This window comes from Pagrus major, chromosome 9 (genome assembly GCF_040436345.1).
Source record: "Pagrus major chromosome 9, Pma_NU_1.0".
In the NCBI taxonomy this organism is placed as follows: Eukaryota; Metazoa; Chordata; class Actinopteri; order Spariformes; family Sparidae; genus Pagrus; species Pagrus major.
The window spans coordinates 11,162,250-11,233,928 of record NC_133223.1 but is presented as its reverse complement, the minus strand read 5'-3'; the positions used below and the strand labels follow the sequence as shown (position 1 = coordinate 11,233,928).

The 71,679-nt window shown below is 39.8% G+C and overlaps 4 protein-coding genes across 6 annotated transcripts; all 4 read left to right on the top strand.

Annotated features, from left to right (window-relative positions):
- Positions 1-13,280: 13,280 nt before the first annotated feature.
- cdc16 (cell division cycle 16 homolog (S. cerevisiae)) lies at positions 13,281-23,278 on the top strand. Its single transcript, XM_073474382.1, has 18 exons — positions 13,281-13,456; positions 13,658-13,712; positions 14,361-14,458; positions 14,676-14,714; positions 14,854-14,994; positions 16,051-16,210; positions 16,338-16,432; positions 17,032-17,165; positions 18,035-18,114; positions 18,243-18,292; positions 18,381-18,454; positions 18,564-18,689; positions 19,401-19,553; positions 20,463-20,526; positions 20,627-20,688; positions 21,690-21,825; positions 21,914-22,004; positions 22,501-23,278. Exons 1-18 carry the CDS (start codon positions 13,409-13,411, stop codon positions 22,752-22,754), a joined length of 1,860 nt encoding a protein of 619 aa, XP_073330483.1. The 5' UTR covers positions 13,281-13,408; the 3' UTR covers positions 22,755-23,278.
- Positions 23,279-25,445: 2,167 nt separating this feature from the next.
- Positions 25,446-32,213, top strand: upf3a (UPF3A regulator of nonsense mediated mRNA decay). 2 transcript variants are annotated; one of them, XM_073473890.1, is made up of 10 exons: positions 25,446-25,586; positions 26,627-26,733; positions 26,860-26,966; positions 27,191-27,289; positions 27,446-27,556; positions 27,669-27,724; positions 27,810-27,968; positions 28,080-28,213; positions 29,177-29,465; positions 30,844-32,213. In XM_073473890.1, exons 1-10 carry the CDS (start codon positions 25,446-25,448, stop codon positions 31,030-31,032), a joined length of 1,392 nt encoding a protein of 463 aa, XP_073329991.1. In that variant the 3' UTR covers positions 31,033-32,213. The 2 variants fall into 2 exon arrangements, with proteins under 2 accessions (XP_073329991.1, XP_073329990.1); XM_073473889.1 differs by having other exon boundaries at positions 29,177-29,477.
- Positions 32,214-33,899: 1,686 nt separating this feature from the next.
- p2ry8 (P2Y receptor family member 8) lies at positions 33,900-37,321 on the top strand. Its single transcript, XM_073473901.1, has 3 exons — positions 33,900-33,983; positions 35,043-35,362; positions 35,966-37,321. The coding sequence occupies exons 2-3, from the start codon at positions 35,070-35,072 to the stop codon at positions 36,741-36,743; spliced, it is 1,071 nt and encodes a 356-aa protein (XP_073330002.1). The 5' UTR covers positions 33,900-33,983; positions 35,043-35,069; the 3' UTR covers positions 36,744-37,321.
- A 179-nt stretch (positions 37,322-37,500) lies between these two features.
- asmtl (acetylserotonin O-methyltransferase-like) lies at positions 37,501-45,260 on the top strand. Of its 2 annotated transcripts, XM_073473329.1 has the most exons (16): positions 37,501-37,550; positions 38,285-38,401; positions 39,179-39,310; positions 39,404-39,451; positions 39,553-39,617; positions 39,717-39,781; positions 40,013-40,121; positions 41,623-41,983; positions 42,056-42,292; positions 43,047-43,209; positions 43,323-43,522; positions 43,627-43,759; positions 43,845-43,985; positions 44,105-44,227; positions 44,720-44,957; positions 45,042-45,260. In XM_073473329.1, exons 2-15 carry the CDS (start codon positions 38,309-38,311, stop codon positions 44,923-44,925), a joined length of 2,076 nt encoding a protein of 691 aa, XP_073329430.1. In that variant the 5' UTR covers positions 37,501-37,550; positions 38,285-38,308; the 3' UTR covers positions 44,926-44,957; positions 45,042-45,260. The 2 variants fall into 2 exon arrangements, with proteins under 2 accessions (XP_073329430.1, XP_073329429.1); XM_073473328.1 differs by lacking the exons at positions 37,501-37,550; positions 44,720-44,957.
- The last annotated feature ends 26,419 nt before the right edge of the window (positions 45,261-71,679 follow it).

Sequence of the window (71,679 nt, the reverse complement as noted above, 5' to 3'; positions counted from 1 at the left end):
GTTCATTAGTGGGGTTGTGTTGTGTGTTCATCTCCGAATTACAGCATTAATCCACTTTAATGACCTAGTTTTGTGGCGCCCAGGTCTTGTCAGTTGTCTGTGATGACTGGTTCCTCGGGGATGTGGGCCACTTTGAAACAAAATGTTTCTTGATTGACTTTCTTAACGTGGCATTATAATTTTTGCTGTGTCACTGTTTAAAGGCCAGCGGTACAGAATTCCTTATTGATTTTAAGAGGTGGCCATCAATTGAGCAATTACTGCTCACGTCGTGTACCTGCTAACACACTTACTGTACTAACAGGTATATCAGGTGCAAGCACACGAAGCCACAGAACACCGACACACATATATAGTGTACCGCTTCAGACAAGGTGTTAACACAGATATTTAAGCAATTTAAGCAATTTACATGTGTACGCTGTAGATTTATATCCACGTGTGTCCTGTGAGGTCAAATGGAATCATTGTGGACTCATCACGAGTCGGAGCAGTGCACTGCAGACTCTCCAGCTCTCTCCCTCTGCAGAGGCCTCTCATGTCATCCTAGCTATCGATCTGTCTACTGTAATGTAAAGTATCATCGCACCCTGGAGGATATTGTCTGACAATTTTGTCAGGGATCATTAGAATACTTCTCTTTGATTGCCCAGGCTGCGGCCGGCAGGAAGTGGCTCCCTTGTGAGTTTTTAGCAGCCTGTTTTTTCTCCTGGTGGAGAAAAAATAACTTGATTTAAGATGCACAGAGATAAATGGACTGGTTTCAGTTTTACTCATGGTCTCTGTGGTATTGCTGTACGCATTTAAAAGGCTCACACATGAGGGAGTGTGAAGATGGCATGAACTGCACGAGTGTCATTGTGATCAGTGTTACATATAGAGAGATTCATATCATATCATCAAATGTGAGAAATATTTAGAGAGGCATTTGTGTAATTTGGGTGAACTGGCCCTTTAAACTACCTAATGTGAATGAGCCACAAATGCATTAGAGTATATGCTGTGTTTTGGATTAGACTGAATAAATATAATAAGATGAAAGGTGGCAACCATGGTGAAAGGTTATCTTATCATTATTCATTGGAAACTTAAAATGACATGCCTGCACTACCCTGACATGCTCTTTTGAAAGGAGTGGATATTCCAGTCAGATTGCTCTCTATTTTTTGGTGTGAGTGTCTCCTCCAGATTAAATCAATGAAGCTACCACAAATGAATAAGCACCTCAGTTTCCACAACACACTGACATGCATCATGTAATCCTGAATGCAATCCTGAAATAAAAGGACTGTGATTTTATTAGTTTTAAAAAGGACACTGTTAACAGCAAGAATAGCTTTATTGTCATATAAATCATCATGTTAAAGGATATGTTCAACAATATGTTTATCTACTCACCCCCATGCCCATGGAAAGTTGGTGATGTTTGAAAGTCCACAAAACATTTTCAGGAGCTTCACAGCAAAACAGTGTGTTATTTGTGTTATTTTCACCTTTTCTGAAGTCGAAATCTTCACTGTAGCTGATTAGCTAAAAGCATTAGCGCCCGTCCCATCTGAAGTGTGTGCACAAGCTGGACCACGTGTCAAAGGTGTAAATATTTTCTTTTCAAATCAGTTTGGGGTCTTGGGGCCAGACGAGCTGTATGCAGCCATTTTATTTTATGTTAAAACAAGTCCCCAGCTACTTCAGGTGTTTAGGAGAATGCTGTTTTCTCTATTTTTGGGTGAACTTATCCTTTAACATACTATAATGTTTTACAATACTGATATTTACTTTGAGAATGAAGCTTTTGCATCAGTGTACTGCTGGGCAGCTTGTAGTAGTGTCATATAAAAGAATGATCAACAATTTCTTCTAAGACGCCACTCAGTCATTTATGTAAAAAGCATTGAGTTTATTAATCAGCTTGTTGTAGTATAATTTAGAAACTTGTGCAATGGCCCAAGTCATGGCTCAATGCTTTCAGGGATTTTGAGATTGGGACCACATGTGTATCTGTGCTCAGTGGCAGTGTTGAAACCATCCGCTCCCTTTCACTCAGCATGCCCACAGCCAAGATGTCTACCAATCAGAGAGGCAGACTGAGCTGTGTTTGGCACCGCCTAGAGCAAGTGTTTGCTAGCAAATGAACAGCTGCTGTGAACCAAGTCATGACCAAAGACACACACACACACACACACACACACACACACACACACACACATACACACACACACACACACACACACACACACACACACACATATAAACACAAAATCTTATTGTTAGAAAATATTCTGCTAGCTTCCTTGCCCTCTTTCAAGTTGTGTACAACACAGCTGCTGATGTCCAGGGACAGAGCTAAAACAAACAAAGTTGCCAGAACTGCTTTCTGTGCTTCACTGGGCTCAAACTACTACACTACACTACAGAGTCAACTTTGTAGTTCTTACCAGTTTACAGATATCGTCAGATTGGGTAACGCATATTGCATACTGCAACATGAAATACAGAATATACACATAATAGGATGTAGCTTTGATACTTGGCTAAAAAGCAATACCATATGCGATGTTTAGACATGGGCTCTAAAACCTCTTCAGCGCACCCACATTGTGACTAATAGGGCATAAGACCAATCGCACAAATTGAGGAATCCCACACACATAATAACCAACTCCTCTTTAAAATCCATTGTAACCAACAATATTCATTATTGCAGGAAGATAAGGGCAATGACACACTGGCCCAGTGAGGATTCAGGCACCCTCCACTGGTAAAGCAAAGCAGCCCACAGCCGGGGAATATAGAGTGCTAGTTATACAGTGGGTATACAGCACAGTGTCATGACTACATAATGATGATCACAGGCCTCTGTCTTCATACAATGTTATTTCCCCTTTCATCTGTCTTCCATGTGAGTTTCATGGTGCACAATTTAACAAAGTAGGATGGTACAGAAACAGTCTTTAAAGGGGCTCTATGTAACAATATGTGGCAATCTACATGTAGTAATCGCTTTTTTATTGACCATATGTGAGCATATTGCACCCTGACAGGTAGATGAGACATTCCCCATCTCTCTTGGTTGCCTACAAGCATGTGGACAATTTGTTTTAGTAGTTAAATGCTGCTGGACTACAGATTTCTTTTTTGTAGGACTTTGGTCGGATTTTCTGCGACAGTCCAAAGGATGTGACTTATGCATAAAGTCACAAGTCAGTGCTCTCTCTGCTCCGCTAACAGAGAGCAACAGTAGCTAATGTTAATTTAGAAATGAAGTTCGCTGACATTAACTAGCGATCGGCTTCCAGCATAACACAGAAGGCCCACATAGCCGTTTAAAAACTGGAAAACTGCCTTTGTTATTCTGCTGTTGAAAGGTGGCGATCCAACCATTTAAAATAATTATAGACCAATCTCTCAATTGTCTGTTTTGGCAAAGGTGCTTGAATCTCTGGTCAGTGTGCAAGTAAAAGAATATCTGGCTTCCAATTCCATGATCTCCGTATTTCAGTCAGGATTTCGCAAGAACCATAACACTACTGCTGCTGCCATGAAGGTCATAAATTATATAACTGAAGCCCTCGATAATAAGCAATGCTGTCTTTAGCTGTTTATAGATTTTTTCCAAGGCCTTTGATACCGTTGACCACGATACTCTTGTTGGACATCTTACAGCCATTGGTTTTTCTGAACAGGCAGTTGGGTGGTTTGCAAACACCCTCTCATACAGAGCCCAGGCTGTTCAGTAAGAGGCCCCTGAGGTACTGCAGGTCCACTAGGAGGTCCCACAAGGCTCAGTCCTGGGCCCTTTATTATTTACATTGTATATAAACTAGGGTTGGGTCGACATCGACAACTAATCCCTGACCATCATGACATCATGATTCAAAAGGCTCCCCACCAGAGAGCACAATTAAGTGGTGTGTTCCCTCAGAGTTGCCGTAGTGCAAGCGTTGTTGTTGATTGTGATATGTTGGGAGAGGAAATGAAAAGAAGTATGTTGCTCAGTGCACTAGCATTACGTCTCCTGTTTATTATTTTCTTATTAAACCAGCTCAGTTAGGTGAACCCAAGACACTCAGTTAAATTTGTTAAATTTAGAAACAAGTCTTTCTTTTCTTTTTGTTGATTATCTTTGATTATGGAGATGTGTTGTATATGAATTCCTCTGCTCATTGTCTTCACATGCTGGATAGCGTTCTCTTGACGTTTTATGATTTGTTGTTCCCAAAGTCCGAACTGAAATCTGTCTGCAAATGTTTCATCTGATTATTTGAGTTTGCTTTTTTCTGTTAGTTTGCTGTTGTAACTCTGTGTTGCGGCCATTATTGACCAGTGTTGTTACAATATAAAATATGATGTACACAATAAAAGAAACAACACATACAAATCTTGTGAGAGTTTGACAAATCCACCATTGAGTCCGATCAAGAGTCCCCTCTCACATTTTCAGAAATATTAGGAGCAGTTGGAGATGTAATTTACTTTACATTGATTTTAAGTATTTAATGAATCTGCTGCTGTTCGTTTCAATGCGGGACTGGCATTTTCTGTTCCTGTTACAAGACAGTTTTTCCCCCTATGAAAAACTAAAGCTCTAAGATCATCTGTGGTTTGAACGCAGTCTTACAGTCTATATTTGGAGACATCTGTCACAAAGGCTTGTGGTTGAAAGATAGATGAAGATGGTCTCAGTTTTGCTTTGGGGCGAGGCAAGAAGTGCCTTCACTGTTAAGTCACCCAGAGCATGAGGAAGGGCCCGCAGTCAAATGGAGCAGTGAACAAGTGAGCGGATATCAGTAATGAATGCTACAGCGGTCACTCATGCCAAGCATCTTCGGCACTGACATTGCCCTTCCTCTGGCCTTTCTCAACTTTACCCAGGAGTGATACACACAAACACACACACACGTACACGCACGCGCACACACACACACACACACACACACACACACACACATTCACGTCTTAGTAATGTGCCAGGCCTAAAATAAAGCCCACTCAAATCACGCCCTTTTATAATCATCTCTCTGGCCATTTGCTTTCCAGTAAGAATTGTCATAATCAACTTATAGGATTCCCTATCATGACAACACTTTCCATTTTAGTCTCCCTGAGCTCTTTTCTACTGTTTACAGTTAAGTTTGAGCCTACTTTGATTTTACAGCTTTATTTTTGAAGCGATTGTCCAGCTTTTCTTTGTAATGTGTTTCTTTATGGCAGCAGGATGCACTGCAGTACTTTATATGGCTGTAACAGTGCAGTTATATAGTCAAGCTCATGAAGCCTGAGTTTACCCGAATGTACAGCCATGTGCGGTCATGTGATTGATTAGTTCCTGCAGTGCCAATAAGATAATCAATATTTCAGCTATTTCACTCCCTCTTTAGCCACTGCCATGTAGTGAGCCCTTCTGTTCTGTTCTAAACACTTCTTCTATCTGTAAAGATGTACAGGATAAAGACAGTCACTAGAAATGTGAGAAAAAATACTACAAGTAGGTGGACAATAAATGGGATACCATCAGTTTATTTTGAGTGTCAGACATGAGGAGGATGTTTCTTCATGAACTGTTTTATTCCATGCTAAAGGGTGCAGTCTTTTGCACTACTTTGAACAGCTGTTGTACATTTTGCCCTCAGTAGTGTTCATAGATTTGTCATCATGTTGCCTGAAGGGGAAGCCATGGCCTGACAGTGCCTTGATCGTACACAGCAATAGGTCTATTCATCTAAAGAAATAGTAAAAAATTATGTTTATGAAGTTGTTGAATAAAATGACCTCTTAAATTCTTATTCTTCTTTCCGTTCTTTCCGTGACAACAAACAGTAGCTCTTGAATGCAACACACTTCAGCAACCAACTGTTTGAGCCACCATTTTTGAGCTTCAACAGTAGACTTTTCAAGTTATCACACAGATCACACAAAATGCCATTTTCTACAGAATGTTGCTTTAATTTTCACACTTTCAAAAGTATAAAACTTAATGATGCTTTGGAAAATGTGGACAAGTCATGTAAAGAATATGTGATGCAGTCTGCATAGTGTATACAGAAAACGATCAGCTCTAAAGCTGCACAGCTGGAGCCTGATGTTCACCTTTGACTTGGGCATTGAGGGTGTCCTTTAAATTGGTATGGTCCCATACACAGTCAGCCTATATGTCCAAGTCATTTGTAGTACACAGATTTAAAAAACACAGTTCAGATTATGACTTCAGACATTCACACTGAACAAGATCAAAACATGGTTTTGACTCATATAAAACATCTTTGGATGGGAAAAGATTGTATATAAACACAACAACATGCAGTCACTACTAAACAACAAAGCAATAAGGATTATCCTGTCAGATATGCATTAATGAGAGGGACTGTTTGTATGTAGCAGGTTTTAAACCTAGATACAAGCACAACACCTTGCCAGTAACAAGAAGCTGAGATGTTCAGAAAATGTGAAGTTACCAAGGGAAACAGGAGACCATTTATAGTTGTGAACAAAATGGAGGTGACATTTAAGGGGACAAATCGGAGCATAAATCTGCGTTTGCGCTAGCCGACTGCAGTCGATTAGTCCGGCATGTTACTGTGCTCGGCCTCACTCCGCCTAATTTGCTATCCTCATAACTCATTCCACTGTTACGTAACAGCACTGTGGGTCTTTTCTAACTTGTAAAGACTGCATCTTTCATTATTTATACCCTTACATAGCGCAGATCTATCTGGGATATAGGCCTGTATGGGTTTGAGCATTAAAATGGGGCAAACTTCCTGCATTCAGGAGGAAGTGCAGCATGTGTGCGCCAAACTGTCATCAAAAGAGCCACTTTTAGAGGGATAAAGCCTATTTCCGAGTCAAAGCATCCATTCCTCTGTAGCTCAGTGGCATTAATGGAGCAGCAGGGCTGAGAGTATAGTGCCTCAGAGTCGTTACCTATTCTACCATCCATTAGCTGAGAATTGTGTTGACTTTAAAACTAGTTTCTATAAATCCAGTGAGAAGGGTTTTCACATTTCGTTAGAGTTAAGGTTTTGTCCCTGTTAACCAGAGGAATTGTACACGTTTGGTACTTTTTGCACAGAGAAAGGAGCAGGTGAGCTGAGCTGAGTACTCCTACATCATAGTCAAATGCTGAATATTGACAGAGTATTTTCTACATTTTCTACTGACATGATAAAACACAGACCAGTAGCCAGAATAAAATGTCGGCATTTTATGTTTCTGCAAATCATGGATACCTTCAAATGTGCGCATGTCATACAAATCATATCAACATTTCTACAATACGTGCCATATCACATGGTGCTTGGTGGAGGTGGACAGTATGGTGGTTGCGTTACAGGTAGGTGAGAAAGCTGCCAAGTCAGAGACCACTGTTCGAGATGCCATTTGAAAAAAAGCCTGAAACCAAAAATGAAAATGTTCAGGGAAACAAAAAAGATACTTTGGCAAGAGTAGATACAATGTTCGTGGCAACAGAACCAGGTAAGACTAACATGATCATTACCTGGCCTTAAGCAAGTGTTTTCTGTCTGAACATAACCTGACCATAAGCACATTGTTGTCACAACAAAAACTTTAACATAAAATAAAATAAAGTTTCAGCATATGTGGGGTTTGCAGAAAGGCACATTGTCAACATTTTAGTCCAGAGATTGGGTTGTTGAATATTATGTACAGTGTTCTCTATCATACTAGATAATGGCAGAACAGGGTTCACTCCAAAAGATGTAAGTAGTATCCCCAGAGATGTCTCTAATGTCTGTTTCTATTTTTAAAAAGGTCAAGCCAGTGTTTGCAATGATTCATCAACACCAATCTGATAGATGATCATGGAGTGTGAAGAGAGCTTTTAAGAGAAAAAGAGATACCTTCTGTTGGCAAGAGCTTCCTGGTCTGTTCACAAATCACTTTTAAGGGGCCTGTTGATCTGAGAGCTATGAATAAAGTGTTACATTTGAGCCAAGTAACAGAAAAAAATAAGGTTTAAATGTTTAATCAAAACCGTATCCTGCATAGAAGGACTGCACTAGATAAAAAAATATGTCTACTTTTTACCAATGGAAACCCTTGACTGCAGGTGTTTGCTCAGTAATCCTTACAGATACTCTAAACGGGATCTCATGGGTCCTGTTACCGTGGTCACTTTCCATCACACAGATAGAAAAAACAAAAGAAAAACTTGATCCTGGCCTTGGGGAAATGCACCAACTCCTCCTGCTGATGTCACTGTGGTTTGGGCATGGACTAGAAAAAATGAGCTCTGAGGGAACTCTTGGTATTTGTCTCAATCAGCAGAGACAGCGTGGCCAACAGGGGAGAGGGTGGTTCTTTTCTGTGGCTCATAAACACAGCAACACAAGTAACCACTTATCATTTCCTTAAAACAACAATATGTATCTTTATGGAGGTAGTCAGATATTGATGTTTGTGTTGGTGGTTTGAGTCCATTGCCAACCCAGTGTGTCAGTATTTGACAACCTGGGGATGAGAGTGAACAATCAATTATCTCTATCCTCTAAGTTACATATTGTTGCTTTAAATCATTGGATTGGATTAATTATCAAAGCAAAGCAATATTTTCTTGTACTAACAAACAGCTAAAGTATCATAATCAAATGGTGGAATGGTGATGATAGAGTTAGATAATCTGAAGTCTCAGAGAGTTCTTATGTATCAGGTCTTCCTGTATTCCCTGGTCCCATAGAGACCGTCTTTCTTAGCACTTATTCCCAAAATGGTGCGATGAAGGATCCACCAGTGAGACATCCCTGGAACTGCTAGCATCCCTTGCCATTCTGAATAAGACATGAAAACAAGCTTTGTTATCTTACACATATCATTATAACCCTTCTTGATTGATGATAATACTTATGCAACCTACAAATAGTATTTTACTCATTCATGATTTGTTTTTTTACCACATACAATAATTTGGTCTTTTGAAAATGATCAAACTTGCTACATCAGCCTCAATCTATTACAAATATAAAAGACAATCTATTGCTTGATGACTTGGCCCTTTCACACAAACCAAATCGTATGAATAAATGTTGGCAATATAAGTTCAGTTTTCTATTTTATGTGATAACAGTGCTGTGTTTATGGTCTGGTTAGGTTCAGGCACAAAAGCCACCTGGTTGAAGTTAGGGAAATATCATGTTTTTGCTTAAAATACCCGTTTTGGTTGCCACAAATACGGCAGGAAATTGTCCTGAGGTCTCCTTAAAAATATCCATCCAAACTTAAGCATGTAAAGCTGGAGATCTGTGTGTGTCAGTATACACGTGGGAGAGGAAGTAGAAAAAGATTCTATGGTCTTATGAAACTAAAGTTGAACATTTTGGTTTTGTAGTTGTTTGCTGCACATCAGCAGAAAGTAACACTCAAACTGTTTCACATGAATCTGTGAAATCTGTGGTGTTCAGATGTGCGAACAGGATGCAGATGCATCAACATAGAACTGACTTGAAAGGGTGTGAATACTCATGTAGTCAGTTACTTTATATTTACATTTGTGAATAATTTGGGACAATGCAGAGATTCATATTCACGTTTGAGATTAAAGAGTTTTTTTTAGGCACTTTACCTGAGTTTATAGGATAGCCTTCTGATTCCCAACCCAAATGAAAGCATTCAAAATTACTGCATTGATTTTGCAAAGAACAGCGCATATAATTTTTGCAGCTTCCCCATTTAAGACTCAGCTACATACATTACAAAGGAAGTTATAGATTTTTTGAAATGTCATCGAAAAAGCAATCACTAAGACAGAATGTGTGAGATAAAGATGCACCTAACTCCCGGTCCCTATTTTTATCCCCCTGGTATCTGCCATCTGTCCCACGAACACGTCTCCTCTTATACAACAAAGAAACAAATTGGACTGGAAACGTTTTACTGCCTATAATTCATTCATGAGGGCTCTACCCATGCACTGAGATGTGACTGCACTGGGGGGAACAATTAATTGGCTTGTGAGGGCATCAGGGGGGAGATGTCAGACATTAGGAATCGCCGTTTGCCATGGCAGCTTGACAACAACTCCTACAGTTATACACAACTGATTATTCTGTAATAAACATACAGCATGTTCCTTGTGTCTTGAGTTGGCTGTACAGGTATTGAGTTCATTTTCTCTGTCCTAATTTGTACACTGAATCTTGTTGCACTAAGCATTAACTTCACAGTTTATCACTGTGCATGGAAAGCTGTGACATAATGATCCATTACACTTTAATCTATTACAGCTTTATGAGTGCTTTGGTTGTTTATGAATTATTAACAGCTGCGATCTCAGTTGCACTGAAAGTCGTCATGGCCAGCTGTGGTCAGTAGGGGGGAGTGTTGTAATATAGATGTTCATTCATGAAGTCACGTCACCTCAATGGAATTCATTCAGCAAATCTTTAACAGTATGCTCCATTGTGTTGTACTATCTATTTTTAACCCAGGCAAGTGCATTGTGTTTTTTCTGTTCTTTTGAATATATAACGTTTCTTCTTTCAAATATGAAAACGAATAAAGAAAGCAAAGGGAAATAAATAAAGTGCATCGTTTTAACACATTTAAATTCCAAGGCCTTACAGGTCAGACAGAGGGAATGTAAAAGTCACTGTTCACTTTTTATCAAATGTGGCCCTTCTAAGAAAGTAGTTGAAAAGGCCTGATATATACAGTACTTTGCATGATAATACATTAACACAGTATAATATACATTGCTGAGTATGTATGGAATTTAACTGAATGTAGTTGTCTAATTTTAAATAAACATAATTTTCCTTGTGATGTGTTTTCATGATGAGGCATCAACCTGATGTGTGGTTTATGACAGCAAACTGTCTGTGGGTGTCTTCTGCACACACTGTGTTTGCACTTTATTACTCTGATGTCAAGTTTCCAAGTAACTGTTACCAAGGCTGCACTACAGTACAGTAGCCTACATACTCCTCCTTGACCCTTATTGATTTCATTCTGCCAAGTTACTCTTTTTTTAATGAAATGGAATGATTCTGCATTTGATTTAATTATGTCACCATCAGCGCTGTTCAACAGATCCACTGAACTTTATCTCTAACAGGAAGTCTGATTCAACAATTGTTTTTTTTTAAATTTTCCTCGAGCAGTTTGAAATTGGGTGAGCCCGTTTAGAACATTCATCTCCTCTCTCTCCAGGTGCTGTCATGGCAACCGTGTGTGACTGAATGCTTGGGTGCTGAACACACTGTTATGGGCAGATAAAGAGCGCTGATATGGAGACACCAGGGCATCCGCACACTGTGAGGTGAGTCAGAGAAACCTGAGTGACTGGGCTAGCTAGCGTACTGTTTACTGATTCATACAAGACTAATGCGAAATGATTATGTCATTAAAATGCATGTTTCTGTATGGTTACAAAAAAATGCAATGCGTGTTTATGTAGCTTTGTTGTTTTTGTCGGATAAATAACTAGAGAAGACAAGTTCTGAAGAACTTGCGGTTGTGAATGTTCACTGTTGAGAAGCTGACGCCAAATGCGCATTGCTGTGTGTAAAAATGCTGAATAATGCCAAGAATAGTAGTAAGAATAGTATAATGACAAATAAATCACTGTGAACCTTGAAATATTGCAACTTTGGTTCGATGTTTTGTCTTGACAGGACCAGGACACATCTGGCATATCAACCACTGCTTCCCACCACAAATAAATATCTGCAGCAGACATGGGACAAAGCTACATATAATTTACACAGGACAATGGTTAGGAGACACATGTTCTTTGTGAAGTACCTTAAAGGATAAGTTCACCTAAAAATGGTAATTTGGTTGGTTTTAGCTTTTAAGTCTGGTCACAAACCAACCTAATTACCTTTTTTTGCAACCAGTTTATCGCCATTCAGTGCCTTGTACAAATTTGTTTTTTTATTCTCCAAAGGTGAAGTCAGCAAAACCAACAATTGACGCAACTCCACCAAAGACATATGCTCACCTGACTCTCAATCTGAAGAAACTTCAGGTTGGTGTTTTAGCACTCGTGTTTTCACCTCAACTCACATCATGTCCATAGGGTGGCAGCAGATGTTTCAGTGCCAAAACCTTCCTGCAAAGTCTCACACTATGACAAATTATTATTTCAAGCATCTTAGCAAAACTTGCCGTAGCATAAATCCTGCTTGTGTTTCCAATAATGTGTTATTGTATTAAGATTGACGAGGAGAGGACAATGAAGATTCAGATGGAAAACAAACGGAATCAGGAGAGAATAAAACACATCATGAGGACAACTGGACAAGTTGACAACAGGAATTACTATGAGAGAAAAAGGTTAGTTCAGGTTGTCAAGTCAATCAAGCAACAAGTTGTATTGCCAAAAAATAAGGTCGCCCTTGAAACTAAAAACCCAGTAGCCAAGCATGTGTTTACTCTTCATTGTAGCCTTGGCATGGAGAAGCGACAGCAGGAGTTGCTCCAAATTGCCAAGGAGAATAAGATGATCCAGTCTCGTCTGAGTCACTGCAGGTCTCACTATGATGCGAGAACCTTCCATGAGGACTGGCTCAAAACTCTCAAGGGGATGAACAGGATTGCACATTACCCGCGAACAACAGCAAATCAGCAAAAGGTTACTTTATTTATTTTTTTAAATTTTACATAGTTACACGACTGCTGTTATTCATTTACAATGCACAAGCTATAATCTGTAATATATTTATCAAGCACAAATTGTATCATGTGATCATTACTGTACACAATATAAAGACTTCATTTTATATGTCAATACCAGGGACAAAGAAACCCATTCTCAAAAAGTGCAGTGACTGTGATGAAGAACAAAAGATCAACGCTTCACACACACAACAAGGCCAATGACAAAGCAGAGACTGAGGAAAATGTGAAGAGGGAAGAAACCAGCAAAACAGAGGGTACAGGGAGAGAGATACAGCAAGACATAGCTCCTGAACCAAATGTACCTGAGAAATCCATCTCACCAGGTACACCTGAGAATCCTGGTTCTTCTGACACCTACAGCAGATAACCCCCCTCAAAATGCTTAAACATTTCCCCTCCTGGTGGAACACCCCTCATACACCTAACACACTCAAGCGTAAGACTGCTGATATAAAAATGCAAATAAAATGTTGGTTTTTTTTAAATAAATGAATGGTTTAAATGCATATGTATTGTTTTTTTCATAATGAAAATAAAGCATACTGCAAATAGTGAAAGTTTTTAGTTAACGCGGAACTATCTGTCCAGTATGAGTTTCCGTAGGGCACACTTTTGCAGAACACCCGATGCAGAGAGAAGCCGCGGATTTGATTTTACGCAGCTAGCAAGCTAGCACGTACTGTTCTGTCCACTGTTTGATACACTGTTTTTATGTGTCTCTAATAATGACATACTTCTGATAGTCAGAGAGATAATTCTAAAAAATATCAAAATGAATCTCGACAGACTTCGAAAGCGAGTACGACAGTACATTGACCAGGTAAGAATTATGATTTCTTTCTGAGTTTCTGTGTTGCTAGCTAATGCTAGCTTGAGTGCAAACCTGGCGTCACTGGTTACAAACATTCATAGACTGCCTGCCTGGCTAACTTCAAGCTATCACCCGACCAGGCAGACAGCCACCCGCAACATAAAAAGTACATTTGAGTGACTCTTACCCTGTCTTTGTGTGTGTTTACAGCAACAGTATCAAAGTGCTCTGTTTTGGGCCGACAAGATAGCATCCCTTTCTCACGGTGAGTGCCGTTAGTGCTGTTTAAGACTAGCCAGGATGATAGCATAATTAACCTACCAACCTGTTACCTAAACGTACAAAGCTAATGTTAGTAAGGCTCTGTTTTAGGGAGGGTATTCGTGTTTTGTGCCTGTTCTTGTTTGTCATTGGTACTTAGCAATTTAGCTGAAAGGAAACTTTTTACTCGTGATGATGGCGGTCAAAACAGTAGCTTACCAACAGCTGTAACGGTGCTGTGCAGCCTGTCAGTGATGACCCAGAACCAAACGGACTCTGTGGATTTAACTTACACTTTTCAGCGGTGATTCATAATGAAAATCTGCTGGATTCAGCGGAATGTTTTGTTAGTTAAAGTGATTTACACTATTCATTTAAGATGACAAAGATGAGCCAAAATAAGCAAACGTAATACATTAAAACAAACTAAAATGATCTAAAGCATACATACTTTCATACCTACTGCCTCTAAGGTAAATCTAATTTTTGACATATTGTCACACTACACCACAAACTTTGATCTTATTGCTAACTGAACATGACACAGGACTGTCCCACACATGCACAAAGGTGTGGAGATGTGTTTAAACGCAGTAACACATTCCGTGTGTGTCTGGTCATGACTCTCCTACATCTTTGTTTTGGCATACAGAGGATCCCCAGGACATCTACTGGCTAGCTCAGTGCCTTTACTTGACCTCACAGTACCACAGAGCCTCCCATGCCCTCCGTTCGCGAAAACTTGACAAGGTAAGTGCAGGCCAAGTGTGAATGGTATGTATGCCATTCAAAGCTATGTGTTGTGAAGTGAGTTTATGTTTATAACACAACTCAATACGTGAAGAGTATGTAATGATTTGTTATGTGTTTAAATCAAAATGAAACCAATTACTACAAAATCATCGATAGCGTAATCTTCCTTATGTCAGTCCCCAGTTTAAATCAACACTTGTCTTCTCACACACAGCTGTACGGAGCCTGTCAGTATCTTGCTGCTAGGTGCCATGTAAGTAACTGGAAAATACAGATGTTATCAGTTCTAAACCTTCTTCTACATGTTGATAAATTGCAGAATATAAGCTTCTCACCTGCCAGATATTGTACGTGCGTCAGATTGACAATATTCTGACTGTTTTTTTATTTAGTATGCTGCCAAAGAGTTCCAGCAAGCCTTGGATATCCTGGATGCAGAGGAGCCAGCAAGTAAGAAGCTGTTGGACAGGAGTGTGAAAGAGGACAATGGGACACCAGAGTCAGCGAAGGATTGGGACATGTCCCCTGCCTCGGTAAGTTTGGGCTGCCACTAAAATTCTGGAATATTTTGAATACAACCCTATGATTTGGGTGCTTCAATTAGATAATAGATTTTCAACTGGCTTATTTATTATTTTTCCATAATGTAATGTTGCATAGGTGAGAGTTTTTATTAAATGCTGCTGCTGCAAATTCATGGCTGCATTGTACCAATTAAATGTATTTTAGTGTCCAGATCATTCAGCCATGTGCAGTTCAAGTTCCCACAAAAACACCCACCACCAAGTACAGTTTTATTTACCTTGTTGGTAATAATAACATGTTTGCATGCATACAGTGCCATATATTCAGTCCCTTTAAATCCATTCACAAGTTCAGAAACCAACATTAGAAATGTTTCTGTTGTTCAGGTATCTTCCTACAACCTTGATTGGCATAAGGGATTTTCACACTGCACATTCTTAGCCCAGGGCTAAAATATGCAGCAAGAAAAGCCCTATAGAGTGTTTATGTCCTACACACTGCAAAAACATGAATGGCTGGATTTTAAAAATGCATCTTATGAACTAACAATTATTATTTTTTACCCCAGTACCCCTGTATGAGATTGTTGTTTTTAAGTCAACATCAGATTATTTATGATGTTAAAATACTATAATCTGCACTGGCTTTTATGTTATTGAATCCATCTGCTATGCATATATATGTATATGTACATGTATGTATATATAATTTGACAAGACTTCATTGGTTTCAAGCCGGTCATGCTGATGCAATTTTGAGCAGATGGACTCAATAACATAAAAGCTAGTGCAGATTATAGTGTAGTTATAAGAGATAAGCATTGTCAGTAATAACCAGTGGAGTGCAGCAGATATGATTGAGCAGGAATGTTATGTGACATTTAATGTTGACATAAAATGTCTTCCATGTCAAGATGCGCGAGTTGTTTCAGACTGCTGCTTTAATCCACTCCTGTTATTATTATGGATGGCCCTTAAAAATATATGAAGTTATGAGTAAAATTATGGACATTTACGAGAGACTTGCATTTCTTCTCTCCCTCTTCCCTCTCTGAAATATTTCAGGTCAGCAGCTCCATTTGCCTCCTGCGGGGTAAGATCTATGATGCCATGGACAACAGACCACTGGCCACCTCCAGCTACAAAGAGGCCTTGAAACTGGATGTGTACTGCTTTGAAGCCTTTGACCTTTTAACATCCCACCACATGTTGACTGCACAGGAAGGTGAGGCTGAGCTGTGGCCATGATGTGCATTCATTCTAAAAATGTCTACACATATTTGCCATTTATTATCATTTCAGTAACATGTACAACAGCAATGTATGTGAAACGTGTGTTCATTTTTCAATAGAGAAAGACTTCCTTGACTCACTTCCTCTGAGTCAACAGTGCACCGAGGAAGAGGAGGAGCTGTTACACTTTCTATTTGAGAATAAGTTAAAGAAGGTAGGAGGGCTCTGCATGTGTTCTAAAAAATTATTATATCACTTTTTCTCTTTTAGTTATGTGATTGATTAAAGGGTAAGGCTGATGATATCCTTTATTCTTCTTGTTACCAAGTAATCCCATGAAAAAAACAATGATGAATCAGTCCGACTAACAAATATTGTCTAAAGCCTGATATGGCTTATTCCTCTGTGCCATAGACATATTATTGTTCCTTTGTTGTCCAGGAATTATTAAAAGCACATAATTGAGCCACATTGTTACATAGAATGATAATAAACGTAAACTGTATATGTTTAGTCAATCCCAGATACATCATCCTGCCTTGTCCATTAATATGAGCTCTTTGAGAGCTAACAACCAAATGGTCCCCTACAGTGTTGCCAAGCTTCATTTGAATACAGTCATTAAAAATTGAAATGCAAATGTCTATTATGGATATTCTGGCCTTTGTTTGTTCTGACCCATCTTCATCTATCTCCTTGTCTCCTCTCCTTGTTTACTCTTTTCCCACCTACTCACACTTAAACCCTACACCCACCTTTCATATACATGCATAAACACTTGCTCTCTTTCCCTGCTTCTCTTTCCTACTGTAGTATAACAAGCCCAGTGATTTGGTGGTGCCAGAGATGGTCAATGGTCTTCAGGACAACTTGGATGTAGTGGTGTCTCTTGCTGAGAGACATTACTATAACTGTGATTTCAAGATGTGCTACAAACTCACATCAATGTAGGTGTCTTCAGGTTTCCTATCAAATTTTTGTGTGTTGAATTTGTCAAATTGCACTGCAAATAATGAAGAGGTTCATAAGGAGCTGCTCTTGAAATGTATGCCCTTTATCCATATTGTAATATCTCAGCTCTGTACAGTGTGCAGCTTCCTTTACTGTACAAATTTTCCTGAAATTCATACCACAAAGTGATTTTGTCTAATACACATCTATGATGTCATTGTAGAGTAACAGTCAAACAAAACTAGCTGATAAATAATGTCCTTTGAGCACAATACCTCTCATTGCAGTTGTGCAGGTTTTAAAATGGCAGTTTAAAATAAAATGGATAATTTTACTCTATATTACCTTGTTCACATCCCTTGTGTTTTATCTGGCAGCAGCAACTCTTGCCAGTGCCCCAATATTATCAATATTTCATATTGTAAGAACATGATTTCATTGCTGTAGCTTGAAAGCTTACTTTACTGAAGTCAGATTTAATTACTTGTGATCATTGTCCGACTGGGAGATAATGAGCGTAAAACATGGCTCACTTATCCTGCTTGTGTTTCCCAGTAGAAAGCTGACATGAGTTTATCTTCTCATTTTGTATTTACTCTATAATGGTTATGATGCGAAGACAGCTCGATGGGTAGCTTGGTCAAAATAAAATATGTTTTACCTACATATGGATACATTTGAGGATACTGTGGATATTCTGTTAATTAGGCAAATGGTTTGGATTCCACACTATGAAAAGGTTAACAAGGTACTGCAGTATAATGTCCCAAATTTCCCACTGACGATCAATAAAGGTCAATCTTATCTCTTGTGAGTAAAAAAAAAATGCAGGGCAGTTGAATGCAGCTGTGTTTTTCTATTCCAGGGTGATGGTCAAAGACCCCTTCCATGCCAACTGTTTACCAGTCCACATAGGAACTCTGGTGGAGCTTGGAAAAGCAAATGGTAAAATAAATATCAACTGTTAATTCATGCATTAAGAATGTTTAGTGTATTTGTTTGACCTTCCCATCAGTATAATGGTTATTTCATTTTACACAGTTTTGAGCTTTCTTGTGTTTTTTTCCCTGCAGAGTTGTTCTACCTCTCGCACAAACTTGTCGACTTGTATCCCAACAACCCAGTAAGTGTTGCAACTTTATCACTATACGTCTGTTTCACTCTTAACATAGTTTTCAGTATTTGATAACTAAACAACAACTTCTTCTCAGGTATCCTGGTTTGCAGTTGGGTGCTATTATCTCATGGTTGGCCATAAAAACGAACATGCTCGGCGGTACCTGAGGTATGCATCTGCACACTCGAAAGGAAGTGCATCCTGTTTGAGGCCACATTACAGAGTGTTTATTTTTAGCCTCAGTTATGCATATTGGGTTTTGTGTTTTCTCCTGTAGTAAAGCCACCACGCTGGAGAGGACATATGGTCCTGCATGGATTGCCTATGGCCATTCATTTGCCGTGGAGAGTGAGCACGACCAAGCAATGGCTGCCTACTTCACTGCTGCCCAGCTGATGAAAGGGTAGGTACACGTCCTTCAGCTCAGCCTATTAGTGTATTAGCCTATTAGCTCAGTGTTATTTGATAGAAAAGCATGTCTCTGTAAGTTATTACTTTTGAAAAGTTACATTTGAGCTCTGCAGCTGACTTTGTTTGACTATGTTGGAGAGCAGGCACAGACTATCAAGTCACTTGTCACTAAACCCCACATTTCTTTTACTGATAGTGCAGGAGTTTTACTTTTAGAGGTAATTTTTATGTGATTCGTTTGTTAAAAGTATTTTTTATGATTTTAAAGTCAGCCAAAAACGTCCACAAGTTGTAGATGTTGCTCAGCCAAATGCTCATCTAATAATGGTGTTGCTAGTAGTATATTGCTAAAATAAAATGTTTCTACTTCTGTGAATGTATCTTAGCTTGTCTTTACAATTAAAACTGTCTGCATTCAGAGCGACAACTTGAAAACATGCAAATCTGCAAAAGAAGGCAGGCTCAGGTATTGGCCTTTTTTTGGCTGCAGAAACCTTTGTAGGAACTTAGGGCAACTTCTCTAACAAAAGCAAAGAAATTCATTATTGCACTCATCCGTGGCTGTTAAACATACTTTACAATATTAAAAGATTGTCTGTTTTTTAACTTCAGCAATAGTTTTTATGGCTTCCAAAGATTTTATTCAAACATAAAGTAGGGATACATTGGGCCTTGTTTGATGTCTCCTGTATTCTCTCATCAGGTGTCACTTACCCATGCTCTACATCGGCCTGGAGTACGGTCTGACCAATAACTCCAAGCTGGCCGAACGTTTCTTCAGTCAGGCTCTCAGTATCGCTCCTGAGGACCCATTTGTCATACATGAGGTGGCGGTGGTTGCCTTTCAAAATGGAGAGTGAGTCATGCAGTCACAAACACACATGATCACACTCAGGCCTCTAGTTAAAAAAGGAACCATACATGTTATTGACAGCACAAATGGCACACAGTGGTGGTATTTGTAAAAGCTGGTTTTAACTGACTAAAAAGTCTTTTTTGAAATATGAACTGTGTGCTGTTCATTTCAGTTGCTGATAATCACATATGGCTGCTACATGTAATCAACAATGAATGAATGACCAATAATGACTATTTTCTTTAGAAGGGAAGGAATTTTGGGTTAAATTGTTTCTGCTGCAATCCTGCATTGCTGCTGGCAGAAAGATTTACATCAAATTATTGCAACTTACATTACTTTGTGCATTAGCTAACACACATTGCTGTAACTATCAGTGATTTACATTGTAGCATCTGATTGGAAAAATCTAAATTGTCCCTCTTTAGGGTCAAATCATTCAGATTACAAAAAGACACATTTACTTAATAAGTGGTATCTAGCCATGTAGATAGATTTAGTTTAATGTGCGCTGGTTTTAACATGTGGATAATCAACATTGTGTTAATTGGAACTACTTTCTGCTGATGAAATACTTCCTATGAAAACTGTTGACAGAACGGTTTGTTAAGTATAATGTGTTCCTGCTGTGAACACAAACAAATTTCCGTCCATATACAACTTTGCAGATTAAAATCCAAAATATCTGCAAAATGTGTATGTTTTTTCTCTGTCTGGGTACTGACCCTTTTAAAACTAGGAAATTGGTATATACACAAATTTGCGTAACTCATAATGCACCTGATTTAAAGATGAGCTGGAACAGCAGCCACACATGAAGGGTACACAGATTACACATACGGGTTGACACACTATTTTATTGAAGATTCAGATGTGCTGTAAGAATGTCTTTCATATCTGCTTTTTTAGTTGGAAGACTGCAGAGAGGTTGTTTCTTGATGCAATGGAGAAGATCAAAGCCATAGGGAACGAGGTAACTGCTACATTTTTTTAATCATAAAAGTGAAAACACGACCATGTCTCTGCGAGGGATACTTACTTTATCTGTTTTTTTTTTCTTCTTTCAATTTGAGGTCACTGTGGACAAATGGGAGCCCTTGTTAAACAACTTGGGTCATGTGTGTCGGAAACTGAAGTAAGTATGGAGCCAATTTTACTGTTCAATTTTCTATTTTAATGAATGCTGTTGAATAGGCCCAGTAGGAGGAGTGGGCTGCACTTACATCTCTGCCTTTCTTCCAAATGGCATAATAGATTTCAGTCTTCGAGCAGCACCTACAGTATAGTACTATTATGGGAGGATAAGTTTAGGCTGAGTTGATAAATGAAGAAGATTAGTTGGCGTGCAATCTCCTCTAATTTGTTCATTGACCTTTTTTTCTGCCAGCCTGCTACAAACCATTTTCAGAGATGTGCTTAACACTTGTTCTGTTGCAGTCATTCAGCATAGGTAGGGCCCTCATTGAGAATTCATGAAATAAACCTTTAATGAATTATGCATAGCCACCATTCAATAGTCATAAGTGGCTTGTGAAATGTGCGCCAAACAAGTGGTTGTTTTGAAAGGCTTTGATAGTTTTTATGAAGACAGAGGGTTTGATCCATGTAGTGTGTAAGCCTCTTGGAGGTTGTGGGTGCGTCATTAAAACATTCATGGTCTTTCTAAGGTTTTATTCCTCCTATGTATTCCTTTTATAATCTTGTATTACTGAAAATGAATAAAGTTTTCTGTTTTAACGTATCATTATGAACTCTGTAGCCGCTTTAATAATGGTTATTATACAGTGTTTGGATCTGTAATTTTGATATATGTCATGTAGTAGTCATGTGTGAAGTTTGTACGATTACGCTTTTTTTTTTCTCGTCATGATGCCGTCATTCACGATAAACTTCAAACATACAGCAGCTTTCAATGAAACAAAAAGTGCCCTTGTCAAGTTGTTTTATTGTAGCACTCAAATTAATGACTATATCCTTGTTGTCAATCATCTATATTTGTTGTCAATCCATCACTAAACACAGTCATGGAAAATTTAAATAATTCAGTTTAAATTACTTCAATTTACCGTTGCCATCTGCTTATGAAATGTGTTGACTCCACTGATTTTGTCTTTACGACGATGTTTATTTCCATAGAAAGTACGACCAGGCTCTGGAGTACCACCGTCAGGCACTGGTGTTAATCCCTCAGCACGCCTCCACCTACGCTGCCATAGGATACGTGCACAGCCTCATGGGCGACTTTGAGAGTGCAATTGACTACTTTCATACGGTACACCGGTGTTTCATTGGTTGATTTTTGTCAATACGTGTTTTTTTTTAAGAAATGCTTGATGCTGATTTGGTTTCTTTCTGTGCAGGCACTTGGACTGAAAAGGGACGACACTTTCTCTGTGACGATGCTTGGCCACTGTATTGAGATGTACATTGGTGACACAGATGCCTATATAGGTAGGGTACAACTATACTGCAGTTTCAGTGGAATTATTATCATCTTTTATAGATGGTTTCAAAAGAATTGTGATTATTTGACAGTTATGAAGCTGGAATTCAGCTGTACTAGTGTTAGTAATACTTTTTGTTCTTGTCTCTACACTTTTCACTGACTGCGGTGGAATGAGTTTTTATTGGAACTACTTCATCTAGTTCATACTGAGGAATAAGTCCCTAGTGTGCGTTACTGGCTTTATCCAGGGTAACTAGGTCTTTGGGCATAGATTTGTCATGAAGGTGAGATCAACAGAAAAAATGTTGGAGTGGCAACACAAATCCCAGTGGCAGATGTCTTAAACCCAAACCCCAAACTATCTGCAGGGCCACATACCACAAGAGGCAAATGAGAATTTTTGAACTTGTGTCAGCCAAAATGTTCATTTTGTGGCAAGTATTAATATATTCACACCAATGAATATTAAAACAGAAAGTATTGTCATTTGTTTCCACTAAGGCACAGACATCAACGACAAGGTGCGAGGCAGCTTAAACACTCCAGCACTGATGAAGATGCTGAACACATCAGAGCCTGGTGAGCTTCTAGCCACGCCGAGATTGGAAGACACCAGCATCACATCCTTGGAAACGCCACTGTCCAATCAGGACAAGATGATGCTTGGGACACCTCTGCGACTCTCTTTAACCCTGGAGTGTGATATGTATGAGAGTGATGTGATGTTAGACACCTTGTCAGACACCAGCACGTGATGTCATCCTGTCAGGAGGTGGAACTGTCTTAGCAACAGGTTGTCATAGGTACACATATCCGAGCCCAAGGACTACTATCAAGCCAAAACTCTTGGCACCCATCCTCCACCAAAGGTTTCCTGTGGATTCTCCCTGTTGTGCATTAGATATGGTTGTTTCTGTACGTGACAAAACATAGAATATGCCATTGTGAACATTATGAACATGACTAAAAGAGTGTGAAGAGTTTGTTTACAGCACCTGCTGTACATCGTATTCATTTAGCAAGAATGCACTTTAAAAGGGGAATTGACATGTGCCTTGGTTAAGGGGTTGAATACTTGGTTAACTTTGGACCTTGGGTTAAGCCTGAAGACACTGGGAGCATGTGGTCCTCTGACACTTGATTGAACAGAGCAAACACAGCCATACACCTCACATCAGATCTAAAAGACTATAAGTTACCTATTGCTGCCTATGGCAGGACCCTCCCTGTTGCTTAACCTGTGGATTTACATGTTGAATAAAGAGCCAGCTCAATACAAGCAGGTTTGGTGAAAACAATTCTTGCGATTCCTACAATAAACAATGAATTTATCTTAAAAATCTTAATGTATCTGTGTTTTGTGTTAGAAAGAAAAAAGTGTGATCATAAAACCAATATTATGTCATAAGGGCTACTATAGGTTTAATATCATCAAGGATTTTGTATGTATAGTCCAATATTTCTACTTACTTGTTATATCAACAAAATGATTGACAAGGCACTTATTGAGATACTGTAGATTACATGTATAAATGGATGAGTTCCTTTCAATTTAAAACCTGTAGCAGGATGATAACTTGCAAAGTTATGTAAACCACTAAATGAATTAAATTAAAATAAAAATATAATTTCAACAAACATTTGCTCGTATAGTCATTGATGATGTAAAACAGAGATTTTACCTCTTAATCCTAACCCCTCCAGAGAAAACAAGTGATGTAGGCTACATGTGGTGATAAACTGTGGAGCTCTGTCCGTCCTCTCAGATGTCATGTTGTGGTTCAGGGGAGGAGTGAGCTCTCAGAGGCTCAAGTGAAAACACACAATGATGTTCACAGTCAAGACAGTATTTCTCCGTTTACCTCCTGGACCTTCTTTCCGATGGAGAGCAGCTTTAGTAATTTGAGGAGAGATGGGCTGTACTCCGTCTAAGTCTGCCGTCATTTACAGCCAAGACAAGGTGTGCCGGGACCTGGACACCTGCTCCACTTTTGTCCCCAGCCTGAAGAGCTCCGTGTCGACACCAGAGAAACCTCGGCTGAGTGTGGAGAGCAGCCGGGGCAGGCAAACTTTCCTCAGTGGTGAGTTCATGGTCAGATTATGAATCCAACTCCCTGCATCTCATACATTTAGTCGGCCACGGGACTTTAGCTTAAGAATTTGCTTTAAAATAGATTTTTAAAGATTTAATATCTTATGTGTTCAGAAAAATAATCCACATAGTGCGTGTTTGCTCGGTAGACTACTGAAGAATTACCTGAGGAAGATGTGAGAAGATGTTAAGGAAAAGCTGTCATCAGTGCATTAAATCCAGCCACCTTGCCCAGCTTCAGTGTGACTTCCCACGTTTCCATTTGACAAGTTATTTTTGTGGACCTCTCGGTTTGTCCTCAGTTCCCTGCCGAGACGTCCACGGGCGGTCTGTGAGCCAGTCCTCCCACCCTGACTGCTGGAGCTCTGCGGGCAGCGTGCCCGCAGGCAGCTCGGCCTGTCCGGATCAGCTCAGCATGAAGCCCCGCAGCCCGACTCCGGACCTACACGGTGACACTGAGGGACTGCTGAACTGAGTCCAGCCTGCAGCTGTACAGTGGAAAATGGACACACACAACTACCTTCTTGGTGCAGCACATGTTTCTAATGCAGTGATGCAAAGGATACTTACATGAAGGCGTTTGTGGACTTGTGATCTGAGTGTTGGATTGTTTTCTAATGATGGCTGTGTAATAATGATACGTAAAAACCAGATGCATGGCCTGGTGTCATGGTGGAATCTGCATAATGAGTAATTTTACTTTTGGTACTTCAAGTTGATCATGACTAATAGCCTACTTTTGTAATTAACACAAGTGAAACTAGAATATATGCACAACTTCCCCTTGTAACAGAGTTTTTCCACACTGCTTTAATGTTACCAGTAAAGTTCTGACTTCTTCTTCCAGTGGTTGTAAAAAGAGATTGATCTTTGATTCAACTAGCTATGTTATTGGTAACAAATTAGGATAACCATCACTAATACATGTAAATTCAGGGTTTAGTTAACACACAATAGAGTACTTTATAAACCACTAATCAAGCAACTGTAAAGGTTTTATAAACAATCCGTTAATAAATTGTTCATAAAGCATTTCATCGTTTTTTACCAGTGTAAACTTAATGAACTAAATCAAATTTCCCTCCTCTGCCCCAATTAAAGCCTGTTCATAGTCCCTAAGAGCATTATTTAAAAAAAAAAAAAAAGTATTCAGTTTAAAGTATTTCAATATGATTTGCAGCAACAATGAACTCGTGTTAATTTTCTCCTGTTTGTTTCACACCTGTGATAGAAAAATGGGTCGTGAGTTTCAGGAGAGCAACGCTGTCATTTTAAATCCCTCTACTCTCGCGATAATACCATACTCTCGCGAGTACGCCGCGACTTAGCACGGGCGAGAGGGAGATGGAGAGAAATGAGGTCTGAAAAGGACCAAATGACCGTGGGCAAGGAGAAAAGCGTCGTCGAGATACAGTTTCGAGACCTCCCAAGAGAGCAGGAAAACACTCCCGGTAACCCCAAGCAGAAAGAAGAGAAAAAAGAGGTTTTCACCAAGGTGCGTAGCCGAGCGTTTAGCGATGTGTTGCATTGTTTACGCTGTGTGGAAAACAGACATGGAGGAGGCGAGCAGGAGGAGGAGGTGGGATCAGTTCAGCACCGCGGACAGCGACGAGGCGGAGGAAGGACTTTATTTACGCAGCTTCTTCCACCTGTCAGCTACACTTACGACCGCATATCAGATTAGGTTTCACCTTTTCGACATTTATATTTAGTGTTAGAAGAAATGTCATAAACAAAAGACCTCACACTGTGTCCGAACCATGTTCTTGCATCGTATGTGGTTTAAAGCACGCTCTCTCGACATGTCCAGCCCTGAAGCATTTCCCCAGCAGCTAAAGAGAGGCCAAGGTGACATATCTGAGCAATGCTGCAACTGACAATGATATTCAATATTTATTACACTATAAATCTGAATTATTGTTTAGTGTATAGCATATTTTTAATAAAAAGTATTGACACATGTTGGCTACATCTGCAGGCCGAAGTAATAGGAAACAGCCACGTCCCTTCATATTTTCCTTTAAGTATCTTTAATGTTAACAAAAAAATAAATAAATATATCATCTTGGTCAGGGAAGTGTAAGGAGTTAACATAGCACTCTTTAATATGTCTGTCTGTCAGATCTGGACTGGAAACAGCAACATCTCAAGAACAGAAGTTAAAAGCTGAACCATCCAACCAGCAAAAATGCAGATTAACGTGCCTTACCAACATGGCTCTTTCTGCTGAAGTGAAAAAACAATACATACGAGGGTTGATTGATAAGTTCATGGCCTAAGGTAGAAGGAGATGAGTTATACAGCTCTTGTTTCATTGATCCTGCAGTTCAACACTTAATTAAGTAGAAAGTAAATAACTTCTATGATATGCTCCACCAGCGGCGCTGGACCAAGTATGTAAATGTAGGAGGGGACTGTGTTGAAAAATAAATGTGTTAGGCTTTTGGAAATTGACTCCTTCTACATTAGGCCATGAACAATCAGCCCCTTGTATTCTACGTGTACCCTAAATGATATATAAATGATTGATTACAGGTGGTGCTTAGAAGGCTTCCACCTAGCCTGTCAAAGGACCAGCTGGAGGAACAACTCAGTCCACTGCCATCCTATGACTACTTTGAGTTCTTTCCAGCGGATCAAAGGTAATCATGATAACCCTTATAACCATTCAAGAAGATAACTTGTACTTATGATAGGAAACTTGTTTTTTCCCTTGCATGACATTGTTTATGACTTCTCCCTTTTTCTCTTTCTCTCTTTTACCACAGTCTCTATCCACACCTGTTCTCCAGAGCATACATCAACTTTAAAAACCCTGAAGACATCCTGCTGTTTAGGGACCGATTTGATGGTTACGTCTTCATCGACAACAAGGGTAATTCTTGATTTTGTTTAATCTCGGTGGCAGGCGATGAACGTGGGCAAACAGTGCGACCTATTCTGCCATATTAAAAGCAAACAAGAGCGTGTTTGTTTTGCAGATACACAGGCTGAATATTATGGACAGCAAGGTGGCTTTAGAGCTTTTGTTGCCACTGTTACTATCTGATAGCAGGTCTGTTAAATGATAAGCTGCCTTTTATTTCAATATTTACTCAGGCCAGGAGTATCCTGCAGTGGTAGAGTTCGCACCCTTCCAGAAAATCTCCAAGAAGAAGCTTAAAAAGAAAGATGCTAAAGCTGGGAGCATTGAAGAAGGTACTGAAATACCAAACTTGAGCCATCAATAGACTTCATATTTAGCTGGTTAATATATTCTTGTACATATAAGATTAGCAGAAAATCAATATTTGGCATTTATTGATAATCAAACATATGCTGCCTTTTTACATCTTGGCCCTGAAAATCCCTCAGACCCAGAATATAAGCGGTTCCTGGAGAATTACTCCTGTGATGAGGAGAAGTCTATGGCCAACCCTGAGACTCTTCTGGGAGAGATAGAGGCTAAAACCAGAGAGCTCATAGGTACAGTACTATTTGCACAGATTCTCATTTTATTAGTCTCAAGATTCAGCTGTATTTAAGTAGCAGCTACTCTCAACATCTGATTACTTCTCTCCCATTTTTTTGGTTTTAGCCAAACGGACAACACCGCTTTTGGAGTACATCAAAAATAAGAAAATTGAGAAACAGGTAAGATGCTTCATTGGCAAAAAAATACCCACAGATTTAAAAGATCTGATGAATCTTTTCTAACTTGTTACATCTTTCTTTACAGAGAATAAGAGAGGAGAAAAGAGAGGAGAGGAGAAGAAGAGAGCTTGAAAAGAAACGGCAGAGAGAAGAGGAGAAGAGGAAGCGACGAGAGGAAGAGAGGCGCAAACGAAAAGAGGCAGAGAAGCAGAAGAAATTATCTGATAAAGACATCAAAATTAAGGTAGTAGCTCATCACAAAAAAACAGTTCCACATTATCATGTCTAATCTTGTTCTTTGGACGGTGTATCATATAATTATGGAGTCTGTTGTGTCTTATCTGCAATTTTGTAGCTCCTGAAGAAGAGTGACAGGGATGATGACATGGATTCAGACAGAATTAAGGACAAAAGTGACATTGGGGAGACAGACAGAGGCAAATGGGAGAAAGCTGGAGGACAAATGAAGTCAAAGGACTCCAAAGAAAAGTAAGGATTGTGAAATGATTCACTGTGGATAGGCAGCTTTCTGTCAGAGGGGGCTTTTAGATGGCTGTGAAACAAAATGGTATACTTTACATTCAGGCATACTGAGGGAATACATACAAGTCTTTGGTCCCTTTGAATGTACAGTCTGTAAGAAAGGTGATTTGAGTCTCGTTCCCAGGTCGTCAAACACTGATGCTTTGGGTTGGATGCCGGCCCGACCTGAAAACCAAAAGCGTTAGTGCACAATATGACAACCTGGGAATGAGATCTTCTGCCAATGTGGCTTGCTTTGACCTTTTAACAAGCTCTCTATTTAACCTAACCCCCTTCTGTTTAATATTGGATTCTTTACACGACTGTAAAGAAGACTGTGGAGCATCTGCGATAAAATAGTGATATCTACATTTATAACTGCAGCTTGACATCATAAAGTAAAGTGAAAAACACACAATGTTTACGGAAGAGATCAGTAAAGCCTTCACTAGATATTTCCATACTGCCATGAGACATCAGTCCTGCATTTTTCAGTGTTAGCAGCTTTATTCCAAAAGGTTAGGGGTCCGGCAGTCAATGGGAGGGGTCTGTCCTGATTAATAGTAGGTGACATTTGCAGTGAACAGATACCACTTGTAAGTACGGGCTCCCAATCTACCAATCTGAAAATTTATTTAATTTAATTTAATGTATAATTGCTGATCTGTAAAGCATGAACAAGTCATATCCTAACCACTAATAAAATAATAAAAGGCCCAACTCTTGTTCTGAATGAAAAAGGGGGGAAGCACCAACAGCTAAATTCAAAACAAAGCATAAGTTGGAATTTGCTCACTCACTAAATAATTCAGGTCAGGTCTTTTATTAAATGTGCTAACATTAAATATGTTTTGTAAACACAGGGAAAACTGTTTACTGTATGTCTGTGTTATGATGTTTTTGATCTGCAATCTCCACTCTGACCACTAGAGGTCAGCCTGAGAGTGACAAGGAGCAGAGAGAGCAGCATGGCCGCAGACAGAGAGACAAAGAGCACCGTGGGAAAGATGAAGAGAGGAAACGGCAGCGAAACCACTATGAATTTGACAAGTTTATGCGCCGCAAAGATGAGACCAAATGGGGGAAAGGCTACTGTCAGGATCGAGCCAAGAAAGAGGGGCATCATCACGGATACTCCTACTGTCCTGACAGTGGAGACAAACTGGGCAAGGAAGACAGGGAGGACCTGGGTAACAGGAAGGAACGCCTCCGAAACAAGGTGAGCGAGAAGGTGAGCATGAGATGGGGGGCGGGTTGACAATTCATTGCTTTTTCTCTCATGATGTAGACGTGTAAGTGTGTTTCAAATTTTGGTTGGTGTCTGTTTTTTTTACAGGTGATTATCAGCTCAGAGAAATCAGGTTTCTTTTCTTTCAGAGTACTCATGTTGTGAAAATGAATTTTCTTCTCCTGACGTCTTAATGCCAACTTGGAGATAGCACTTCTGCATGTAGAATAGAATAGAATAGAATAGAATAGAATAGAATAGAATGGAATAGAATAGGGTATTTAACTTTAGCTAATTGACAAAAACATGCAAAGCAGGTGGATGTGAGGGCATAAATTGCTCCCTAAGATAACTGCATGTTTGTGTATCTGTGTTTGTCCTGTGAAAAAAACAATACTTTGATGTTAGTGGCGATGGCTCACAGAACATCAGGAGTTGGGTTCACATTTAAACACAAAGGATGTAGTTCATTAAGTTAACAAGGTCATCAGTATTCTACTATTCTATATTATTATTTATTAATCAGTAACAGGTGTTCAGTACTAGGGATGGGAATTGATAAGATTTTATTGATGCCAATGCCATTATCAATTCTGCTTATGGGTCCGATTCGCTTTTTGATTCCTGATCAATTTTTGTCAAGCTGGCTGTAGCCTGAGAGCGAGCTGTTGCAACAGTCTGTCGTCGTCTATACCAACAACAAGGTAACAAGGTAATTTGTTTGTCATTATACAACACAGGGTTGCATAACATCATTAAAGTTTATAGTTCTTTCATGCTCCACAAGCATTAAATATATATGCAATGATTTATATATTTACCAATACATATATATATAAACACATACACAAAAGCAATACATTACTTACTCATTAAAAGTATAGTAAAAAAAACAACAAAAGCAATCCTAATGTGATAACTGTGTCATAAGTTACAGGCTGCTGAGGTATTGACCTTATAAAAAGTGCTTTAGTAAAAGTAGCTCTAGTTTTATACTAAGCTGGATGTGACAGCTTGGACTAAACCAAATAAAATAAGACTATAATGTTGAAAAGTCTCTACTTTAACCGACTACATTGTCTCTTTGTTCAGACCTCAGTCATAGTAGAAATGGCTGACAGACCTAAAGGGAGTTTTTTATTAATTAGTTTTTTATTAATTTCCTGGGAGTGTCTCAGAGCTTCTCTGGACTTCATAACAGAGAGTTGGGTGTGGTGAAGACAGTAGGCGACCAGGGTGTTTTCTGCACCTGCAAGCCCAGTGCATGTTGGGATATACTTGAGGCCTGTGTGACTCATAAAAAGAATTAATATATACATTCAAATTGTGTGTGTCTCTCCCATGTCCCTGCTCTTATGTCTCCCTGCAGGACCGTCCAGCCATGCAGCTCTATCAGCCAGGCGCACGCAACAGGAAGCGCATGAGCTCCGCGGGCAAAGGCTACGACTGCATCCCTGTGGGCCACTCACCTGAACCCGGGACAGAGCACTGTTTTGAGGTCGTCACCATGGCAACGGGGCTGGAGAAGGGGTTTGAGAAAAGCAAAGATGAACTCTGAGCAGTCTGGACGATTGTAGACAGTACATATAAATTATTCGGCTTTTTAGCCTATGTTGATGGTGACAGGTTTGACTGGTTATCATTGAGATTTTAAAAATAACACACTCCATTGGGGGAGAAAGGCACTTCAGAAGCAGCAATCTTTTAGTAACTTTCATCTGCATTAGGTGTATTAAAATTCAGAGCTTTGAATGTTGGTCAAGGCCTTTGTTTTGCTGAAGCATGAACATTTTTAGCACGCACTAAACATTTAACTGTTTTACTGATTAGTATTTAAGAATCATCAGAGTATACCAAAAGGTTAAATGCTTGGAGTAGACCATGTGAAGAATATCGAGAACAGAGACAAACATTAGTTGTAACCTTCAGGATAGCACAACAGTTAACTCATTTTGTTTTTTACAGTAATTTGGTATATTACATGTACTGTTTGGTGCAAATGCATCGATTGATATTGCAATGAATTTTGCAGTTGCTTCCTGCTAGCTACTTTTCAGTTTCCTCAAAGCTTTTTCACACGAAGCAGTGCAGTGTCATTCCTTTTGGTCATCGTATGTCCCTGTTAGAGGCAGCTCACATTTGGTGTCCATCAATAACTTGCGAGTGGAACCTCGTCATCTAAAACCAATCTTGTTACTCAGCCTTTATAGACTCCACTGGACCTGGATGTTTTTAGAAATCCTATAAAGTTTTTATTAAAACAAAATATAAGGTAAGTCAAACTTACAAACGATGGATGTAGAAAATGTAATAAATTAAATCATGTGTGTATTTCTGTGTGTAAAGGTGTGCGAATGAGAAGGGATAAGAGATATTATTGATGAAGAGTCAACATGTTTTACCACTTTTCCCTATGTTCTATGTGTCTTATTACATGCAGTCCATCGTATTCTAGGTGTCATACAACAGAGACAATATTTTTTTGTGATCAAAGCTTTGTACATGATCACCCATGAGCCAAGAAGAACATACTCTCTACATTTCTATAAAGCATTTCCAAAAAGTAATATGTAAAGTTGAAAGATACAACACAGATAAATGGAATACATTTTCTATGCTGTGCGCATGGTTTTCTATTGATCCTGTCAACTAAATGTAATTGAGAAGACACAAATGTTGATGAAGTAATATAGTGTGTTTAACAAGCCTTATATTATTTTTGCACATGACCTAACATTTGTCTATCATACCTCTTTTATCATTTTTCTTCCTTTCAGTTGTGATAAAATAAAGCTCTTCAACCGTTATAACAGACTAAACTGTGTTTCAGTCATTGTGGAAGTTCTCTGACAGTTTGGGTGAGGCAGCCCTGCCCACAGTACATATATTCAACTGGCAGATATGAATCAATTACAGTTAGTAATGTATGGATGTGCAGCAGTATCACAGCATTAGTGGGCGTAGACATGCCTAGCTGTTTCATTAGTGATACTGGAGATAGATTTACCAAAGCTGACATAAAACGTAACCATTTTTCTTTCTAAATGTCAGTTGAGATCGTGGTCACATAAGGAAGATGGAATGTTGTAATTGCGGTTTGACACATTCTTTTACTCAATGTTCTCTATTGCCAGGATCACAATAATCTCACAGAAAGTGTCTGTCACACTGTCACCCAGATAAAGCAGAACTGTCATAATCAACAGGAAGCCAGCAGCATAAGAACACATCCCGTGGATCTTGTGAGTGATGAGTTTAAATCTGGTGCTCTCACTTCGCTTAAAAAACACTTTCGAACAGAACCTGTGGGTGTTTGTTTATAGAACAGTGGCTACCTACTGATACCTCAAACCCTTCTTGTGGTGCTTTAAGAAATATTTAAAGATACCCTCCACACATGTACTAAGGCATACAAAAACATTTCTAATGTCTGAAATGGTTTTTGCAGATATAAAGTGTAATTACCACATTGAAATCCTTTAAATGGCACCTACTCCTTCTACCTCATTAGAAACTCCAGAAAAATCAGAATCAGAATCAGAAATACTTAGATAAATAAAGTAAAATATATATTTTACTTCATTCATTTATTTATTTATTTATTCATTATACTTTATATATAATACATGAATATATTATATATTGTCATTTCACAAGTTTATCTGCTGGACACAAGATGTCTCCTACTTCACTGTAAAGTCCATCCTCAGTGTGTGTGCACTGGAGGCTTCAAGTCTCCACATCACACTTGAGTCTGCTGGATATTGATCCAGGCTTCCAAACTATTTGTGATGTCACAAATCATGCTTGTAGGCCCACCAACGTTATTGAGCACAGTGGAAATCTACACTTTCAGCAATGAATGTTGAAAACAGCCTTCTTGTGTCAAACATACAACATTCTACAGAGTGAAGCTGAAACATTCAACTGTAGGAAGAAGAAGAAAAACACATTTTTGACTGGAGGACACAGATCCGATATTATCTCAGCCCACATACAGAATAAGGATCATTTTTCTTCTCTATTTGCATACATTTCACAGGTATTTCTTTTTGACACCCACTTGTGTTTTTCCCTTTTCAATTACAGCAGTGATATGAACAACAATAAGTAAGAGTGAAAGTGACACCCTTTGATACGTTATGAACAAAGACTGTCAATAACAGAATGGTTTTGTCAGTTTCCTGTAAGCACTTTGTAGTGTGCAGTCCTCCCATGTGTACAGATAATTCACGAATTACATGGTGATGAACAAGTCAATCATGATAAGGAAATGTGTTTGTTCCCCATGCTGTTCTCTTGATGTATTTCTAAAGAGTCATTCTCCAAGACCGCCTCTAAAGCGTGGCTTTTACTACAGTTGGTAGGATGAAATATGTCACATGATCCATTTCCTCTCCCTCTCTATCTGTGGTACAGTGACAAGTTCAAACCCCCGTCACAATATCTACACCTCCATCTGCAACTGCCTACCTGCCTGCCACGTCTTGTCTGCCTGTTTCCATATAGGTGAGTGTTAAACTGACTTTTATCAGGGGAATCGTTCATTATATTTTCATGATTTTACATTTTTGAGATTGAAACCAAACTGCACCACGTGTCAGTTGTATTATACAGCATTTTTTCTTGTATTATTTCTGTGTACTTTTAAGTTCTCAGTAAAAGGACTCTGGTCAACATTTGCTATTTTTAGTAGGTTTTCAGTAAGTTAATAACATTTATTCAAAAGAGGATACAGCTGCATATGACATTGAAAGTGTAAATGTAAAATATATATATACACTTTCTATCATATCATACATATCATGTATATATATATATATATATATATATATATATATATATATATATATATATATATATATATATATATATATATATATATATATACATATATATATATAAACATATAATGCCACATCTTGGGTTTTTCATTATTGCAACACAGTGTGTGTTTCTCAGGTTGTTTCTCAGGTGTTACCACATTGTATAACTTTACAAAAAAGTTTTAAAAAATTACAACGGCTCAACAATGTGTTTCTGTTGATTACATCTCCGTTTGGTTTGTGGTAACCCCCCACCCACCCCCCACCACCCCCCACCACCATGTGCACCACATATGATAGAAAGTGTTTGTATTTCCTGCCCTTACTGTGGTGTTAACTACCTAATATTCGATTTTGTCTCACCTTCTTCTTTAAGCCTGTTATAACATAATGGCTGAGAGTTGTGATACTACCCCCTAAACATTTTTGCATGTGTCAATTGTGAGCTCCCCAGTGGCAGTTGGCACGCTTCACCACAAATCAAGCATGTCCTTTTCCTGTGCGAAAACTCCACCCAGCACATGTGCTACTCGCACGCTAACAACAACACGGTCTAGATATGAATGCTACTGTATCTGTTTCACACCTTGAGATCAATCAGTTTTGCACCCAAAGAGGAGAAATTACACCTAGTGGCATGCATCACTTTGCTCATCATATTGCTTTTTTTCCCATAAGTATTTTCTGAGAAAAAGAAGCTCTACCACATCCTCACAAGTCTTTGTCAAACTCTGGCACACAGGTGGTGAGAGGCCATTCTGATCTGATCATGACGGGGAATTCCAGCATCCCCAAACTAGACAACGCCACCCTGTCCCTGTTTAAGAATACAAACACCAGTGTTGCCATCTCTGTCATCTACATGTTCGTCACTGCCATCAACCTGGTAGGAAATGGCCTCTCCATGTGGATCCTCATCTTCCGTACCTCCCCCAAGTCTGCCTCCATCATCTTCATGATTAATCTCACGTTCACCGACTTGGCCCTTGGCATTGCCCTGCCCTTTCAGATTGCCTACCAGCTCCAAGGGTATGACTGGAGACTGGGACCCAAGATGTGCAGGTATTCCTTATGATTGCAGTGCATTGTTAAAGTATTGATACGGAGAAATCCACATACATTTGAAAGGACATTCTTCAACTTGTTTACCTTGTGATTGTCAGGCAAAACATTATTTTCACAGATACTCAGTGGACGTCCACAGTCCATCAGTTAGAATATTTTGACATTTTGATAAATACACTTTGCTTTCTTGCAGAGAGTTAGATGAGAAGTTTAATACCTCTCTTATCATATCTGTTTGTTCATTACGAAGTGACAGCCGGCAGCCATTAAGCTTAGCTTATCTTAGCATGGCATAGAGATTCTAAACAGGGGGAAACAGCTAGCCTTGCTCTATCCAAAAGTTACAAAATCTGCCAATTAGCACCTTTAAAGCCCACTAATTAATCTGTACAAAAACTTTAGATTAATAGTGGCAACAAAGATGGGCTGCTTAAGGGTTATGTGTCTTACTTGAGTTGCAGATTCTCCACTGGTTGGCTGCTAACCTCACGGTGGCAACAAATAATTCACTGCCCTTGGCAAATGAAAAGTTTGTTACGTAACCCCCCATAAAACCAGCGATGGTCCTTTTTACACTTTGGTTTTTGTCTCCATCAATAGTTCCCTGACCCTCATCTTCTACACCAATATGTACTGCTCCATCCTGACCATGATGGCCATCGGAATTGACCGCTACCTTGGCATCGTCAGGCCCATGCTGTTCAGGCAGATCAGGAAGAAGAAGTCCATCGCAGTCATAAGCTGCATCCTCATGTGGGGTTTGGTCCTGTGCGTTCTGTACCCACTGATGACCACAGACCTGACCTTTGAGTTCCCTGAACTCGAGATTACCACATGCTTTGACATGCTGAAGAAAGACATGCTCCCATCCACGGCAGCCTGGGCAGCCTTTCTCTTCAGCATGGTGTTCATCCTCTTCCTCTTCCCTTTCTGTGTCACGACATTCTGCTATGTCAGTGTGATCCGCAAACTGGCCAAAGATTTCAAGACAACCCAGAAAGACAGAGCAATACGTCTGGCTGTCATTGTTCTCCTAGTCTTCACTCTTTGCTTTGCCCCCAACAACATCCTCCTGTTGACTCACTCAGTGCTGAGACTCTTCTATAAGAAGTCCATTTACATGGCCTACAAACTGTCTCTCTGTTTCAGCTGCCTGAATAGCTGCATCGATCCATTCATTTACTACTTTGGTTCCAAGGATTTCAGACAAAAGCTGAGGCAGATGGTGAATCTGCATAGCCTGAGTAGTGGGGACTCAATGAAGATGGAGCATAAAGAGAGTGTGTACTCGGCACATTGCACTTTCGAAGGTCAAGAGAGACAACACAGCAAGGTGTATTTGATGCCAGGCACATCACAGCATAGAGAGAAAGAATGAGAGAAATTGAGGAAGTAAAAATAGACATGTGGGAAAGGAAGCGATTGATAGTGTAAGAGTGAGTGACATGGGCTGGCCTTGTGTGCGTCAAACTCTTTCATCACCTTTTCCTGGGTCAGATTTCAGAACCATTTTACTTCTTATTTTTATGTGCACCGAGCTGATGAACATGGATGGCAGATGAATGTCTTTGCTAACTTAGTCATTATTCCTGCATTACCCTACGTGTTATTTCATGGAATGAAAAAAAAAACCCATTAATTTTGTATTTTAATATCTGCCATGAGTATCAAAATATAACAAAAGATGTAGCATGCACAAGTGTCAATAAAATGTGAATTAAACATGTATTTTATGAAGGCCTTCTCTGCCTGAACATAGCTGACTTTGTAACATTTATAACATATTCTCTGTTCATGTTTCTGTACATTGTTGTCCTGTTTTTAACTATGAATTGATATAGTTGACCTTGTGACCTTTTTAACTTATGAAACTTTCAATCTCCTCCTATTGTTATTTTTGTTTTCTCTGTTTTCTTTGTCTACAAAATAAATGTTTATTCATTGTATTAATATTAATATTGTTATTATTATTATTATTGTTATTATTGTCGTCATCATCATCATCCTCACTATTATTATTATTATTATTATTATTATTATAGTACTAGTAGTAGTTGTTGCACATTGAAACTTGCATACGTCTCTCATGTGGCGCCGCCCACGTAGTGAAACGTCATCACGTAAGCGTCGTCACGTTGGTTGTCCTAGCAAGCAGCCATCACTGCCAGTTTCCCTACTTGAGCAGGTAAGTCATATACTGACGTTATATATCTTGTATAAAGTAATGCTCAGACACCGAAACGTGCTTTTTAAATGACTGTGTATATTCAACCGTGTCCATTTTGGGGGGATGAACTCGCGAACTAAACATTACAGTACGTGTCGTTCACTTGCAGTCGAAGGAGCTTTTTCTTGAAGTAACGTTAAAGAAACTAGAATCAACAAAACAACCTATATTAGCTGATAGATAACAGAAAGTTAACATAGTCAGGATAGCAGAGTGGTGAACCATCTATGTCGCATGTTCTATCATAAGGTTATAACCTACGCTGGTTAACTTTTGACTCTTGCTTCAGAGAAGCCACATATTGATTGTGTAGGCACAGTAAATATGCTACACTAGCATAAAACAGTTATTCAGGAAAGCTGTGACTTAAAGAAATGGCTTCCTTCATGCATGAAGTTACTCACAGTGAGTGGAAATACTGACAGCTGCTCATTCACTGTATTTTTTAATGCATTATTCAGTAATGTATGTATGAGACGTATTGGACTAGGGCTGCAACTCACTACTTTAATGATTAACTGTTTAGCTTACGTCAGTTGACCCATTAAACGGTCAGCTAATTGTTTTAGCTCTTTATGTACCTGTCCTCACTGACAGTGTATGAACAGCTGCAGTCATCTGACTCCGTGTTGCTGCAACCTTTACATAAAGTGGGACACATCTGTAATGTTTAACTCTGTTCATCACTTTAGGGGCAGTTCGATGAGAAGGCCGCCATGGTGCTGAACCCGGTCATTTCCAAGCTTGCGGGTAAACTGGTCGTGCTGGCAAGTGCTTCTCCAAGGAGACTGGAGATCCTCCGCAATGCAGTATGTTTGCTATAGTTAAACTCATTGGAACTGAATATATATCACGACAGCTGCACATTTTGTTTGATTGTGAACTCATACAATTGTACTTTTTGAGCTGGAACAAGATTTCTCTTTTCAGGTCTATGACTCTGCTGTCAGGACTAATCATGACTCCAGCAGTTAGAGAGTTAACAAGCTTTCATGTGAACGTATGCATCAACTGTACAAAAAACCAAACAAAGTTATTGACTTATATATACAAAATATTAGTAAATCCAACAAATTTAGGTGTAACTGTAAATGTTTCATGATCCAATCAGTATATCAGTCAAGCTCAACAAAGCTGAAAAACTTTGGGCTGAATGGATAATACATGACACACGCTTGTCACATCTCTAACTTTGCCTTATCTGATGATTATGGTGTCAATGACAATCCGCATAATGATAATGAGTATTTTATTTATGATTGAACTGATAAATCAGACGGGCTGATACATTATCCAACACCAGCTTATTGCAGATACGTAAATCTGTAACAAGAATACGTGTTGTAGGTAATTCAGAAACAGTGCTGCCATCCACCAGAGAGTACTATATTATATGTATTATATAAGTTTGTAATTCAACTGTGAAATATTCCACTCAAGTACATATTTTGGTCACGGTCCTTTAGAAAACGTTTGTTTATATTATGCACTCGTGTAAAATGATTCAAATGTTGATATCAACTTCAAAAATGTTGAATGGTTTGGACTATAATTTTGCTAACTATAATCTCCCCTATACATTTCAGGGCTTAAGGTTTGAGGTGGTACCATCCTGGTTCAAAGAAACTCTTGACAAGGGGCTTTTCAAAGCACCTCATGAGTATGCTGTTGAGACAGCCAAACAGAAGGCCCTGGAGGTGGCCAGGAGGATGCTTTTTGTGAGTTAAGCTCCTTTCTGTATGACAGTAAACAGTAAATATTATCTTGTTCAGTTACATGTTGATAATTTATTGTGTATTAATTTGCTTTAGAAACACTTGAAGACTCCAAACATGGTAATCGGAGCAGACACAATTGTGGTAAGAGTAAGAAGAGATTACAGTTTTGTATATGCTTACTCTGCAATAAAAGTTGCATGATGTATATTGTTTAATCTGCCCATTGTTTTTAATTTCCACAGACTGTAGATGGCATGATTCTGGAGAAGCCAGTGGACAAACATGATGCCTACAGGATGCTGTCAAAGTCAGTGTCACGTCATACATCCTGTCTGAGTTAACATTGCGACAGGAAATGGACAATATCTTGTTTACAAGTTCTCTCTTTTTGGTTTTTCTCTTCCAGATTGAGTGGCAAAGAGCACAGCGTCTTCACTGGTGTAGCTGTAGTCCTCTGCCACGAGAAAGAAAGTAAGTCACAACTAAATAATAATTGTTTTCTGTAGATATGTGTTGAAGAAAACACGTGTTAGAAAAGTTCAGCCCTTTGTGGCTTCTTTTGTTTTTCTAAAATGTCCAGGAAGAATATCTGTATGGAAAAGCTAATAATGAAAGATTTCATACCAGTTTCCTAAAAGTACTGTTCACGAGAGGGCTTTACTGGCCAAATGTGATTCATTTATTAACCTCCCTGCCCCCCAGATGAAGAAGTGGACTACCAGTCATTTGAATTCTACGAAGAAACAAAGGTCAAGTTTGCTGATCTCTCAGAAAGTATGCTATGGGAGTACATCAATAGTGGTGAACCCATGTGAGTATGAACATTTGAACTTCCACACATGTAAAAGCTATTGATTTGCCCTGGTGAAGTAACCGAACCAAGCATTTGATCAGTGGAGGTCATTAAGTGAATGCAAGCCTCATGAACCTTTCGCTTTTTTGGACTTTGATGCCTGAGCTTTTTTTTTTTTCCTGCTGTGTTTGCCTTGTCCTATTTGATAGAGATGTGTCAGCAAGAAATACAATCTCGACTTGGGTCAGAGAGAATGTATCTTTTGACTTATGTATCTTTGATTAAAACTTAATTTGAAGAAGTACTACTACACGTACAACCCCGCTGTGTTTCTGTATTGCTCAGTGTATATGTTATGGTTTAAGAGGCCATATCATGCTCATTTTCAGGTTCATACTTTAATTTGAGGTGTCTAAAATAAGAGTTTTACATGCTTTATTTGTTCAAAAAACACATTCTCATAGTGTACATTGCTGCAGCCCCCCTTCTAAAAAGCCTAATTACTGTCACTTCTGACAGTTTTTTTGTTCCCTGGGAATCACTAGAATCAACTAGAACTTCTACCGTGAATATCACCACAGTAAACACTTCTAAACGTAAAACCTTACCACCCCACATGTTTGAGCAGGAGTCTGATCCATATAAGCCTCAGCCTCACTGTCGAGTGTTCATTAATGTCACAGCTTTATAATATGAGCAAGCTAGCTGCTGGGAGTTAACTTAAGTTACCAAGCAAATTAATTCATCCAGCACCCTTTTTATATCTACATGCAGCAGCCAACAACACGCATTCACACTCACCAGCAGGCTTATGTATAACAATGAAGCTAACGTGCTGCAGTAGCGTTATAAACTTCGACAAAAAACAACATGAAAAAACAGTTACCAGCATATAACCTACCTCTCGTTATTTAGTTGGCTTCAGATGAGTTTTGATGTTCACATAGTTTGGCTTCATTGTTCCTCAATATTACAGCACGAGTCCAACATCACCCCAGGATGTGGTAAGAGATGTCACAATGGATGTGCAAGATGCTAACACCAAGTTTAACAGGCTAATCTACAAAGTAAATGGTAAAACAAGATAAAACAAATCATTTGTTCGTATCGTTTCAATCCGTCCTTGAGCTTGTATAGTTACCGGCCCTTGTCGATAATGCAGTCTGGAGTTAAATGCACACATTTGTTGCGGGGACATTTCTGCAACTTTTAGATCTAAAAATAAAGTTAATCCACTGAGCCTTGAAATCCTCATGGTAGGATCAGATGAAGACTTTTGTGTTGGTTTTTGCAACCAACAACAGAAAAGTTGCTGTGCTTTGCTGTGTTACATAGTGACAAGTAACTGAAGAAAAGGCTTGACCAAAAAAGAAGGCATTTCCCTTTGCGTGGACTTTGTGCTTTGAAACTTGGCGTACACACGCACCAAAAAGTTATATGAAAAACTAAAGGACAGGGGAAAAACCCAAAAGTGTAACATGGCCTCCCTCAATGAGATATTTGTATCTGTTTGTGTCAGGGACAAGGCTGGCGGCTATGGTATTCAGGCTCTCGGTGGCATGCTGGTGGAATACGTCCATGGAGACTTCCTCAACGTTGTGGGCTTCCCCCTTAACCACTTCTGCAAACAGCTGGACCTTATTTACAACCGCTGCACTTCCTCCTCGGACGAAGAAAGTTTGTCTGTCTGCCTGAGCCAGAACAGCAGTCACACTCCCACAATACTCACTCAGCCCCCACCTAACCTGTCGACCCAGTCTAGCCACAGTCCCACCTCTTCAGCCAAACACAACCTCTCCTACGGCCCCGGACCAAACGGCCCATCTGCCAGTCAAACACACCATACCCAGAACAGCCCTACAGCCAGTCCTGGCCATAAGGTTAGTTTTTCTCACCCTGCTAGCACAATCCCCCTTTTGTCGTGATTCATTAATAAAAGTTTCCCCTTGTAGGTGAAAAGGAATGGCAGCGAAAGTGAAGTGAGTCAGAGTTCCTGGATGTTGGTCAACAGCTTGTCGAAACATACAGACACGAGAGAGGCCCAAGACTCTGAGAATACAACATTGCCACTGATGACCAGCGGGGGGCAGGTGATTGAGCTCAATGTGACAGAGCATGAGGACAGTGAGCCGAAAAAAGAGGACTTGCAGCGAATCACTGAGCTGATGGATGGATTCAAAGCCTCAAAGGTAATTAGAGATAAACTATGCATTGTATTGTTAAAGCTCTTTGGGATATCATATTGAAATTTAACCTTTAATGAATTTCTGAACTTTTGGGTAATTCACTTAAAGGTTGGGTGAGCGATTAGTTGATTATTAGTTCTCATTCCCAGGTTATCAATTACCAACGTTTTGGGTTGTTACTGTTGTTGTGGCTCGGACTGAGCCACCAACCCAAAACGTCTGAATATGAAGACTTGGAAATGAGACTCAACAATAAACTATCTTTCTCTAGTATGGCTCACCCAAACTTTTAATCACTTTCTTGCTGAGCGTTAGATTAGAAAATTGATACCACTCACATATACAGTAAGTACATTTAATATGAAGCTACAGCCAGGTGTCGTCAGCCTAGAAACAGCTACCCTGGCTCTTTCCAAAGTTAAATAAATCACCTCTTAAGATCACTAATTAACATTTAGGTTTTGTGTCAAAATGACAAGTTGTGGTTTTACGGGGGGTTTATGGGTTAGGGTTAGGACCAAAAGAAGCAAAAAAATGTGGTAATTTTTGAGCTGCTGGTTCATATTGAACTAACTCTAAAAATTAAAAAAAATATTCCTTAAAGACTTAAAAAAATAATCTATTCTGTTCAGTAATGCACCGGATAGAGTACTGGTATGGAACTACACACAGAGAAATTAAGATTTTTTATTTAATTACATTTTTTATTTAATTTTATTGCTTCTGTGTCCATTTTTCCTTTCCCAAAATGTTTCAGGCACTCTTTACCTCCTCCAAGATGGGTGTGTTTGACCTGCTACAGAGCCAACCAGGGCTGGATGCAGCACAGGTGGCCCAGGAGATCAAAGCCTCTGTGAAGGGGACTGAATGCCTGCTGGAAGCCTGTGTATCTCTGGGACTGTTGAAGAGCAAAGGAAGAAGTTAGCCAGAATTCCTCTATTTCCATTATACTTTTTCATACCATTAAGAGGTAGAATTTATAACTTAGTTTAAAATGAACCTAACTCATGTTTCATGATGTGTCTGCTCCCAGCATGCCAGAACCCAGTGTACGAGAACACACATCTGGCCACGCGTTTTCTTCTATCAGATGCTCCTCTCTCTCTGCAAGGCTACATCCAGCATTGCAACGACACAGTGTGGCCTCTTTTCTCCCACCTGGAGAGTGCTGTGCAGGATGGAACCAACCAGCGCGAGAAGGTCTTTGGCAAGAAATCTCAAGATGTGTTTCAGGTGATTATCAGCCTCAGATGGATAAAAGGTGGGGGAAAAAACATTTTGAAAAATGTTACAGTTCCTTTTCTTTGTTCCTTTCTGTCATTTGTTTATTTTTAAAGGATACTTACTACAACAGTAAAGAAGTCAAACTGAGATTCATGAATGCCATGCACAGTATCGCTAAGGTCACAGGGAAGGCTGTAGCAACAGCCTTTGACCTCTCCAGATTTAAAACTGCCTGCGATGTTGGAGGTAAGGAGAGAACTAAAAGGTGTAAAATTGTGTTCTTGACTAATAAACTATTTTTTACATATCATCTTTTTATTTTTTTTCCCAGGATGCACTGGTGCCATGGCCTATGAGTTTACTAAAGCCCATCCTAAGCTGTCTGTTACAGTGTTTGACTTGCCAGCTGTTGTTGAGATGAGTGAACATTTTCATCCTCTGCGCAGAGACAACAGGGTATCATTCGTAGCAGGTCAGTTTGTTTATCTGCATCAAAATACAATCTTGACTGTCGATGTTTAATGACAAAGGTGGAAAATGCAGATACATTTGTGACCACCACTCATGGCTCTGTCCTATCGTTATGAACAGGGGACTTTTTTAAAGATGAGTTGCCCAAAGCAGACTTGTACATCCTGGCAAGAATTCTGCATGACTGGCCTGATGAGAAAGTGCATCTTCTGCTGAGTAAAATCGCGGATGCATGCACACCAGGTAAATTCTTGAAGCTATCTCAGCCTTGTTGTTTTTATTACATGTTTTTTTACTAAATAATGCTAAGGTATTTCAAGTATAAACTTCAATTCTGCAGCTTTTTATTTATACAGGCAAACTGTAGCAACTGATTGCTCCGATTAGTAACCAACTTTGGGGACAATCATGTGTAAAATCTGCCACCCTTTGTCTAGTTACAATGAAAATCTGCTGCTCTTGGCCTAAGTGAAAACTGCTTCTGTAACCCGTTATCGTCAGTGTTCAGCTGATGGAAAAGATAAAAATGATAACGCTGTTGTGACATAGAAAACAGTTTCTAAGAACTTCAAAGCCAAACCAAAATACCAGCTTGATGGTATATTTGTTTGTCCTTGCTCTTCTTGACCTATTCTTTGCCGAGAGCAAAGCAATGCAAGGGGACAAACCCACCACTATTCTTCCGGTAAAGTTGTACATCTGCATAAACATCATGCACTTGCACCATTGTGCCAGGCTGTGGAGTCCTGCTCAGTGAGATCTTCCTGGATGAAGAGAGAAGGGGCCCGAGTCGTGGGCTGCTCCAGGCCCTTAGCATGAGCGAAGGGAAACAGAGGAGCGCCACAGAATACAGTCAGCTTTTGAAGAGTCATGGCTTCATAACAGCACATGTCAGACATACAGCCAACCTCCTGGACGCTATGCTCTGCATCAAAGCATGACTGACAACGCCCTCAACAATGCTACATAGAAGGTCTTGTGATATACTGTATACTGCAGGTAACCTTTCCTTTCCTACACACTAAGGTTTTAAACAATATCTTTTGTTGGGCCCTAGGATGTGCAGTGCTCATAGCTGAGACCATGTTGGATGGACAGACACCCTACTCTGCTCTGCAATCTCTGAACATGCTTGCCCAGACTGATGGGACTGAGAGGACAGAGAGCCAGTATGCAGACTTGCTGAGCAAACATGGATTTCGGGAGACGCGTGTGGTTCACACTTGGAACTTCCTTGATGCCTTTATTGCCATTAAAATGTAACTTGTCAATCATGCACATGAATCCTCATGTTTTTCATTCTTTATGACAGATGGTATTTGTTCCGATTTTGGCCTTTTGAGCAGGCTCAGGATCAGATTATTACTACAGTTTCATCAGGTGTGAGCTGCAAGTGAAGCTGGAGCTCATTTGAACTATTTTATGTCATGCAAGTGGAAAACGCATTTTTTCCAACATGCTGCAGGAATGATGCACACCTGGTGTTGCACGCAAATGTGCACAGTAGGTCAACAGTGTAACAGTGGCACAAATAGCGTTCAACCATTTTGATTGTTCTGTTGTGTGAAGCAGTGAGAAAGCCTGCCAAGTGTATTGATAAGCAATCTAACATCAGCCGCATCCTGCTTGTGGTGCGGCTGCTGACGCAGTATGCTTTGTTTGCTTTTGTATTGATGATAATCTTTTATAGTGCAGGCCATTCTGTATTTAAGCATCTATTTTTTTTACTATAGGAAAAAAAATCCATCTGTGATTGCTTGATGTGTCGCTTTCTCATTCCAAAAACACTCACGTTGTGGTCAGCTGAATGACGGCTGTGGCTGGAAAGTGCATCCCTCCTCTTAAACACTCTGAAGTGTCATGTTGTGATGATGCAATCTGGATGCAATGGGAGAAATATGATTAAAGAAGAAATAATAAAATCTAATCAGCGTTATAGATGTCATTTTTCTACACCATCTCCCCAGTGGACATGACTTCACATTTACTTCAACTTTATAGGAGGCTGGAGTAATATTGCCAGTGATGAGGGTGGCTGAGCTTTCTCCAGTGTGGCCCTGTCAAGCATACACTGAGGAATGGGTGGAGCCTTTGTCTTGATCTCATATGATGGCTTCAGTACATTTTGCGAAGTTGACCTTCATTTTCCCACCCCTAAAAACTCTGCAAGCGTTATTTAGGCATTGGTGTAGGTCCTCCCTAAAAGACAGGGCATTTCTGCGTTGTTAATGCTGGTGCCAAGTCAGCTGCAACAGGCACTCAGTTTGGGGTACCACACAGCTCGGTGCTGGGTCCAGTCCTCCAGTCCATTTTTACGTACCTTCACACAACTTCATTATTGGAACGCTGTCCATCGGCTAAACTGCCTTCATGACTTCCACAAGTGATTATCACAGGATTTAGCTACATGCTAATGAGGCAGAAATATTGTTCGCAGATCAGATTAACACTTTCCAATAAAGACACAAAACTGAATAGTAACTGAGGAGCAGGTGTGGAATGATTCAGGAATGACTTGATAATTAACAAACCGTCAATGAGTAATTTCTAAATAACTGATTCAAGGACTATAAGGCAGATAATGAGGTACTAGAGAACATACTGGGAGGCCCTATATTAATGAATCATTAGGTAATGATTAGTTAAAAAAAAAAAGTGAATCGACATGCTGACCACTTGTCAATGAATTGATCAGGGACTACCTAGTAACTAATCAGTATTATGTATCACTTCATTTGAGGGGCACAGATAATTAAGTTATTAGTAATTAATGAGTCTTTGGTAACTAATCAGTATTAACTTTTACTTTACCTGAAGGTGCACAAAAAAAGTCAAATACGATTTAGTAAATATTAACAAAGAAGACTAAGAATAGTCACTAGTTTGTGACTAGTCAGTGGCTGGTTCTAAATTAATCAGGAACAACTCATGAAGAAAGTGGTCAGTATGTTGATTCACAGATATTTATGAACTAATCACTACCTAATGATTCATTAATATAGGATCTCCTAGTCTGTTCTCTTGTAATTCATCATTATCTACTAAGTATGCCTTGAATCACAGTTATTTTTTTTTCACAATATAAACAGTCTTTATGATTTGAATACAAAGCTCAAATAACATACAAACAAGCAAATAACGTTCAAAACATTAAACCTAAGCAAGTGCTTTGAAGCATTACAAAATTGATATTTAGCTGTCTAAATGAAAGAGATACCATAAACTGCATACACAAAAGCAAAACAAAAAAACTGATCCCAAACGATGAAGTTAAATCCACCCTGTCTCATCTTATAAAATCAGTTTAAAAAAAAAAAAAATTCCCTGTGATTTCATTTATGTTTTATGACATTTTCTTTACTCATTTGTTTTGTTTGCTTGTTTTTGTGCCTCTTAGTTCATTTTATTCTCTTTGTGTTTTATAAATGTGTTATGTTTTTATCATAAAGCACTATGCAAATGTGTTTTGAAAGGTGCTACATAAAGTTTATTATTTGTTATTAACCTTCCCATGCCAACCAAAGTGGTTTTGCTTGCAGTTTAAGTCACTATATCCAGTGGAAAAATCCATCAAAGCACTATTATACACAGCATATACAGTATTATCGCCCCATGTGGTCTGTTTGACCATAATTGCCCTATTTTTTGCACAGAATGATCAAACTCTGTCTACTTATCCTCTGACGTTAATCCATCCCTAATTAAAGCTGCAGAGAAACAGTAGATGCAGCTCACTTCAGAAGTGATATTTGATACTCTGGGAATGTAACCCAAATATTTATTTTGAGGTTGAAAGAATTGATCAGTGCTTCCATCCCCTGCTGTGTCAGTAAACCTCCTCAAGATGGCATCACAAACCTGCAGATCTCTCCAGAAAACTCAGAGAAGGAGAGAGTCCCCTGCTTTGTTGAACTGTCTAAATTCTTCCCAGTGGCAGATGGATGTGTGCTACAGAGGCTGTTTGAACATTAAGTGACAGTGAGCAATCAGAATTACCAACCCTGGGAATTAATATGTGGGTGGGATAGTCTGTTAATGCACTGAAACACATGACAGAAACCTTAAATTCCTCTTGGATTTCAGCTTTGAGGCAGCGGCTAAAAAAGACAAGCAGCTGATAGGAATGCGGGAATATCTCTGGCCAGGATAAATAGCTCTTATTCTTTGTGACACTGAAAGTGTATCCGGATTACTCTTCATTTTGGATCCCTCTCTTAAGTATTTTCCTAGAAGGGTAATAAGGGTGGTCATGTTATTCATAGCTATTTTCTTGTCAGTCTGGGCTCAGGCTCTCTGTGACATCTAATTGATTTCCATTACTCAGATTTTGCTCTGTCGACGAGGAGAGACAGGGGGAGGGTGGGCTGAAGTTCACATCTGACACAGAGTGTAAATCACACAAGGTCTGTTTTACTGTGAACACACACTGAAGGCATCAAAATGGCATCTACTGCATTACTTTCCTGCCACAGCGAAAGCCGGTTTTTATTTCAATACATTCAATACTTCATACGTTACTGCTCAGTTTTTTTTTTAAACGCCAAATTGTTGTGTAGCAGGAGAATGTCAGGCTTGTAAAACACAGAGGGGCATCACAAATCAAACTGCAGAGTCTGGGATCCCTTAAAACATGATGAAGCATTCTCATGTGAGGATTTGCATATTGTGTTCACTTCCAGTGTCCCATCTGCACCAGCTCACCCTCAAACGCCTCCACTCTTGTGTACAAGCATCAACAGCAGAGCCTCGGCCCTCTAATGAAAACCATTCAAGTCAATCAAGTTTACCAGAGACCAAAGGCCAGTGTAATTTGGGAAAATTGCTGAAACTCCAAAGTAATCTTCTGTAATGTGATCTTGCCTATTGAACACTGGCTGTACTGTACGTGTCGGATAAGAGCTCAGTCATTTTCTTCAAATGCAGTCCTGACAAGCAGCATGGATATCCACCTGCAAGTAATCATCATTCTAGTGTTAAGTGCTTTGATATTAAAATGACTGATTTAAGACCATTTGCTGCTCGTAGATAGCGATTTGAAAACACTTCCATATGCTGATAGAGAGGATAAGCCGGGTTTATGAACTGGGTGGACCGCATGTTGTGTTCACTGTTGTAGGACAGCCAGCAGGAAACACAACATGGCTTAGTCGTGACTTCAGTTGAGGAAAGCGGACTATATGTTTCACAAGAGTGACGCGATAAAAGCCAGATAAATAACAATGAATGCAAAGATTTATTATGTGAATTGCTTTGTAATGTAAAGTTTTTGTGCAACTTTTTGTGTAACCACTTGGGGGCAACGTTGGTTAAAGGAAACCTCCATAGGAATGCTGATTTTTATCAAGTTACATTGTTTGTTGACACTCTTATCAAAGTGACAGGAGAGGACAGACAATTTCACCGCTGAGATATTTGATCATTGTCAAATATCCATGTCAACCTATTGTGTTGAAAAAATAAATAGCATCATTGTTTATACGGAAAGCATCTCTGTGACTTTGGGAAGGATACACAGGATCCAAATGGTTGCATGCGGAATAACAAACACTCTCTAATCAGTCAGTTTTCTGAATTGCCTCTCAAAACTGAACTCATGCTTGGGCACCTGTTTCAAAGAACAGGCTTGTTTATCAAAGGCCTCCTCTGTCAACAAACAGAATAAGCGCGATGATGGCTGGCTCCTCAACCCACATCTGATTTCAGCAAATGTGCAATTGTTCAAAGTGAGTTGTGCTTCATTGATTTGTTTCAAGGCAGAGGAAAAATAACCTCAGGGCTTCTACCAGTTAGAAATAACAATGGAGTCCTTCTCTGCTGTTTGTAGTGTTTTTGGCCAGACATCAGTAGTAGAACATGGAGGGATTTTCACTGCGGATTTAACTGCTAGACTGTGTAAAAGAGTGGGCCACTTTTCTATGGAGACTGGGCTTTATGTTGTTGTATCAGATCAGTAAATTATGCCGTGATTGCTCTCTAATGTTACAGTGATTCATTTCAAATTGATTTATGTCGGCTTTTCTTTCTGCTGTCTCATATGAGTTAAACATTTCTTGATTTGTTGAACTTTAGATCAGAGTTGCCCAAAGTTGGCCCGTCATGAGGTCCAATTTGGCCTGCCAGATGAAACTGGCTAAAAAAAAAATAGAGTTAATCTTATCAAACTATTAGAAGCATGGGACATGTAAAAAGAAATGAAGGTGGATAAAAAGAAAAGATTTTTGAGATCTCGCTAAAGTTTTGCTTTTGGCCCTTGTCTGCCATTACGTTTTAGTTTTGACCCTCTGGAGGAAAACGTTTGGGCGCCCCTGTTTTATAAGACTTAAACAAATAGTTTCACATTTTGAAAAAAAGAGAACAGTGGAGCAATACCTCCCTCATGTTTGTGTTTCAAGCAGGGGTAATAAGATGATAAGTTTAGCTTAGCATAACACCTGGAAGCAAGGGGGAAAAGCTAGCACAGCTCCGTCCACACTTCAAAATTACTGGCAACTACAGCACCTCTAAAGCTAATAGCCTCTTAGCTTTCGCTGTGTACTTAAGGCACAAACATGAGAGTGGGATCTGTCTTCTCATCTAACTTTTTGCAAGAAAGCAAATAGGTGTATTTCCCAAAATGTCAAACTATTCCTTTAAAAAAACAACAAACAAAAAAGACATATTAGCATAAATATTTGGATTGTACATGTGGATTGAACATCCCAACTTTTACTCATACCAAACTCAGTGTACACTAGCCCTGAAATAGCAAACACAATACCATTCAGCCCACAATCAGAACCCATTTGCCCCCCCGTTAAAAGCCAACAACAGTCTCATTAACATATGGAAATATTTGTTGCGGTCAAATACGAGAGACTGTCTCCCCTTCCTGTCTCCATGTGATGTGTGAGGTGTCACTCAGAGATACAGTAGGGGAGGAGACTCTCTGTGCTGAAATGGTTGGTGACAGGGCTTTCATCCGACCCACTGAGGGCTCTTTGTTGTTATTTTGGGATCTCTCATGGGTGCAATCTGAGAGAGCAGCAGACAGACGGGTCTCATCTCTGCACGAGCACTCGCTCTCTCCCACATACACACCATGGGGCAGAAATGCACATGCACACACTAACCTGCATATACAAAAAATGTAATGACATGCTCACTGTCATGTCAATCAAATTGGCTGCTTTTCTGGAGGTAAGTGTGCATATGGAAATCCATTAATTCTCATAATTAAGACACAAGTAGAATATTTCCAAACAGAGGAATGATTTGCTCCTCGTGCTGTGATGTCATTTGTATGGAAGCCCATTTTTGCAATGAAAAGAAAAAAAAAAGTTTTTTAAAAGTAAAACTAAAAATGCTGTGGGCCAAAATTATGAGATAAGTCAAAATACTGGACTAAATCACAGTTTCAAGTAGTCAAAATTTGCCCATTTCCATTTTCATCGTCTACTTTTAATCTATTTGTTTTCTTGTCATGATGGGCTGCCATAGATTCAAGTCTCTAGTGAACTAGTAGTTTGTTCAACTTCCAGTTAAAGACCTAAGTAAGTAATAAGGTTTGTTTATATGTTGGTTAGATTTAAGCTATTTCATATTTTATTTTGTTTGAGTGTTGTGGCACCAGTGTGGACTCACATACTTATGGTATATCCAATTTTATTGTATTTTTTTTAATGCTATCTGCACAAGGTTTTCTACAGAGGCCCTGAGAGCCAAATGAAAACAAAAATAATCCTGACAGAAACAACAACCAAAAAACCTGCCACATTATTTTTTATAACTTTTTCTTTTTTTTTTTTTTTACAGATAAAAAAAAAGATTTAAGGAACTCAAAGGAATTTAGGAAGATTATTCCAGCAAACATGTTCTTATGTCATAAACACAGAAGAGAAAACAACTTCAGACGTATAGAATGCTTCACCAGAATTTTTTTTCTCTCCTGCCTCTCAGGACTTCCGTATTTTTGAGATATGAAAAATCAAAAGCTTTGGAACAGTTCACAGTGAGGTTTCAGAATCACCGGCCACAATGCTTTTGAGTATAACTTTGAGCATTTTGTGAATTACATACAGTCGAGAGATGGGTCACTGTGTAGCTTCGAGGGTTGGGTTCAACCACAACGCATCTCAGATTTTATAAGTCTGAGCATTTAAAAAGAAAATGTCAGTCACAGCCACTGTGTTTTGGTGGCAGCGGAAGTTTCAAAGGTGGATAATTCAAAACATTGGTGCATAAAACCAAAATTATCCACATTGCTAGATACCACTAAGACTGAGTGAGGAATCATGCTTTTTGTAATTTAGTTAAACTGACCCTTTAAAGAATTAAAAACATAAAAAAGCAGCATATTCCCCGCCACGGAAATTACACTGTATGAATGGAAATGAAAGTCTCGAGTTAACAGCTTAAGTCTATTTGATTTCACATTCAAACAGTAACAATGACGGTAACCTCTGACGGTGTAAGATGCAAAACAAATGTTTAGCCTATCATCGGTTTGTGCCGATAAGATATTTATGGGGTTGACAAAGATGTCTTTGTGTCTGTCTTGTTGTCTGTTATCATGAGTTGAAGGTGCTTCCGCAGTGGCCTCTGACACAGATCACAGGCGGCTGCTGTTTAAAACAAGTGAGGAGATATATTCCTCTCACTGTGCGATGATAACCCTTGCTCTTAACCCCCTCCAGCAGCAGTTCATCCTCCAAACAATAACAATCAATTCCCTCCACATCTGACGGAGCCGAAGAACAACTTATAAATGATATGCATCTCCTGCTGGTCCCATGGCAACCGCCTTGACTTTATTGTTGCGTTTCTTTGATCCCCGCCAAGCTTTGATTCATTTCTCTTTCACCCTTTTAGCTAAACATATCATGTGAATTTGGAGCTTTGTTCCTGACAGTCCCCGTCTTACCTCGCTCTCTCCACAGGCTCCTGACGCCTCCCAGAGGAGCCGCGGAGGAGGAGAGGAATTCCACTGGATTCAAAGACTTCTCTGGGTTGCTTTTTGACTCTTCCGCCTGCCTTGCCTTCCCCGGCTCCTCGTGTTGACCTGTTCCCCGTGATCCCCTGCCAAACCATCTTCCTGGCCCTGGGGCGCTGTGGCTGTATGTGCACGAGCAGGCACATTACATGACTGCTTTTATTCTGGACAAATCCAAGAGTAGGTTCTTCTGCATGTCCAAGCCTTTGATTCAATGAAGAAGGAGAATAAACTTTGGCCTGATTCAATGGGGCATTTTTCATCAGGGCTTATGAATTTGTGGAGGGAGCTGTAGATAAGTTGCCAGGTTCCTTACAAACTGCAGCCTCGAGCATATTCCTATAGATTCCACTGAGAATTCTGTGGCAGGCAGTCTTCAAAAGAGTGGGACATTATATCTAAAAGGACTTTTGCCGTAATGAAAAATGAAAAGTGTGTGTTTTCCCAGTACCATCTGGTTTCAATCATGGCAATATCCTAAACATGACCAGTTTCTTGAATCAGCTACCCCAGCTTGCCTCCCAGACGTTAGGCACTCATTATTCCAGTCAGGCCTCTCCGACAGCTACACAAAGTTGAACGTTTTCACCAGTCAAGCCCAAGTAGAAGTCAGCTATTCTCTCATTCACCTCATAATCACTCTACAATGGCTGTTTTCATTGTTATAATGTGGTTCATAATGGTCCAGTTTTTATTATAGGTCATGTGATCTAATACGACTCCAAGGAAAGTCTTTTTTTAGGTGTTGATCGTCACTGTTGGACATCTGTTTCTTTGCTGTCGGATTAGTCATCCGCACAAGAACAAAAAAACTGAAAGTAATTCAGCCTTTGTGCACTGACTCTGACTTTGTACTGACCTGCCTATAGTTCAGATGTATATTTGTGTCTGAGAATAACAAGGGCAGCGATCTGGCTTTGAAGATACCCCCTCCTGGTTTTGTTATTGCAACAAAAAGCATGCTCAAAACCTAAAATTTCTCCCCAGCTCACTGGTGATGTTTTGAAAATGAATACTTGTAATTCAAAAGGAAAGTTGGGTTTAGGTTTGCCATTGGTTGCTGTAACAAAATCAGTAAATCAGGAAAGTATTTTTTATGACGTGATAATTGTGTACTGGTTGTGTGTGTCATTCAGTATGAACAGCAGCTAAAACTACAAAGGTAAATGTGTAAAGTCAGGTAGCAGATCACTCCACCAGCTCTTTTTATTCTATTGTTGTGCCCGTGTGGGAGAGTTGGCTTTAGATGCACAGAACAGACAACATACTGTAGTATCACAGCAGTTTGTGAAATTGTCATGAAATGTAATCTACAGAATTAGTGTACATGGACATGAATTATAAATTGTTTTCGTGACTCTCAGCACAAATATCTTTAGTGCCTGCATCATGTTTCTGAATAAAACACTACATTGATGGAATCAGAGGGAGGTGGGCAGGATGGATGGTGGAAGGACAGAACTGCATTTGCATCAAGTCTGTGATTAGGTTTAAGCAATAAAAGCACTTTGGTTAAGGCTAGTTACAATATTATTAGTTCCTCCACTTTGGTTAGGGAAAGATCGTGATTTCAGGTATATGTTAATACAAATCAGATCATCAAATACTGACATCTTTCTTTCTTTAGGATTCGTGTACATGAACCCAAATCTTCCATTTTAAAGTTGTGCTGCATGTCACCAAAAAAATGGACAATTCCTGCCCATGTACACAAATCCTATAGGTTAAATGTTGTCACTCTTTCACTAGCTGTCGTGATACTGGGTTGGAGCAGGATAAAGTGACCTACTGTATATACACCGGTAAGAATACTCGAGTATCTACCTGAAGCTTTGACTGCCATACATCAGCCATAGTAGATGTAGTGTTGAGTTATACATTTGTTCGTCCGAGCAAAGTTTCATATTGTTCTGTTAATTTGCATTTTTATGTAATGAGGATACAACAAAAAGGTAACTGTATTCTGGTAAAGTTACCGAAAAAAAAGATGTAATTAGATTACAGTCTCACACAACATCACTCTGGTCTTGAGTGAGTGGTCTTTTAATTAGTTACTGTATCTGAATACATTTTAAAAGTACACCAACCCTGCTAATGTGTGCACGTGTGCTGTATGTCTGAGGGGTTGAATCATGTCAGTTAAAGGCATTAAACAGCATGTGACATGATTCTTTTATTTTACACATCAATACATCATTTTAAAATAAATTGTATGGCATAATAACCATTAACAAATTAAACTACTGTATGGTCTATATGACTGCCTCTCTCTCATGCCAGATGCACTATTAAATCAGCACCACATTTCCCATAAACCTCACTACAAACTGCTGCAAAAGAGGGCGTTGCCACTTGACAGAAGCCCTGAGGGATAATTCTAATTATTAGAGGCCAGGCCTTACAGTACATACAGCTTTACTGTATGTAGCTCCGATCACAAGCTATTAAAACACATCCTTTCATAAACTCACACATTTGTCTCCGGTGACAAGAAAATGAGAAGTCTCACTCTATCAAAGATGCATGTTACAGTTGGTGAAGAAGTTTCAGCCCTTCACTTGTTACCTGGTTGTACATGTGCATTTGTATGTGTATGCTCTCTTCTTCACAGGTGTTTTCACTTATGCTTGCTGATTACACTCTAGCTCAGGTTGAAGCTGGGCGGAGCTGTGCTCGAGGTGTAAAATCATCAAACTACAGGTACCATCAGGATGATAACGGTGTAAGCTGAGCTGTCCAAACAGGTGCATCAAAGCTAACAGTCTGCACATTCCCACACAGTCGAGAGAAGAGGTCTAATCAGGTATTAAAAAGACGTGCACTTCTAGTCTGTGAGACAGCTCAGTCATGTCATAGATGTGCTCTTAAAAGCAATTCAACAGAATCACTGACTCATGTGGGAAGCACCCACACGACACAGCGCAGTAGCTCTTCTGCCGTGAGTGCAACTTAAGTCTAAGGAGCATTTATGACAATGATGGGGAGATATTGGGAAAACACTGCTTTCCTTATACTCTTAAGAGCCATGCAGCTTTTCAATATGTTTTTGTACCTACTTTAGTAAGTGCTCATAGTGCTGCGTTTTAAAATAGAATAAATATAGTTAAGATAAAACAGATAAGAAAGTAACAACTTGTCCTCTGTTCTCCTCTTTTCTCTTCATAATACACACTAGGTAAAATGATGAAGAAGATAACATAATGAGGACCAATAAAAGAAAGTACAAAAAAGGTTACTAGTGTATCAGTTTTTTCCTTCCATCAAAATAATATTTGACAAACCTTAGTGAGTGACTCCCCTTTCTTTTTGATCACCCTTCTTAGGAGCCAAAACACTTAGGCAGACTGTTAGAAGAGTACAAGCTGGAATATATCATTTATTAAAAACTCATTCCTAACCACAGCCATCTGTGCAATGCAACAAGTTTCAGCAGAAATGCGATCATTGTTTTTCCACACGTTATGAGATAGAGGAGAAGGGTGGACAGTACTTATATTTATTGAAACTGATGTTTCAGCGATGACTACATTCAGCTATGCATTGGCCTAAGGGGTTGCAGCGAACCACCATCCGCTGTTTTACGAACTGAACTTCATCGATATTGGCAAACAGTATGAAACTGCATTTTGATATGTAAGCCACATCTAATGTTAACTCATTAATTGCGTAGCTGTCATTATCTCAGACCGTGAGCTTGGATAGAAAACGTGAAGTAAAACAGTACAGATGAGAAGAAGAGAGCAGAAAAGCTTGGACAGAAACCTTCCTCAAACATGAGTAATACTTTGGGAACGAGGTGCTGGAAGTTGGACCTTGTAATGATCAGCAGATCTTTAAAATAAAATGCTGTCCATCATTATAATGAAGTCTTTCCCTGTTGTCAATAATTTGATCACACCTGTCTCTAACAGCTATTAGTCAAATTGGAATATCAATACTGACTCTACCCTCAGCACAGTTGTTGTAGTATGAGTTTTAACCAATGGAGGGCAGTATGACTATGATGACAAGCATCACCACAAAAGACTACAGCCCAAATAAGCTATGTTCAACACCCAGTGTTTGGTATAGAGTGCATGATATATAAACTACATGGTGAATTTTGTGTCTTCTGACATCTAGTTGTGACACTTAAACAAGTTTAGGCCCCTGTGATTATAACTGATGAATGAACATAGAACAAGAGGAAATGTTGGACTGTAAAAATTTTTTTAAAAAAGGTGAAAACATTTTGTGATTTATGGCTTCAGTATGTCGCAGTCCGGTTTTAATAAGCATGACATTTTCTATGTGAACTCCTGATATTTAAGTCTATTCCCTGAAAAGTTTTTTTGAGGGCAGCATTGTTCTCTGATCTGGTAGATACTGTACCAGAGTAACAGATTTCCACTGACACACAGGTAATTTTCTATTTATAGTGTTGATGGGTCAATAAGTTTAATACCACAATTTTACATCATTTGTCCACTAATATGTTGTCTATGTTTTAAAATCAAAAAATGTTGAGCTGCTCATTTAGATATTGTTCTCCAGTTTGCTAAATTCTTCTCACCTTTTATATTTAGTCTGCCTCCGGAAATAAACATCTGCCAATGTTTTCTTGCTAATCAATGTTTAATATCCCCCCCCCCTCAATTTTTTTTGTTTGTTTCAAGTAGTGTTTGAAGAGCAGCTGGAGCCTGAGGATGGCTGGGGGTGAGCTCAGCCTGGACGGCAGACAGCACCTGAGAGCGAACCTCAAACCTGGGGGTACGACCCACAACGTGACCTCTGCAGTCAGAGCAGAAAAACACAAAGAAACAAAGACTTTTGCCGAGATCACTACGACACAAAGGGGAATCTGTCTGGTCCTCTGCGCGCACCATTGTGGGGAGTAATTTAGAAAATGTTGTTTCATGTAGCCAGTGATTTATAATGGGTTCTGATTGTGTTAACTCTTCTTGTCAGCTCCATTTTATATCCTCATAAATGCTTTGTTTAATCATTACACACATCACTTTTTTTAAGGTCCAACAAATTTCCCAATTTAGTTTTCTGACTGTATTACTAATTTAGATTAAAATAACAATATATTTCCCCCTCATACACACATACACACCCACGCTGAGTTATTACTGTACCTCTTCTTCTGCATTTCTCCGAAGAGCTACAGCAAACAGCTGCCTGATTAATAAGTTAGGTCCTCTAAATATGAGTTTGGAGAGCAGCTCTCTGTAAGGCGTGAGTGTTGGACGCCTCGCTGACGTCTTTACGAACTGTTTATTCGATGGAAACCGGAAGCTGCAGCTGGTAATAGTTCTCCTTCTCCATGGATAAAAGGGCTGCTTTCTCGGTCTCAGGTGGATTGTTCATCTTAAGTGTTTATGATGGTGTATTTGTATCACAGCTAAGCTACGCTCCCTTAAAGTGGCAGCGAGCTAAAAGGGGGCCTGCGCCTCTTCCCGTGCGTGAATCAACCACAATGGAGGAGTTCCTATGTTTTATTTATTGATATGTTTTAGTGGGGGAAGACCTGCCGTTCATTATCATAAAGGCCTCTAGACATCAAGTCACACACAAAAGACCCAGCCATCTCACAGTGTCTCTCTCACACACACACGCAGATCAACACAAGAGGAGCAGGCCGCTTTGCTGTAGCTACTCCTCGCCAGCAACCATTGGTAGCGTCGGTGACAGAAGCTGACAGTGTCAAAGTGTCTTTGTCTCTCGCACATAAACTGTCCCTGAAGCTGTCGTTGTGAGAGAGATGTAAAACACAAGGCTTGTGTTTTTTTCTTCGTGGGGGGAAGTTGTTTTCATTCCCCCCCTTCTAGTATTTTTTTTTTTTAAATGTCATATCTTTCCTGTCAGGGCCCTGGGGCGCCTGGTGGTGCTCGTACTAAAGGAGGAGTGTAAGCATGTGCAAACCCAGCGGAGTCTGACCACGTTGTACCTGCGCTCGTCTTCATCTCGCTTATTTTGTCAAAAGCTCAAAGCCTCGGATTTTCAGACAGCCGTGTTGTCATCTGATCTGTGTGAGCGTGGATCTTTATACGTGTGTGTAAGGCAGCCAGTAGGAACAGATGTGGGGAAAGTCAGTAAAAACTCAATATGAACCCTGCCGAGGCCTTCCTCTCTCTCTGTTCAATTATTTAGAGTCAAAGAAAAGAGGCAAGAGTAACATGTTTCCACAGAAGCCACTGTGTTCGGCAGGAATGAATAACATATTTATCTAGTCTCATCTTTGCCAAATAGCCGGAAATGGAAACAAATACCTTCAATTGGATTCTTGGCTCTGGTGTTTTCCTTGAGCTGCCGCTGTGTGTACTCACGCAGTCATATTGAAAAATTCCTCAGGACCAAAAATTATGGAAGTGCTGACAGGCAGAATTTTTCATGGTATCTAGATGTACACTTGGCAGTTTCAGGCAAAGCTTATCCACTCCCTTCTCATGTGATGGGAGGGGGAGACAGAGAAAGAGAGAGAGAGAGAGAGAGCACGAGCAGGAAAAAAGTGTTCACCTATTTAATTTGATTAGAGATTAAAAGAGGAAAAGAGTCACATTTCCTCCCTGGCACGTCTCTACTTGGCGCACCGTGAACCTGATTTTATAAAGAGATGTCACAGCCAAGCACCACGGTAATGCCTGTAATTACTCTGAACTCAAATAAATAAATAAATTTGCTTTTCTTTGTGAAAGTCTGACAGGTTTTCCAACATCCTTGACTGGAAGAATTGCAGCGTGTGTGTGCATAGGCGTGTACTTTTCACTGGCTGTGTATTTGTGTGTGTGTCTTTGTGTGGGTGTGCTTGTGTTTACATATACTGAGGCACTTGTAAAGGAGAAATTCAGACAGGATGAAATTTTGACAGCTACAGTATAGCTTGTTTTCCCCTCTCTTCTTTTTTTGACTGCGATAATCTCTGCTCAGCCGTGTGCGCTGAAGGCAAACTTCCGTTTGAGACTGATAAGGTTCGAGGTGCAGCTTTGTAAATAATAAGGTTAGAGTTTTTACACAGTTGCTAGTGCCGCGGCTCATCTCACTCCTATTAGTGACAATTGGCTGTGACCTCACCTGCTCACCCATGCTGTCATCACTGAGGGTGTATCTAGCAGCAGCAGCAGGCGATTAGATCATCCACTCTGGTCATAGAAGGAGACATCTAGACAAATGCTGCTCTACTGAACCAAAGGAGGTCTGATGCATGTTGTCATGAAGGCTGGCTCCTTGACTTTTCATATTGTTAGACTGCAAAAATACTTTCATATTTCCTGCTTTAGGGAAAAAACTCTGGCTCACAAAGCAACCAGCCTGTTTGCTCTGTACTGCCTTCGTCATGCTTCGTCATCACAGCCCTTCATTGGTTAGTAATCACAAACATTGATTACCAATCGTTGCATATTGAGAGCCACCTCCATTTCTATACCTGATATAAAACCTCTCACCGGGCCCCTAATAAGATTTAATGAATCCCCATCACAAACAAATGGCTGTGAAAGTAATAAAACTCGGGCTCGTTTGGCCTACAGTAAATCATGTCGCAACAAACATGCAATTAATGGCAACTCAAACAAAAAGAGTACTTTAAGAATATTTTTTTTCATTATTGGAAAACGTAACTAAACTAGAATGGCACCTAATAGAGTGCTTACCTCCACCAAGGCCCAACAGTACCCTTTATCTGCATCAAGCTGTACTTAGTCATAGATCCTGTCCTGAAAAATTAACAAAAATGTCTAAAACACCCTATCTCACAATGCAAGAGCAAGTGAAAAAAAATCTTTATTTGTCCCTTTGTCCAGATCCTCACCAAACATGAATGAGGTCTATTCTGGGCTGAGACCCATCCTCCATCCAAGTTTTGTGGAAATTCAGTGTAGAAATTTTTGTGTAGTCTGGTTGATGGACACAGGTGAAAACATTACCTTCACTGATGACACCTTACCCCAAACACTGGGGACCACCATGTTCCAAATGTGTTCGTTTGAATTTAATTTAGTCTATATGGATGATATTTAACAAAACTATCAATTATATAAAATGTGTTATTCTTACAGTAACTTTGTCATACTGTCATACAGCGTTGGTTTGATTGCCAAAGTATTATTACTTTAAGCTATATATCTTTATCCATTACTCAGCTAAACATTCAGCTGTTGTTAATTTGATTCTTTAGCTCACAGTTTTAACTTCTCGACCCACTAGCTAACTAATGCTGTCATTAGTTGTCACCTAGGCCTACATTCCATCACAGCTGTGGTGTTCAGGTGTTACAGAGAACTAAATACGACAATTTTAATATATTTTGAGATCAAATTGTGATTCCTGTTTCCCCAAATTTATTGAGCTTTTACACGACCCTTACATGGATCCCCTGGATCAACTTAAGAGGTAGCCTCCCCCTCGGGCACAAGTAGCTGCCCCTGGGGTTTGAATTAGACTGTACAGGTGCATCTAATTAACTGGTCACTTGTCATTAGGAGCATTATTCAGTCTGTGACAGCAGCTCTATATGCAACTCTTTAGGGAGCTTTTTTAAGTCTGAAATCAGCACCTATCAGGCAGGAAGGGTCACACAAAATCATGATATGGGTTGCATTATGGGAAATATAAGTTTACATGTTTTTGGAGCTTGAGCCAAAACTAAAAGTCAGGACACATGTCTTTAATCTGTCTCTTTAGAGACTCAACAAACAATGTTAAGAATGTTCCCCAATTAAAGAAGTGATTTTTAAAAAGGGATACTATTAATTGATAATCAATAAGTTAGTATTAAGGTCCAACTTGTAAGAAAAGTTGGTATCTGAGCCTCACCCCCACCTCTCGACCTACCATCCCAAAGTGTCAGTATTTGACAAGTTGAGCACGAGACTCAAAAATCAGCTATTCTTACAAATAAGACCTTAGTACTGCATATATATTTCCTGATAACAAAGCAAAAAAGAAAACTTACCTGGCTTTTCTGTGATGCCTGATGTCATGGTTCATCTCATTTATTGATGTGATTTTACACTATAAAAGAAAGTTGGATATTTAAAGGATCAGTTCATTGGGGCGCTCTGGTAGCTCACCTGGTAGAGCACGTACCACGTGTCAAGGCTGAGTTCTTACCACCTTAACCCAAACACGGTGGCCTGCGTTCAAATCCAGTCGGGCCCTTCGCTGCATAGTGTCCCCTCTCTCTCCTGCCTGTCTATCACTATCAAATAAAGCAGGAACGGCCAAAACAAAAGGAGCAGTTGTGTAAAGCCTCAGGATAGAGAGAAAAGAATACAGTTACCACCTTAAACAGAATCACCTACCTTCTACCAGGACAACACATCTGTTTTCTTCCTCACCTTCCCATCGCTGCCTTTTTCTTCTCTGAGTGACAGTCATGCTGATATTCAAGGCCTTCCAAACCTTTTCCCTCCATCATTTTCCTTCTCTGGTCAATGAGTGTCAATCAGCGGCTCCTCGCACAATTTGGCAACCAATATGTTCATGCTCACAATGCCTCCATATCCCATGAGTCCCTCTGCACGCCACAGCGGTGTCAAGCAGTCATACCACTCCGACAAAGCAGATGCTCATGCTGCTCTTTACCATCACGATCAGGGATTCACCGTACAAACCGAAACTAGCCCTTTTTCCCCGACGAAGCCCTACCACATAAATTATAGATGGTGAAACAATCTTTAAACATGTTCATTAAAGACAACGCTTTCTTTAAAAAAAATCAGCTCATAAATATTTCTTTCAAGCAAATCTCAATACAACTCCCCCATCCCTCCCCTCTCTGCTCTACCCCCCGTATTCTCTCTTCCCAGTCAACTGGTACGTGTGAGGGGAAGGAGAGAGACAGTGCCTCAGCAACCTTGACTGGAGACAAGCAGGAGACACATGCGTGACTGGATCCACTTCGCCTGTGATGGCTGTTAGCTAGCTTTTCCTCCAGAAGTCGAGCCGCCCGCCCGCCTGCCTGCCTGCTGATGTGCTATTACTCGCTCTGGAGGAGATGCTTGTGTGGAGGATGACACATTATTATCCTTTAATCTCGGTCTCAGCTTGTTGAGCATCAAATTGAAATATCCTGAACAGATGTAAAAACACATGTGAGCCTGGGCGCGCAAGCTGTGCTGCGCTTTGTTTCATCTATCCGTGATGTGAGCCTTAAGGAGAAGCTTTTTAAAATTTCATCACTATTCAAAAGGATAATTAATACGTACCCCCAGGCTTTGATTATGCGATACCCAGTGTGTAGTGCTGGTGTTGCCATAATGAGCCACTCATCAGTGCTCTGCCTGTGCCTCTGCAACAAACATACAGTTTGCATAAGGTACTTAAGATTCTGCTGAGGTACCATCATGCTTGTGTGTGTGTGTGTGTGTGTGTGTGTGCTTATACGTGTATGCACCTGCATTTATTTATATGTAGGAGCTTGTATGTGTGTACAGTATGTGTGAGTCCCCCTTTCTAATTTGCAGTACAATGCTATAGGTTAGATCACACTGGTTGTTGCAGTTTGTTTACAAGAGGACCCCTGTCAGATTGTCAGCAGATAGCTGGGCCCTTTCTATAAAGCCTGCCACTGCCTACACCCACACACAGACACAGACACACACACACACACACACACACATGCTCTCCAGCACGTTCCCGGCCTAAAAAGCTGGCGAGGAGATGGTGGTTGTCACTGAGTGGGTGCTGAGGCAACGCAGCAGTGAGATGGACAGGCAGGTGGAGACTGACAGGCCATGGAATCCGAAGGGGAATATTGGGAGTTCACACATAATGAGACCTGTCAATTTGAATGCCTCAAGGCTAAGCAGCGAGCAGGCCCAGGCTGACGACTGAGGCAGCCATGTCTTCTCAGGGAAAATATTTCAGGGTAATCTCTCACCCTTGACCCTTACCGGTCTCTAAACAACACCGTTACCGCAGCAATTACTGTGGAAGTAACCACTGCTTTCTGAATGGTAAAACACACCAAACTGGTGCCACTGAGAATACAAAGCTGTCTGGTTTTAAGCATGAGCTGCCTGTTTTAAGGATTTGTATCAATCATTTAATGTCAGATCAAAAAAATGTTTTTCCAGTGTAAACATTAGGGTGTTTCTGTCTTTACGGAGGTGTGTGTGGGCCTGACAGATAATAGGACATCACTGTCACAGGGGCAGGATCTTCTCTTGCTTCCTATTCCCTATACAATGTGCTGCTTCAGCTTAAAGATACTCGTGGATCCTGGTCCAAAGTAGCGGGGTATACCGGGAATAGAGGGTGTCATCAGAGATTTGCCCTGGGCCTCAGATGGCCTGTGTTGGACGATTTACCCTGTTAGGAATTTAACATGTTCACCCAGCGCTGAAGTGACACACGAGAGGGGCACTGGGACCTGCTGACAGCAGACGGACCCGTGCAACTTCTCCGTCCTTAAATCCAATTCCATGCTTGACACCAAGCGGAATTAGCTTTGGACAGGTGAGTGATAAGTTCCCTGGGTGCTTTCGCCAAATAGATCTAAGCCATCTCACAGAGCAGTGGAGGAGCCACGGGTTTGCAGATATTAAGTTGTTCCTTCAAAGTCAATTGAGCCGTAGAGCATGTGGTAATCGCAATCAGTGTTGAGGATCTCTTTGATAAAGCAGACAGGCATCTGTGTTGATCTAAAGAGATGATCGTATCAATTACTAATCAATGGTTCTCCTGCAGCTTAGAGAGGATAAAATATACATTTGCCCCTGTAGTGTATAGAGCTGAGAAAATCATTACGTTTGACCGTGCTGCTTGTTTTCAGGGTTAGTGCTCTATTGACTTGTGTAAATGATCATTCACCAGGGAGAAGGTTGGAATTTTTGAAGGATAAATAATGAAAAAGCAAAGTATCAGAAGAGAAACAGGATAATTAAGGCAACACATTTGAATCTTGATTATCATGAACCCTTTCCCCTCCTTCCTCTCTCTCCTGCTTTACTCCTCACCTCCCCTTCGTGCCCTCTCTCCTCCACTTCTAATCTTTGAGTGACAATCATGGTGATACTCAAGGCCTTCCAAAAAGCCCTCTCCCTCTCTCCCTGCCTCCCCGAGTCTCTCTGGTCAATGGGTGTCAATCAGAGCTTGGCCCTCACGCAGATTGGCAACAAGTATCCTCGTGCTCATGGAACAATTATGACTGGGCTGCAGTGAAAATGGATTCCCGCGTCGACTCTCCACACTGCGCTCCTCTTCTCCCGGCCGACGGGGTCCTGCCATGGGAAGCAATTATCGCTAGATGCCAGCTGACAGCCCGGTTCTATTGCCAGCGCGATCAGCCCTCATCCTCAGGCTTTCTCTAGGCAAATAGCATCCTCAACACTCAAATCAAACCTCTTACCAACCATTGGCTTCTATCAGAGAAATAGATGGTTCCCTTTGTTCCCCTGGACAATGCGGCAGGAATAAGGCGGATACAGAGGCGGACAATAAAGAGGTGTTTTGATTTTGCAAGCGCTCGGCTCAAACTGCTCTATCTCCCCCAGTGTCAAACCCTCAGGGAGGCCTATGCAAGGGTGGTGAAAAGGAGGTGGAGGGGGATGCAGCACTGCCCTCTGTCCCAGACTTACAGGAAGGCAAGAAGACAAAGGAGAGGAAAAGTTAGAGGGAGACATTAATGAGTGTCCATCATACTGATGGGCACATGGAGTATCCAGATCTGTTACTTAGGTAAAAGTAGAAATACCATCATTTCAAAATACTTGGTTACAAGTTAAAGTCCTGATTTCAGTAACACTAACCTTTGTTAATAAATGGTATGGTATGGTATTAATGTAGTTATTTCACTGTTAACAAACAATGAAAAGCTTTATCAACCATTTATTCAGAATTTGTTATTGTAAAGTTGCAAGTGATATGTATAAACCCTTACAATTGCTTAATTGCTTGCTTTAAAGCATTTTACTGTTTGTTGTTTGTTGTTATTAATGATGGTTATTATAAAGTGTCACTCTGAATTCAGAATGTTACTTAAAGAGCTTTTAACTGGTAATGAAACAGTCTGAATTTAATACTGACACCTCTATATGACCTACATAAGCAAACAAGATGATCGCTGGGAAGATCGGCTATTTCTGTCTAATTATTTTCATAGTTATTCATAATGCTCGTCACCGGGTCGGATCCCGACTCATCCGGATTGTGTTAGTCATAAAGTGAAAACTGTTATTTATGGCAGAGTGCTGAGGATGAATTGAGGAGTCTCACAGCCTGACGAAGAAGATGGTTTACTTTAGTTCACCATCATCATCTTTTGTCCAAAGGGGCCGTCAGAGTCAACAAGAAATGCAAGTTTCTTGTAGTAGCTTTAAGAGAAAGTACAGAAGCAAAATGTACTTTAACCATCAAATGTACACAGGATGGCCTCTTCACTGTGTTTCTTTTTTCACCAAAGTCTACATGAAGGAGCCTATTAATGTTGTAATTTGTCACTGAGTAGCCAATTTTAGATACATTGGGTAGATTAGTTATAAAGAAGAAGTTACCAGTAACAATAAGTGTAAAATAAATGTAATGGAGTAAAAAGGTAAAATATAGAATAGAAGTATAAGGCACTGTAAAATAGAAATATTTTTTTTCTAACTTTCTCTAACATTGGGAGATAGGTACTGTGCTGTGACAATAATTTCCAGTTGAAAAAGAATATCAGGAATTTTATAAAGTTTTAAAAGAGAGCAAAATTAAATACAGTATTATTCATTTGTGATAGCTGAAAATCTAACTGCTCCGTATGATCACAAACACAATATTGATGTAAAAAATGGGTGTATAAGAACCTGAAGTGTGTTAAATTGTCATTCATGTAGATTTTTAGCCAGACTTTGTTTGGTAATTAAAGACAGGGGATTCTCTGTGAAACGGGCAAAGATTGATGTGATGGCTTAAGAGGATGAGTGTAAGATGAATGGGCCTAAATTAACAAAAACGGTACAATTAATCGTTATAAAAGTCAAACAGTCATCTGCCACTTTGCTTATTAATTGAATAAACACATCAAGGCAAAGTTCAGTCAATCCTTTAATCACTTTAATTAATGCACATTGTTCTATTTTCCTCTCCCTCTCTTTTCTGTAGCGCACTCTTTCCCTCTCCCTGTGTACCTATATTTGTGAAATAATAAATTAATTAGAATACACGCTGCCACCAACTAATTATCATGCAAATAAAGCAGCAACAAAGCATTGTGGGACTGTTAATCTGTGCCAGATCGTGGGTGAAATTCCCCAACGTACTCAGAGATGTCCACCATGCAATTAGAGAGAAGAGTGACTTGGGGATGAGGAAGGAGAGGAGAAGAAAGCGCAGCACTAAAGGACGGGAATGGCTGTCACTTATTCACTGTCAAATTAATTCTGTCTTCTCTGCCTTCTGCCTTTGTCTATAGCAGAGAGGCTGCAGTCTCCCTCTTATTTTATCTTTGTCTCCCTCTGTATCTCTCTCCATGTCTAAATGCTAAAAAAAAAGCTCTGCTATTGCCCCATGAAGGCTGCTGTGTTCACTGCAATCCTCAATTCAAAAGTATAGGATAAAACAAACAAAGAAGTAATCATTGTATCAGGCTCCAACGAATGTTAAAACAAAAAATATACATATTTTCCTGAGGTTTAAGATAGAGGAGAGCCTTTACAATCAGATAGGTTTATACTCACGAGCGCAGGGATGAGCTTATCACATTTCATAGCAGTCAACCTAATAGATTATGGGACATCTGTGCAAAGCTTAACATGTTCTAAGGACGGTGGCACAAGAGGACAGTTCTTGTGTCACTAACAGCCTGATCTCAGAGAAGAGTGTGCATGTGTGCAAGCAGCTTAGTACGACACCTATTTATTGTTAGGTGGCGACCTCTTGTGGCCTTAATCATTTTGATGGCAGCAAAGGAGGAAGTCAGGTGATGTAGTATAAGGGCGGAGACAAAGTTTGTCACAGGACACAGGACTTTCACCCAGGAGACTGTTTGTGTCCAGCCTGAAACCAAAAGTCAATAGTGAGTTTTATAAACTTATGTAACGTACATAACATTACATTCATTACTTCATATATGTAATGTAAGTTTTGCATAACTAACACACTTTTGTTTTTACTATTTTGTCTAAATTTTTTAAAATACATCACAAACCCCAAAAGCAGCAACAGTTTCACCACGTAACCAGGTGACGACCAAGGTCTGGTATGCCGCCTCTCGCTGGTACTCTAACAGACATACATGTCGTTCTGGGAGTCACTGGCAATGGAGTCATTTAGGTCTGGTCACAGACACAAACTTACAAACTTACACTTCACGGAGGTACATTTTGCTACATGCTGATACTGAGTGGATGTCTTGGCTCTGACGAACAATAATCCCCCCAAAATACCCCATTTACTCATGTTTTCATGATGTTTGATGAAAATATAGTGGTAGCCAGGTGTTTCAGGGAAATATTTAGCCTTTCAAGTAATGAAACTATATATCTGGGATCCAGTTTTATAGATTTAAACCTTCCTTAAGATGAATAAGCTTTTTATGGAATCTGTTGACAATGACAAAAAGAAAAGAAAAGCATCAGCTGTCATATCATCATGACTTTGTCTGTTCTTGTCTGTATCAAATTAAATGAAACATATGAAAATGATATAAAATCCAATTAAACCGAGAATAGCACCGGCCTTAACCTTTAAGCTATAGCAAAATCTTGATCATTATCTGCTGTGTATCACTTTATTTAACATTTCATAAAAAAATGATTGCTTGCTGTGAGCAAATTGTTGTGCTGTCTGACTGACACAGAGCAAAGCTTGTAAGACAATTCGCTACCAGTAACATCACAGTAGTATTGTAGGAAATACGCAACAATTCTTCCAAATTAGCAACAAAATGCTCCATTTGTATCGGACCTTAACAATGACACATGGAGACAGCTTCTGTTCTGACACCCACATCAGCAGCGCAGTGTCGTGTGTGTGTGCCTTCCAAAACCACAAGCCAAAAACAACTGAGGTTTATGGGAAGATCCTGGTTTGGTTAAGAATAACTACTTGCTGCTTGCTGTGCTGCTCATTTGCAAGCATTTTCCATAAACTGATGGTTCTGCTGATGCAGCTGGTCGTATACACTGCTCAAAAAAATTAAGGGAACACTTAAATCACACATCAGATCTTGATGAACAAATAATTCAAGTTGAAAATATAACAACAGTCAGTGGAAACCAAAATCATCAACCCACTGAGGGCTGGATTTAAAATCACACCGAAAATCAAAGTAAAAAATTGAAATCACAGGCTGATCCAACTTGCGTGAATTTTATCATGGCAACTCATAATTTGACTCAGTAGTGTGTATGGGTCCCGCGTGCCTGTATGCACTCCCAACAACGTCCGGGCATGCTCCTGACGAGTCGGCGGATGGTGTCCTTGAAGATCTCCTCCCAGACCTGGATCAGAGCATCAGTGAGCTCGTGGACAGTCTGTGGCAGTACCTGGCAGCGTCGGATGCATCGATACATAACGTCCCATAGGTGCTCAATTGGATTTAGGTCAGGGGAAGGTGAGGGTCAGTCAATGGCATCAATGCCTTTGTCATCCAGGAACTGCCTACACACTCTGGCCAGATGAGGCCAGGCAGCACCAGGAGGAACTTGGGGCCCACAGCACCAGCATAAGGTCAATCGCTCTGTGGATTTCATCCCGGTTCCTAACAGCAGTCAGGGTACTGTTGACTGTGCTGGGAGACAGCAAACAGTCTTGCGACTGCACACATGGATGTGCCCTCCTGGAAGAGCCGGACTTCCTGTGCAACCTGACTGGGCTGCAGGAACCACCTCATGCTACCAGTAGTGACAAGGACACTAGCAGGAGAATCAGGATGGATAAAGAGAGAGCAGTTGTCTGTAGCCACCACATGCAAAACCATTCCCTTTTTGGGGGTTGTCTTGCTTTTGCACCTTTTGTCACTTCCATTTGCACTAAAACAGGTGAAATTGATTCACAATCACTTGTGTTTCCTAAATGTACAGATTGATATCCCTGCAGTTTAACTGACTTGGTGTTATACTGTGATGATTAAGTGTTCCCTTTTTTTTCGAGCAGTGTAGCATTTAATAAGCCCCAATCCTACGTCATCATCCACCTGTAGGCTCGTCAGAGTCTGCTATGCTGAGCTTGGTTTATGCTCACTGGGACTGATGAGGTCAGAGCCAAATATCAAATCTGCATAATAAATCCGTTCCACATGAGTCGGCTGACTGAACTTATGTTTAAATGTATCCACTATAATCCCATTGGCAAACATTTTAAACCGGACAAAGACACCCAAAGAGGGATTTGTAGTTGATAGCTTGTCTACAGCGCACTATTCTTTGTTCTTTGTTTATGAAGCCGTTCATAGATGAAACACACACACGCGCACCAAATGCATCACCTGCTGTGTCAAACCAATTGCACTTTTATTGAGTGCCTTCAACTTTCAGGCATTAACCTACTTTAGGAAACTTAAATTCTCACAGGTAATTACTTGCATAGACTACCCCCACACCAAGACAAGCCATAATCCTATAAAATAAGCTGCAAAGAGGACCTTGTTTAAAAATTCAGACCCTGTCTTGATTCATCCCTGGTGAATTCAAAGAACACATCAGTGGTGCTCTGCTAAGAGAATTAAAATCAAAGAAAAAGACCAATCAGATGCAAGTTATTTTTTCTCCTCAGTGGCGATGTAGGGTAAATATGCCACAAAATAAGAAAACAAACAAGAGCAAAAATGCCTTATTATCAGCAGCCTGATTATCATAACGGCCTTATTTGCCTAAATCATGTCCTTATTAGGCCCAAAAGTCTCTTTGTCCCCAGTGAGTAATGAGTAGCCAGGCTGGGATTCTTCTCCCAGCTCTGACATGTCTTTTATTACTCTTACACTAAATGGAGGCAATGATGAACATTTCAGTCGTGTGATTACTTGCTGTGTACCCTTGATGTCAGAGGGGAAAAGTGGTGTGCCCTCTTTTAATATTTGATTGTTTTTTTCTGTGTAATTTAGTCCAATTCATCATTTGAGTCTTTCATTTGCTCGCTCTGTGACATTTGTCTAATGTGGATGTCCTGATTACTGGACTCTGATATTGTGTTAGCCTTTGATGTCCAATTTCTTCTTCTTCTTGTCCCAATTTTGGCCACAGCGAGTGCGGAAAAACTTTCCCCTCGCTCCATTCCAACTTTTGCCCAATTTCGCAGCCAGTGTATTTGCTGTGCCCTGCAAATGACATAGCTAAATAATTCACAAATAATTCACATAATTATGATAAGGGCACAGCCAGATAATTTGTTTTTAGCGTGTTTTGATTAGTGTATGTTTTAGAAATAGCCGGGAATACTTGGAATGTTCGCTTGAAAAACACATGAGCTATGCAGGCTTGGTCGAGCAGGAAAAGTTGGCTTCCGATTGGCATCAGAAGTCCAATGAACATGTTTCACAACAGTTCATTTTTTTTTCCTGTGGATTGAACTTGGGATGTGAACTGTCCATAAAATAATAAGCTGCTTGAGCCCCACATTTAACATATCAGCAGCTGTTTCAAAGTGCAAAAACATCAGTCTTGTTATAAACGCTGAAAACAACAAATTAGTGGCCTGTGTAAACAGCTAAAAAATGCCAAAGAAATCATTTTACCACATTGAAAGGGAAAAGGGATCAGCATCTTCAAATTATTCTCTCTCTGTGTCTGTCTCAAACTGTTATTATTGCCAAAAAACAGAAAAA

What these genes read in the sequence shown, in the direction of transcription:
- asmtl (XM_073473329.1), top strand. Translation starts at nt 38,309, where the DNA reads ATGGTGCTGAACCCGGTCATTTCCAAGCTTGCGGGTAAACTGGTCGTG. An exon ending in CCTCTGCCACGAGAAAGAAA is followed by an intron (nt 39,782 to 40,012) that starts GTAAGTCACAAC and finishes CCTGCCCCCCAG; the next exon opens with ATGAAGAAGTGGACTACCAG. An exon ending in ATGGATTCAAAGCCTCAAAG is followed by an intron (nt 42,293 to 43,046) that starts GTAATTAGAGAT and finishes AAAATGTTTCAG; the next exon opens with GCACTCTTTACCTCCTCCAA.
- cdc16 (XM_073474382.1), top strand. Translation starts at nt 13,409, where the DNA reads ATGAATCTCGACAGACTTCGAAAGCGAGTACGACAGTACATTGACCAG. An exon ending in TACGACAGTACATTGACCAG is followed by an intron (nt 13,457 to 13,657) that starts GTAAGAATTATG and finishes GTGTGTTTACAG; the next exon opens with CAACAGTATCAAAGTGCTCT. An exon ending in GATAGCATCCCTTTCTCACG is followed by an intron (nt 13,713 to 14,360) that starts GTGAGTGCCGTT and finishes TTTGGCATACAG; the next exon opens with AGGATCCCCAGGACATCTAC.
- p2ry8 (XM_073473901.1), top strand. Translation starts at nt 35,070, where the DNA reads ATGACGGGGAATTCCAGCATCCCCAAACTAGACAACGCCACCCTGTCC. An exon ending in CTGGGACCCAAGATGTGCAG is followed by an intron (nt 35,363 to 35,965) that starts GTATTCCTTATG and finishes CTCCATCAATAG; the next exon opens with TTCCCTGACCCTCATCTTCT.
- upf3a (XM_073473889.1), top strand. Translation starts at nt 25,446, where the DNA reads ATGAGGTCTGAAAAGGACCAAATGACCGTGGGCAAGGAGAAAAGCGTC. An exon ending in CGTCTTCATCGACAACAAGG is followed by an intron (nt 26,967 to 27,190) that starts GTAATTCTTGAT and finishes ATATTTACTCAG; the next exon opens with GCCAGGAGTATCCTGCAGTG. An exon ending in ATAAAGACATCAAAATTAAG is followed by an intron (nt 27,969 to 28,079) that starts GTAGTAGCTCAT and finishes GCAATTTTGTAG; the next exon opens with CTCCTGAAGAAGAGTGACAG.